This window comes from Ahaetulla prasina, chromosome 2 (assembly GCF_028640845.1).
Source record: "Ahaetulla prasina isolate Xishuangbanna chromosome 2, ASM2864084v1, whole genome shotgun sequence".
NCBI lineage: Eukaryota > Metazoa > Chordata > Lepidosauria > Squamata > Colubridae > Ahaetulla > Ahaetulla prasina.
This window is the reverse complement of record NC_080540.1, coordinates 288,846,790-288,918,878: the sequence shown is the minus strand read 5'-3', so window position 1 is coordinate 288,918,878 and position 72,089 is coordinate 288,846,790. Positions and strand designations below refer to the sequence as shown.

At 41.6% G+C, this 72,089-nt stretch overlaps 1 protein-coding gene across 1 annotated transcript; it reads right to left on the bottom strand.

Annotated features, from left to right (window-relative positions):
* Nucleotides 1-14,946: 14,946 nt before the first annotated feature.
* MEX3C (mex-3 RNA binding family member C) lies at nt 14,947-52,813 on the bottom strand. Its single transcript, XM_058170923.1, has 2 exons — nt 51,295-52,813; nt 14,947-18,491 (listed from the first exon to the last, which is right to left on the bottom strand). The coding sequence occupies exons 1-2, from the start codon at nt 52,214-52,216 to the stop codon at nt 17,263-17,265; spliced, it is 2,151 nt and encodes a 716-aa protein (XP_058026906.1). The 5' UTR covers nt 52,217-52,813; the 3' UTR covers nt 14,947-17,262.
* Nucleotides 52,814-72,089: the final 19,276 nt, after the last annotated feature.

Here is a 72,089-nt window from a genome sequence, read left to right as displayed (position 1 = left end):
GCACTTTCTCTGTAGGAATTCCTCCCTTCTGGAATAAGATGCCTCCTGAGATCTGAAGACCCCCCCCTCACTGCCAGTGTTTCCGTAGGCCTTGAAGGCCTGGCTTTTCACCCAGGCCTTTGGCGGGATTTATTGAAGCCATCTTTTGGGTTATCTGCATTGTTTTCCTTTTTTTCCATGTGGTTTTGTCATTCTGCCATCTCTAGCCTTTCAGCAACAGCACTTGGACTTATATACTGCTTTACAGTGCTTTACAGCCCTCTCTAAGCGGTTTACAGAGTCAGCCTATCGCCCCAACAATTTGGGTCTTCATTTTACTCATCTCGGAAGGATGGAAGGTTGAGTCAACCTTGAGCCTGATGAGATTTGAACTGCCGAATTGCAGGCAGCCATCAGTCAGCAGAAGGAGCCTGCAGTACTGCACTCTAACCACTGCGCCACCGTGGCTCTTTTCTTCTCTTTACTGTCTTGTTTCAGCACTTTTAAGGTTGTAAATTGCCCAGTGTCACTGGGAATCAGGCAGCAACTTCATTTAATAAAATTATATCAATAGCAATGTGAAGTCACAGCTGTCGGTTCTTTTGCCAGTGTTGACCTTCATTGAGTTCTTCCCAAGAACCTAGAATATAGGTGTCAAACTCGCTGCATCACATTGCCATCACGTGACATCGCAACATTTTTCCCTTTGCGGGGCTGGGATGGGTGTGGCCTGTGTGTGATGCATCTGGTCCGCAGACCGCCAGTTTGACACTCCTGACCTAGGATGTTGTGATATATCGGCGTAGTATGTGTATGGATCCAAGTACTATGGCCTCTTGTAATTGACAGATGGAAATATTGTCCATGCATGCCTTTTCTTAGTGCCATCCAAGATTTTTGGGTTTTGGGTATGCTGATAACTATTGGGAGCACCATGCCTTATTTATGCCATAATCTTTCAATTTCAATTTTTAGATCTTGGCAGTTTGTGATCTTCTCCAATTCTTGGTTTTCTGTTCTACTATCTCCTCTATAGCTACATCAATCATTTATTATGGGCACTCTCTTGTTTTCAACCACAGTTAAACATCTGGTGTGTTGTGAGCCAAGACATTACCAGTTTGTATTTGGAAACCCCACAATATTTTAACCTGCTTTTTTTTTATACTACTGTACTTTTTCAACTCTGTTTCCACCAATTTTTTTCATTAGTGTAACGTGATAATTTTTACAGATGTTGCAGTGAATCATTTTAGCAAGTGTTAGGTTGTATATAATCAGCATTGTTAATTATCTTGGGGTTCCTTGTATTGCACTCTTTCAAACTATGGTCTTCCTACTTTATAATATTCCATATTTCTCCTTTGTATCACTACCATACATTGTTTTCTTGGCTTCTGCCTTTCAAACTGCCATTTTGCTCAGTTCTTTAGCCATTGTATTTCACAGACTTCTGCGTTGAAGCCTGGCATGTCCCTATTGCATTTCTGCTCAAATTGTCATCACAAGGAACATACTGCTTTGTGTGCCCAACTGTTAAGAATTGCGTAGAAAGAAGTGGCCTCTAGTGGCTCAATGGACTAAGTCTGTCTGTTATTAGCACAGCTGCTTGCAATTACTGCAAGTTCAAGTCCCACCAGGCCCAAGGTTGACTCAGCCTTCCATCCTTTATAAGGTAGGTAAAATGAGGATCCAGATTGTTGGGGGCAATTAAGTTGACTTTGTATATAATATACAAATGGATGAAGACTATTGCTTAACACATTGTAAGCCGCCCCGAGTCTTCGTCTGTTATATATAACAGACTATCTTACCAGTCTGAGCCACAGAGGCCCTGCAGCTGTTAAGAAAATCTTGACTTCCCCCAATAATTTTGCTTGTCGGAAGCTAGCTGGGAAGGACACAAATGGGGTTTGTATGACCCTAGAATCCAGCAGGCATAAATAGATGCTGGTTGCCAAGCATCCAAATTCATGAAAATGGGGATGTTTTGATGACTATAAGTGCGAGTCACTTTTTTATAGTGACAGTCATTAAACAAGTGCTCGTAAGTTGAGGACTAACCCTAATTTGCTGAAGAAGCCACGTCATTTACATACATTACAGAGCTGATTCTAAGCTGTTCCTGGCTGCTTTTGTGAAGAGGTGTGGTTGTGCGTATGCAAGCACCTGGAGGCAATCAGAAACAGCTTCTGAAACAGCTGCACAATCCTTGCAAACAGTGTGGTGGCGTCGACAAAAAAATAAAATATTCTTGGCGTGCATTCGTATACATTGTTTTTTAACTGCTTTGCAATCCTCTAATGCCAACAAAAATGTGTATGGTTAAGACTATGGTTTCTCAGTTGCAATGTATGGCTGTGAAAGTTGGACCGTAAGGAAGGCTGAGTACCAAAGAATTGAGGCCTTTGAACTCTGGTGCTGGAGAAGACTCCTGCGAGTCCCTTGGACTGCAAGGCGATCAAACCGGTCAGTCCTAGAGGAAATCAACCCTGATTGCTCTTTAGTAGGCCAGATCCTGAAGATGAAACTGAAATACTTTGGCCACCTAATGAGAAGGAAGGACTCATTGGAGAAGAGCCTAATGCTGGGAAAGACTGAGGGCAAAAGAAGAAGGGGATGGCAGAGAACGAGGTGGCTGGATGGAGTCACTGAAGCAGTCGGCGTGAGCTTAAATGGACTCCAGAGGATGGTAGAGGATAGGAAGGCCTGGAGGAACGTTATCCATGGGGTCACGATGGGCCGGACACGACTTTGCAACTAACAACAACAATGCTCTAATACTTAGAAACATGCAAGATTTAAAATGATTTGGAGAGTTTGGACAAGTGGGCAGAAAAGATATCCTTAAACAGAAATACAGGTGGTCCTCAACTTACAATAGTTTATTTAGTGACCATTTTAAATTACACTGTCACGGAAAAAAGTGACCATTTATATCCCTTTTTCACACATGACCATTGCAGCATCCTCATGGTCACGTGACCAATATTTGGATGTTTAGCAACTGATTCACATTTATGGCAATTGCAATGTTCCCGGATCATGTGAACACCTTTTGCGACCTTCTGACAAGCAAAGTCAATGGGGAAACCAGATTCTCTTAACCACCAGGTTACTAACTTAACAACTGCAATGATTCAGAATATGACCATGGAGCCCAGAAAAGCAAATGCTCCAACTGGCTACTCCATCAACAGATAAACAGGTTTTTAGACCATGGATAATAAGCTGAGCTGTCTTTTCCAGCATCCCTGAAAAAATGCAGCCATTGGAGAAGAAGGTTTGATATTGGAATTAATTACCCAAAGTATTTTGGACACTCTGCCCAAATATACGTTCAAGTGGATGGTGGTGGACCATCTTCTGAGGAATGTTTTAATGCCGGGGTCTCCAACCTTGGCAACTTTAAGACTTGTGGATTTCAATTCCAGGAGTTGAAGTCCACAAGTCTTAAAGTTGCCACAGTTGGAGACCCCTGTTTTAATGGACTTCCCTTTTAACAGCTGAGGAAGACGAGCTAGAAGTTTCTAGAAGTTTTCCTGAGGGTGACTTGCTTTCTCCAGTATCCAACTGGGTCCATGGGATCCCTCTTTCCATGGACAGCCCACTCATAAACAGGAGCCACCCATATGTAACAAACCACTAAAACAACAGCAATGTGTGGATGTTGCAATGTACCATTAACTTGTGGATCCTTTTATTTGCAGTACAGGTGAGTCATCGGTGAAATTCCCCCTTGGGTTGCTTGGAGGACTTTGTCCATCACGTAAACCTTTCTGGATCAGCAGTTGCCACGCCCTGCAAAATATCCCCCTCCGCTGTCTTTGGGCTACTTCATTGCGAGCTCTGCTTAAGTTCCCAACGGGCAAGGCACTTCAAATGTCGCTGTTTTAAATATTTTTGATACGAGGATAAGTAGAAGCACATATGTGAAAAGATTAAGATATCTCGCCACCCATCCCACCAAGAGGAGGTAGAAATTTTGCAAGGAGAGAGAGAGAGAGAGAGAGAGAGAGAGATGGCTGCCTGGGTGGTGTGGTTTGGAATATTTGTTAAAACAAGGTTGACTCAGCCTTCCATCCTTTATAAGGTAGGTAAAATGAGGACCCAGATTGTTGGGGGCAATAAAAGTTGATTGTATATAATATACAAATGGATGAAGACTATTGCTTGACATAGTGTAAGCCGCCCTGAGTCTTCGGAGAAGGGCGGGATATAAATGCAAACAAAAAAAAACAAAAAAAACCCTGCCTAATTCAGTATCACGTCTATATTAGTGTTGGGTTGAAGAACCCTGCAGTTTTCTCTATCCATCTCTTTTGGTTTAATGAAGGAGAACTTGCTTTCAAAATATTTTTGCAGAGATAATTTGATTGATTCTTGGGAGTGGGGGGGGGGGAAAGGGGAGGCTAGGAATTCTTGGACTTCCTCTGGGGGTGCCTCTGCTGGGGTGTCTGTGCCTGGTCCCACGGAAAGACATCAGGAAGGAAAGCCTGTTTGGGGGGCAAAGATGAAGGAAAGTTTGATCAGCCAGAGACTGGCAAGTAATAGAAACAAATGAAATTTGGCCCAGGGACCATTGTACTAGACTCAGAAATAAGAGTTCCTTGATATTAATCAGTTGTGGGACTGCAACAACTGGATGATCTTAAGAAGAGATTGGGCAGCCATTTGTGTGGAATGGTATAAGGCAGTGATGGCTAACCTTTTTGCCATCGCATGCCAAAAGTGAGGCGGCACAGGGCCTCCGCATGCGCATGTGCCCACACCCATAATTCTATGTGCCCCCCACATGCGCATGTGACACACATACCCCCGCGCTCCCCTGCTTTTGGCACATGTTGGCATGGTGTACCCGGTAGGCCCGTTTTTCGCCCTCCCCAGGCTCCTAGAAAGGCTCTGGAGGCGGCAGGCCTTCAATCCCACCGGAAATCGGCAAAGGGGCCATTTATGGCCTCTGGAGGGCCTCCGGGGGGGTTGGGGAAGGCCGTTTTCACCCTCCCCAGGCTGTTAGAAAGCCTCTAGAGCCTGGGAAGGCAAAAACGCCCCCCCCCCGCCGGGGGCCCCCCGGAAGCCAGAAATAGCCCTTTTTCCCGACTTCCAGTAAATTCAAAAGGCCTGAAAATCAGCTGGCCAGTGTACACATGCACGCCGGAGCTGAGCTCGCATGCCCACCGATACGGCTCCACGTGCCACTTATGGCACGTGTACCATAGGTTAGCCATCACGGGTGGCATAAGGTTTCCTTCTTGAGCAGGGGGTTGGACTAGATGACCTCCAAGGTTCCTTCCAACCGTTCTTCTGTCAAATACACCAAAAACAACACGTCTCGCTGCCCGTTTCAACAAGAAAGCTTAAAAAAAAAAAAAAGAATAAACCTTACCAAGAGAAACAACATTTTTTAAAACACCCTGACAATAAAATAGAGAAGTGGAAGTCTTGTTCGCAGATAAAGAAAACCGCTTAAAATTGGATGGCAATTTTGGCATCTGCGTTAATAACGCACATGGACATGTCTGTGCACAAACCCTTGGCCTAAAACATAACACACCTTCTGAAGAACCAGTCGAAGAACTGTTGATGTCTTTGGTTCTCATTTGGCCTTATATTTATTGGATGGAGTTCTTGTGTTTTCCTCAGGAGTTTAAAGCAATACGTGTGACACCCCCTCTCCCCCCACCTCACACCTACAACCTTGAGGTGTCGTTGGGTTGCGAGAGAGCGACTGGAACTGAGGCTCACAATGGAGCTTCTGTGTTTGAAGCTAGACGGGAACATGGTGCTACCCAATGCACTTGAGGCAGGATCTTCTTCAATTTGGATCACTGGAATGCAAATTATGGATCTATTTGACCCTTTAGAGTCGACACTCTCTGCATCTCAGACCAAATATGTAAATCATCACTTTCAAAATTCCTCGAAAACACGGCCATTGAAGCCCCAAATGAAAACATTTTCTACTAGCTGGACGCCTGTTCACTACGAAACTATGTGCTCAGGCTTGATAAATCGACACTTAGAGTTTGAAAATTAATGAGTAGTTATGATGGGCCTCTCTTCTCCCCTTCTCTCCCTCTGGCTGACCCCACAGAAGTCTCTCCTGTCCTCTTCTATCACCTTCTCTCCCTGAGACTGGCCCCATAGATCCTTTCCTATCCTCTTCTCTCCCTCAGTCTTGGCCCCATAGATCCTTTTCTATCCCCTTCTCTCCCTCAGGCTTGGCCCCATAGATCTCTCCTCTCCCCTACTCTCCCTCAGGCTGGCCCCATAGATCCTGTCCTCTCCCCTTCTGTCCCTCAGGCTTGGTCTCACAGATCTCTCATAACCCCTTCTCTCCATGAGGCTGGCCCCACAGAAGTCTCTCCCCTTCTCTCCCTCAGGCTTTCTATCCCCTTCTCTCCATGAGACTGGCCCCACAGAAGCCTCTCCTCTCCCCTTCTCTCCCTCAGGCTTTCTATCCCCTTCTCTCCATGAGACTGGCCCCACAGAAGCCTCTCCTCTCCCCTTCTCTCCCTCAGGCTTTCTATCCCCTTCTCTCCATGAGACTGGCCCCACAGAAGCCTCTCCTCTCCCCTTCTCTCCCTCAGGCTTTCTATCCCCTTCTCTCCATGAGACTGGCCCCACAGAAGCCTCTCCTCTCCCCTTCTTTCCCTCAGGCTTTCTATCCCCTTCTCTCCATGAGACCGGCCCCACAGAAGCCTCTCCTCTCCCCTTCTTTCCCTCAGGCTTTCTATTCCCTTCTCTCCATGAGGCTGGCCCCACAGAAGCCTCTCCTCTCCCCTTCTCTCCCTCAGGCTTTCTATCCCCTTCTCTCCATGAGGCTGGCCCCACAGAAGCCTCTCCTATGCTGCCCCATTCTCTCCAGAGTTATTTTCAAGTTGGGAGGGGGAGTAGAACATCTAAACTAATTAGCACCGGAACCTGTTAATCATAATATAGGAAATACTGATGCTCTGATGGTCATTTCGAAAAATCCTTTCTTAGTGAGCACCTAGAAGCCAAGAGGAACATACCTGGAAAATTTCAAGTTTGTAGGCTTTACGGTTCTGGAGATTTCGTGATTATGATCAATGTGTGAGTGGTTTTCGCTTTTATATATATAGATTTATGGGTGTGATCCTCCATGAGGGAGATAGGTGCTTCCTAAATGTGATAGTAAGTAAGTAAGTAAGTAAGTAAGTGCAAACTATTTTAGGAATATTCTTCAGCATCTCAGTAGAATGCAGATGGATGTTTTCAGGGTTGTTGCCCCCCCACCCGCCCATAGGAGTTTTTTTCCAAAAGGCAACTGGACTTTCTTGATTTTTGCCTTTGAAAACACTTTGCTCCTTTATATAGAACTGAAGAAATTTCTTGGATGAGAAGCAAAATGTTTTCAAGGAAAAAACAAAAAACCCAAGCAAGTCCAGTTGCCTTTTGGAAAAAGGACCTCTGGGACACCCATGACCTGGATGACTGAGAATTTCCATAGGCATTTTCAGTTTTTACAAAACTCTTGGGACAGATCGAGGCTCAGTCATTTAAGCTGTGTAACGTTTTTAGAATTTCTTAATCGCACTCCCTTCGCTTGGTTTCTCCCGCTCTTTTCTGGGCAGGCACAGGGAATGATCTGCCTCAATGGCATACTGTGTTTCCCCGAAAATAAGACTCTGCCTTATATTCCTTTGAACCCTGAAATAAGCGCTTTGTCTTAGTTGCCATGTGCTCAAAAGCCCCATTGGGCTTATTATCAGGGGATGTCTTATTTTGGGGAAAACGGGTATACAGGCCATAAAGCCTCTGCAATCTCTCTCTCTCTCTCTCTCTTTTATTAATCTCCCCTTAATTCCCTTCTTTAAGGGAGTTAATTCCCATATTCCTCACCTCTTTCCTGCTTCTGAAGTAATAACCTTTGTTATTACTGCCAATTAAGCTTCTTAAAATCCTTTTCTGCTTAAATTCCTTGTGTCAATGAATGTTCTTTTTTTAAAAAATCCACTTTCGGAAGGAAAACCTGTTTTTGTAATAATTTCCTTTCCTTTGTGACTCATCCTATTGACCTTAATGTGATGGTTCTTCTCCCTCCCCTCCCCCGATTTGGACTAAGCATTATTGCTGAGCTTGTATTATTGTGGTTTTGAATAATCTTTCCTGGCAAAAAATGTTTTCTTTCCCTTTAACTTCATTCCTATCAGCCTTTTAATTTGAAAAACAGTATTCATTCTCTTAAAGGCAAACCTGACCAAAAGGTCCTCTTAGGTGATCATTTTCTACAGATAGTTCTGTGAAATATTTGAATTTTTGTTTATTTTTTTTAAAAGCCTATTTTGCCACTGAACTCGTCAAAGATTTATGGGGCTCCTGCCAATACATGGAAGAGTTTGAGTTAATGAAAAATATTGAACTTTGGTGCTTGTTTTACCTATTAAAAAAAATTAAACTCAGTGTATTGGGCTACTGAGATAAAATAATTCTCTCCAGTTCACTAAAGCAGATGTCCCTAAACTTGGGCCACTTTAAGACTTGTGGACTTCAACTCTGGGAGGGATTCTGGGATTCTGGGAGTTGAAGTCCACAAGTCTTAAATTGATCCATGTTTGGCGAACCTTGATTTAAAGCAATAAATAGGGCAAGTTTCATTAACCGGTTGGCCAATTTGGAGCAGTTGTGTTTTCTATAAATCTCATGAGCTTTGGTTCCCCTTATCACATAACATTTCCATTACAAACATTACATGCTTCTCAAGGAAAAGAAGCATCTCTCCACAGAAGCCTGTCACTTGTCTCGGCTGTTCTGGATGGTCTCCAACCTTCTCTTTTTAGAGCAGGGGTCTCCAACCTTGACAACTTTAAAACTTGTGGACTTCAACTCCCAGAGTTCTGGGAGTTGAAGTCCACAATTCTTAAAGTTGCCAAGGTTGGAGACCCCTGTTTTAGAGGAAGGTTGTTGAAAATGTTTGAGGCCTACAGCTCCAAAGGAAGAAGTGGATTATCTGGACACACAGCAGTCAGAGTTCAGATTGGGGAATGGCATTGATTAACCTTATTTATGACCCCTAGTGGGCTCAAGAGCGGGGCAGTGAATCACTCTTGGCCCATGGTTTTTCAGCGGCTTTCAGTTCCATCAGTACCATGGTATCTTTCTGGACTGGTTATCACAGGCGTGTCAAACTCAAGGCCCGCGGGCCAGATCTGGAAACAGCAAAGGACTGGCCAGCAGTACCTCTGCCAGTGAAAACGGAGTTTGGAGGGGCTGCACGTGCCCCCTGGGCAAACGGGGCTATCAAAATAAACTAAAAACAAAGCAAAAGGAGAAATATTTTCCCTTTTGCATCTGAGCATGCAAGAAGGGACAGGAAAGGGGAAAGGAAAAGAGGAAAGAAAAAGAAAAAGAAGGAACGATGGGAAGAGAGCAAGGAAGGAAAAATAAGGAAAGAGGGGAAGGAAAAAGAAAGGAGGATGAAAAGGGAAGGAAGAAGAAAAAAAGGGAGGGAGGGAGGGAAGAAGGAAGATTATGGGAGTGAGTGAGGGTCTCAGGGAAGTCCTGCCTTAGCACTTGGCCAACACAGGTGCCCCCAACATAAGTCCTGTTTCACACCCACCATGGCCATGCCCACACCTATCCATGTCCACCCCTTGGCCCTCCGAGGTCAAACAACCCTGATGCGGCCCTCAATGAAATCGAGTTTGACACCCCTGGGTTATCAGTTGTCGATTGGGATCCACTCTTGACCATCGTTCACGTCTTAACTTACCAATAGGACTACTGCAATACACTCCACTTTCCCCCATTCCTGTTTGACTTCTGTGTGAATCTGCTGAGTAAGGGTTGGGGTGAGGTCATTTATCAGCATTGGGTTATATCAGTATGCTGACAATATCGGTTGTACAACTTGGTCTTGGGCCAACCAAGTGATGCAGCTGAGATATTTTCTCAGTGCCTGGAGGCTGTGGGTTGGAGGAGGAAGAACTGGCATTGCTCAACCTTGCCTTGACTGAATGGCTGTGGGTTTGAGGTACCCCCGGATCAAGTGACTTTCCGTCATTAACTCTGACTAGGTTACACCGCCCTGGAGTTGGTGTGCAATCTGAGGTTTCTGCTGCTTACAGTTCCTGCTTGAAGAGCAGGTGGCAGCCGGGTTCTTGACATAAAGAACGGGGGAGGTACAGCAAAATTAGACTAGCAGGATTCTCTGATTGTACACAATCACGATAAAGGCAGTTCTAATCTTTATTATTTGGTCTACCAAATGGGGATGACATGCACCACTGCTCAATTGGGACACACTATTGACCATAGGGGTGCGATAGTCCAGTGGCTAAGATGCTGAGCTTTTTGATCAGAAGGTCGGCAGTTCAGTGGTTTGAATCCCTAGTGCTGCGTAACGGAGTGAGCTCCCATTACTTGTCCCAGCTTCTGCCAACTTAGCAGTTTGAAAGAACGTAAAAAATGCAAGTAGAAAAATAGGGACCACTTTGGTGGGAAGGTAACAGCGTTCCGTGCGCCTTTGGCGTTGAGTCATGTCAGCCACGTGACCATGGAGACGTCTTCGGACAGTGCTGGCTCTTCGGCTTAGAAACGGAGATGAGCATTGCTCCTAGAGCCGGAAAACGACTAGCATGCATGTGTGGGGGAACCTTTACCTTACTGACCATCATTTATGTCTTAATCACTTCCCAATTGGATTACTACAATGCACTCTACATGGGGCTGCCATTGAAGACTATTTGAAAGATTCAGCAGGTTCACAATTCATATGCACCTATAGTTTGGTCACACCATAGTATGCCCACAGAACACCACTATGTGAATTGCAGTGGTTTCCAGTAGCTTCCAGGGCCTAGCCATGATACTGGTTGTCACCTAGGGATCTACATAACCTGGAACCAAGTTTAGTAGTTTCTGGCTGCCTCACTAACAGAGTGGGCTATTGAGTAAAAAGTGTCTTCTGACAGGTCCATGATAAATCTATATTGCTTTCAAAACTTTCAGCCTCAAATGAAACTCAGAAAAATCTCAGTTATCACCTACATAAGTGATGGCAAACTTATGATACACGTGCCAAAGGTGACATGCCAGTGTTCACCAATATCTGACAACTATTCTCTGGTTGATTTACCAAAGAAACTAAATGAATATAAATACGTGACCATCCACCACCCAAAGATTAAAATGGATGCACGCCATCCGTATCAACGTGTAATCTATCATGCTCAGAATGGGGATTGGTAGTGACATGAAAGAGAGACCAATAGGAACATGGCAGCCGCACAGTTCAGTTGTCTTCCAATTGTTGCACGGGGTGGTTGCTTGCACATTTTGCGCATCATTTTCAAAATGCAAGTGCAGAGGGTAACTGCAGCTGCCATCTCCAAATTGCACACCCTATCAGCAATTGTATGAAATCAGCTTTTGTAAGGTCGCCTGCATTTAGGCAAGAAAAATCAAAGACACAAGTATAGAATAGATGGTACCTGGCTCAATAATAGTAATTGTGAGTGGGATCTTGGGAGTCTTAATGGACCATCACTTAAATATGAGCCAGCAGTGTGCAGCAGCTGTCAAAAAAGCCAACACAGTTCTAGACTGCATAGAATCAAGATCACGTGAAGTGTTAATACCACTTTATAATGCCTTGGTAAAGCCACATCTGGAATACTGCCTCCAGTTTTGGTCGTCGCGATATAAAAAAGATGTTGAGACTCTAGAAGGAGTGCAGAGAAGAGCAACAAAGATGATTAGGGGACTGGAGGCTAAAACATACGAAGAACAAACTTAATGAAAAGAACTAGGGGGTGATAGAATAGCAGGGTTCCAATATTTGAGGGGTTGCCACAAGGAAGAGGGTATCAACCTATTCTCCAGGGCACCTGAAGGCAGGACAAGAAGGAATGGATGGAAACCAACCAAGGAGTAAGCCAACGTAGAATTAATGACTTGCCTCCAGAAGTTGTGGGTGTTCCAACACTGGAGGTTTTAAAGAAGAGATTGGACAACTATTTGTCTGGAATGGTATAGGGCAGCGATGGCAAACCTTTTAGACACAGAGTGCCCAAATTGCGTGCGCGCATGTCCCAACTGAAAGGTGCGAACGTGTACATGCATAAACATGCGCAAACACATGCATGAACATGCACAGAAATGCGCAAACTGACAGACATGTGCGCATGCACAGCAGAGACCTGAAGACCAGCTGGCTGATGGGAGGCGGGGCATCCCAACACCGGCAGCGCGGCAAGAGGTAAGATCTTTTTCGTGAGATTGTTTCGTCATTTGCAGGGAAAAAGAAGCTCATGAAACAAATGCCATGGAGATCTGACCTGGGGCGAAAATGCACATGCCAGCAGAGGGCTCTGCATGCCACCTCTGGCACGTGTGTTATAGGTTCACCATCATGGGTATAGGGTTTTCTGCTTGAACAGGGGTTTGGACTAGATGTTCTGTCTCCTTCCTCACTTCAGACCCACGAGCTGGCCTTCAGCCAATGGATTCACAGCTCCTATCAGTCCTGTCAGAGAAATCGCAGCTACCTGCCGAAGTTCAAACAAATGACTCATGTAGCAAGACTTTCAGCTCTCTGAAACGGTTCATCTAAACTTTTGGTTCATCTAAACTTTTGCTTCTTGTGGAGTGAGAGCAGTCCCAAAGCTCCTTATATATCCTGTTGGGTGGGGCTTCTGCCCCACCCTTCCTTTTGATGACGCAGCCTCTCTAATCTTCTGAAGCGCGGGTCAAGCCAAGCTTGATTATTATTATCAGCTGGGTCTGAAGGCGTAGCCTGGGGAAGGGAGGAATCAGGGGATGACGGCCTCATTACGGCCTCCAAGTGGTCTGGTTCTGGCTCCTGGAGCCGAGCCAAAGGAATCGGTGCTCCTGAGGTAAGCCTTATCGGCCCTTCCCCCTCACTCTGGGAGTCACTGTCGGGCATGGGGCCAGGTTCAGGGGCTGGAGTCACAACACTAGAAGGGACCTCCAAGGTCCCTTCTAACTCTATTATTCTACAAGTGTGTTTAATTATAAATTAATATGTAGATAATTGTTTTCTTTTTGGAGGTGTGTGTGTGTGACATGCCAGCTGAGTCAAATTAGGTATTTTCCAGATTTTTGACACGCTGAGCCCAAAGGTTCGCCATCACTGAATTGCATGCTGCAATACAGATAGAACTTCAATTGCCTGATTAAGCATTACGATCTCAAAATCAACATGGAAATTGCATTTTGGTTCCCTATGTCATTAGGTCCTTAATTACTTTTCATTTTCCCGAACCATATTCTGTACCAGATCTGGGCATTTTATGGCCTCCGGGCCACATCTAGATCTTTTGTCTGCCCTAGTCCGGCCCGCATGAGGTTAATTGGAAATTAGAAATCAAATGAAGAGAACCATGCTGCTAGAAGCAGGAGGCGAGTCGGGTCTGTGTTTGTGCAGTCACCGCGTGCTTTTTAGTGGACTAACGGCTGTGGGAAATGCGAGAGAAAGGGATTTTTTGAGCAAGTGTACAGCTCACCCCTGGAGCAAATTGAGGAGATGGCAGCGGCAATCATCATATGAGGGGACCCAGGTTTGGCCGCCCACCGGCACCTTGGTTGAAGCATGGCCTTGCGGGTGAGCGAGCGAAGCGCAGATGGGAGCTATTGGTTTGATGTTCCACAACAGTCCAATTTTCTTCATATTGGTAAATTAATTGCCCACCCTAGCTCTATATGCTATCGAGTGTTCTGACCTAGGCCTCCCAAGATCATGAAACAGACTCCTCATCCCAATAAAACCTCTTTTATTTAGATTAAAGGAAATTCCTCTCCAGCAAAATCCCAGCAAACAGTCTTTCATGAGATTTCACTACAGACTTTTATCAGGCTTGGAGAGTTGCCAGGCCGATATCTTCCAAAAACCACTCTGTAGCAGACAATAATTGGCAAGAAATCAGGAATAGATCTTCACTCATGAATTGAAGTAATTCTCCTGCAAACTCCACTCCCCTTCACTCCTCTTTATTCCCTCTGGGAGGGGCCATTCATTGTCCACCTGTGCCTTTACTCTCGAGTCGGCCCTTGTTCCTTAGCTGTTCCTTTTCCTGGCAGCTCTGCGCATGCGCACATTGGGAACAGGCTCCAGCTGTTCTTCTGCCCCACTGATGTCTGACTCCGAAGGTAGCTGGTAACTGTTGGAGGGCCCTGGCCCTCTCTCTGCCTGTGATGCAGAGCCCTCATCAGAGCCTTCCCCAGACTCCAGGACTGGCCCATGTTCCTCCCCAACCTTCTCATTGTCTGAATCTGACACCAGTTCTGCTGGCCACTGGCAGGCCACAACACCGAGCAATTACATTCTTTGATTTTGATTCCACTGCACCCTCATCAGTTGTCATTTCCAGCCACATTGGAAGAATCTTTTAATTCAGCTGGAACCATTTCCCATAATGTCCCAAAGTTGCTTTTTCAAAAGGCAACTGGACTCTATTTTTCCTTGAAGACATTGTGCTTCTCATTGTGCTTCTTCAGAACTGAAAAAGCTTCTTGGATGAGAAGCGAAATGTTTTCAAGAAAAAAACAAAGCCCAGTTGCCTTTCGAAAAAGCAACTTTGGGACAACCATGACCTGGATGACTGAGAATCTCCATAGACATAGCCCATCATCTTTTTCTCCCTCTACGTTGCCTGTAACCTTAGCCTTCTACCATCAAATATTCTAGTCAAATTTCTAGAATAATTTATACTTTCTTTCATCCAGATAGAATGAAGCTATTCTTGTAGTCCCACTCCACTGTTCACCAGCAAAAAGCCTTTACGTTTATCTTCTAGTTTTTTGTTTTGTCTCTTTTTAATTTTATTTGCCTTTAGATTCTCTGATTTCCTATCCCTCAATTATCTAAATATCCCGTGTTGCAACATCTTAGTAAATGTGGTGATCTAGATACTATTTCAAATATAAAACTTCATTGACCAACCACCCGCCATTGAAAAGTGCAACATCAAGAAAACATTCAAGTTAATGGAAACAAGTCTTTATTAAGTAACTTTTTAATATCAGAAAAATAAAACTCTTATAATTCTCTTTACAGCAAATATATAATATCAGTGCTTTGGCCATCATAAGTTAAAGGCCCTTTATCATAAAATATATGCTTTTTTTTAAACTTTACTCAAATTGAATTTATAATCCCTATGACCTTTCTACATATACATAACAAAAAGAGTGTAGTAAAATTAGCAAATACTAAACCATATTGAGAGCTTTGTCATTCTGAAGTCTGTGGTTTATAGAAAGAGTACACGCATCTAATGTTGTATCCTTGGCTTATTAGCTGCAGTGTACAATGCAACAATATACAAAATACATGCTTGGTAAATGGGATTGTTCATATCTACAAGACTCGGCTAAAGATTAAGATTTCAATACTGACATTTAACTATTCTACGAGCTATTAGCGTTAAAGTTATGCATCTCATAATGTAATAATAATATTATATGCCATCAAGGCAACTTTTATACTGAAAAAAAATCATAAAATAAAAACCGTTATCTGTAAACTTTTTTTTTATACGAAATGTAACTCTTTCAAGTGGAAAATAAAAAATAAAGATTTCTGTAATTCACTAGTTCAATACACGTAGAGTTTGCTATTCTGAGAAAAATTATTTCATCTTGGGAAGATATTGCTCAAAAAAAGAGAGGGAATAAGAGGAAGGACAGATAGAGAAGTTTTTTTTTTAAAGGAGAAAGAGGGAGGAGGAGGAAGAAGAAGATAAATGAAACCCATCAGAACATCTGTGTGTTCTTTTAAAAACGCCAGCACAGATTTGGGAAAATTCTGAGGATGAAGTGCTGGAAGAAGAAACATCCACAGGCTGAAATGTACATTAACAAAATCAATAGAGGTGATTTTTTTTCCCTTGATAGAGGGGAAGTGTAGTTTTGAAATGAAATAAACCATTTTGCTAGGTCTCAGTCACTGCTATTTAACATTGAATGATAAAAAAACGTGGATGTTACTCCTTCTCCCCTCCCTCCATATGATTAAAAAACAAAAAAAGACAAGTTTCACATAATGTGCAAGTTGTGGTTGTAACATAAAAACGATTCACATTTTCTTATACTCTTGATATTCGCTAAAATAGTTAATTTAAGAACACCTTGATCATGTGAGCCAATGGAATGTCAGCATCCTCATTCTAGACACGAGGGACGCAAGCCCCTCTCGCCTTCCCCTTCCTCCCACCACGGGGGGGGGGAGGATCCGCAAGAAGCAGGACTGGGTGGGGGAGGGGATCCCTACGGACACGTCCTAACGTGACAATTCACAGCACGAATTGCATCTTGTGTGATGAACACCGAGGGCACAGAGGGAGGCCTTCCTTTTAATGGAAGGTAGTAGCAATTCACATGTAAAGAGCGCTATTATCTAAGATGCTCCCCGCCAATAAATAACCAAACTGCTACAAATGGGGTGCCTTCCCACCCACCCCCTCATGTCCGGGGCTGGAGCTCCTGGATCCCTTGGCAATGATTTGAAAGAAGGCTTTGCCAGGCTTCAGCAATGGAAGACCTACACGTACGTTCCTGATTCGCTTAAAGATGCTTCAAATTGCATACTGGATGAGAAGAGGCTCATCCCTCGTTCGCCCCTTCGGGTCGGTCCTCCAACGAACCATGATCCGGTTAATTAAAAACTTCTCCGCTAGGCGACTACTCGCTTGAATGGCAGGAGACCAATCGACAGGCGGTAAAATTATTTGCAACGGTTTAGGTAAATGAAGCCTGTTATTGTTGTGTAAAGAGGGGGGGGGGAAAGCATCCCCCCCCCCAAACCTGCTCTGAAAAAAACTGGCAGTGTAAAGAAGGCAGCACTGGAAATTTATTTTGAAACATTCATGATCCTTTGCACCGTTTCCCCCCCCACTTACCCCCCCCCCCATAAGAGTTTCTACGCTCAGGGGCTCCGTGAGACTTTGCTTTCACTGCCGTTATTAGAAATACTTCGTCAAGAACTGGACAGGCTGCGAATGCTCACTGTATGCTCCTGCTCCAAAAAACAGATCTAAGGCCCTAAGACCTCCTAAAACCTTTGCTCGAGGTACCACAGCTGCAACCAAAATGGAGAAAGACTGGCTTAGGCCTATAAGGTTAACTGAACAAGCCTTTTTTTTTTCTTTTGAAAAGAGTACATGCTTTTCAAACAACTGTTAGCCTGATCTCAAGAAAGCCCCAGTAACAGTCCGAGTTCATTATAAGTTTACTTAGGGGGTACCATTACATCCAAGCCATTAAGAGTTTAAAAAGTCCATATATAATATCTCTATATATTTAAGAGTGAATTTGAATCGCCTGAGTAACAGCTGTCTGGCAAACTGGACACGATGGTGCTTCTTTTTCGCAGATCTTGTTGGCACACTCCATGCAGAAAAGGTTGTGGCCACATGGAACCAGGGCAGCGATTACTTCGTTCTCAAAACAGATCACGCAGTCGTGCTTCCGTCTTAACTCCGGAGGGGAACTAGATGTGGAGCCACCGTTGGAAGAAGAGTAGCTGTTGGTACCGTTGGAAAAGGCAGGGATATAGATGGGAAGGCCAACCTGGTTGACGGTGCTGGGAGGGTCGCTTCTCACTCTGCGGGCGAGGGGATGTTCCAAGGTCTCGGGAAACGTCGGTGACAAGCGAGGGGTGGAGGGCTGGCTCCCTTTCCGCGGAGTTTTCACATTACTAGCAGGTTCGCTACCAAAACTGGAGAGTGGGTTGACGGGTTCGAAAGGTGTCCAGATGGTCTGAGAAGGGGTGGGCAAGGAATCGTAGGCGGGAGAGTCGACGGCCAGATCCTCGGCCCCCACGGAAGGTAAGGTCTCTCCAAACCAAAAATTGCCAGTACTGAACGGACTGGTTGGGCTGAAGTCAGCCAACCTATTGCTTCCAAAGTAGGAGTCGGTGGAACCACTTCCTAGGGAACTGGAGCTGTCGTTTCTGTAATTGGAAATCATCCGGGTGCGACTGGGAGGTGGGACTGGGTGGGAAGTAAGCCAGGCAGATCCAAGGTTTCCTCCTTCAAAACTGACATCTGTACCGTTGTAATGGAAATCGTTTTCTTCGTTGAGCTCAATGTAGTTTCCAGTGCGCATGGCGATGTGCATCTCTATCTCTTCGCGGGCCCGGTCTACGTTTTCAGGCATGCCGGTTACCTCAAAAACTGGCTCTTTGTCTCTACTGGGAGTAACTATGTAGGTATGGGTTTGCTGCTGAATTCTTTTGATCGTAGCGCCTTTGGGGCCAACCACCAGCCCGACGACACGGTAAGGCACCCTGACCTGGACTGTAGTCTGGCCTGGCAGGTTGGGGTTACAAGGCAGCCCTCCTAGAGCAGGGCCATTCTTGTTGCGCGAAGCTCTTATCATGGAGAAGTGCTCAGCAGCGGAAAGGATTTCCCTTTTGGCCATGGCGACGTCTTCTTTGCGGCCGGTGACCACGAAAACGGGCTCTTCTCCACGCACAGGGGTCTTGATGTACGTATTGGTTTTGGCTCTCAGGGCCTTTATTTTGCAACCTGCAGCAAGTAGACAGAAACGAACACAATAAACCTTTTTAGAGATTTAATTTCTTTTTTAGCCATTTTAAAACAACAACTCATCTTCTAAGTTACAGATACTCCTCAACTTATGACTGGTTGTTTAGCAATCTTTCAATGTTACAACAGACCCCCCCCCCCCCAAAACAAAGGCAGTTATGACCGCTTCTGAAGTTCCAATGGCCGCTGCTCCCTGTGGTCACATGACCACACTTCGGGTGCTCGACAAACAGCCCACATTTATGACTGTTTGCAGCATCTTGTATCACATGACCACAATTTATGATGTTTTCGCTGCAAACCGGTATTTACTTTCAGTTTTTGGCAAAAACTCCCTACAGTGAGCAATGAGATTACTTAATGACTGCACATTTGCTTAATGATCACTGGGGAAAAAAAAGATTGTAAAACAATTTACAACCATACTGGGCAGGCTCTATTATGGTCATAAGCTAAAGGCTGTCTGTATTTTTACGGTCTCTATGATCCACGATATGTTCAAGCTAAATCCAACGGAAGACCTTTCTTTGTCAAAGCAAGTAACTTAACAGAGATCGGTACCCCATTCTCTGTAATGCCACATCAGGTTTGCAAATTAATAAGCTGAAGGTATCTTTAGCAGCTTCCTGGCCCACCTAAACAAGTTACTCACTTGTAGTTTGTACAAATAAAACAGAGATCCAGCTTTTGAAAAAAAAAACCCAGTCAGGTGGGCTACTTAAAGATAATTCTTTACAGGCAAATGATTATACAGAAGCCATTTTACTGTCATTTCCTGAATTTCTTCTATCTTTATAATGTCCTTCTCACCACAAAGCATTACTTTTAATCACTGCATATCAATACTAATTTGACTATGTTAAAAATTAATGACTAAATTAAACAAGTAATGACTACATTAAGAAAAACCAGGAACCCTTTGTGAAGGAAGTCAGTCAAGGAAAGCTCCCAAAACCAAAAAGATTACGGCTGAATGTAGAATGTAAGGATAAATAAAACATGAAGACTGATGTGTTAGCTGGAAGGACAGGCAAATGCGTGTCAACATTTGAAGGATATAGAAGGAAAAACTGATGAAAAAACTCTATATAGAGATCAGATGGACCAGGGATCTCCAGTCCTGGCAATTTTAAGCCTGGTAGACTTCAACTCCAAGAATTCCCCAGCCAGCTTTGCTGGCTGGAGAATTCTGGGAGTTGAAGTCCACCAGGCTTAAAGTTGCCAAGGTTGGAGACCCCTGAGGTGGACCACCTGCAGAAACTGGGTATGTCTAGTTTAATAAAAAGAAGTACTAGGGGAGACATGATAGCAGTGTTCCAATATCTCAGGGGTTGCCACAAGGAAGAGGGAGTCGGGCTGTTCTCCAGTGCACCTGAGGGTAGAACAAGAAGCAATGGGTGGAAACTGATCAAGGAAAGAAGCAACTTAGAACTAAGGAGAAATTTCCTGACAGTTAGAACAATTAATAAGTGGAACGACTTGCCTGCAGAAGTTGTGAATGCTCCAATACTGGAAATTTTTAAGAAAATGTTGGATAACCATCTGACTGAGATGGTGTAGGGTTTCCTGCCTGGGCAGGGGGTTGGACTAGAAGGCCTCCAAGGTCCCTTCCAACTCTGTTGTTATATTATATTATATTATATAAAGGCGCCTGACTGATGGTTACAGAAACAAAAACATACATTTGGTTAAGAAGTGTTCAAGAACAAAACTGAAGGTTTTATTTTAGTTGCTTAAGAACAAGCTTTGCTGATTGACTCCATTAAGGTAAAGATTCAGCATGAATCAAAAACAGCAAATGTCACCTTTGTAGTAAAAAGGATGAAACAAATTGTTGTGGTCCACCAGCAACCTGCGGAGCTGGCAACAGAATTGGACAGTGATATGGCTGAGGAAGAACGTGGGCCATTCCTGGAGGCTGGGAAAGGCCCAGATGAGGGCTCTGCTTTGGAGGCTGAGGTGGGGCCAGGGCCATTGGGGAATGATGTGTGGACTCCAGAGCCTCCAGAACCTGGCAGTAGTGAGGCAGAGGAACAGGAGGAGCCTGTTCCTAATGCACGCATGAGAAGAGCTGCCAGAAGGTAAGAGCAGCTAAAGCAAAGAGGACAACTTGGAAGTAGGGTCAAGAGATGATTGGCCCCTCCCATAAGGCTTAAAAGACCAGCAACGGCATTTGGGCTTTGCCAAAGACAACATTGGTACTTCGTCTCCTTGCATTTATTTTTGTATCGGTGTCTTCTGAACTTTTGCCAAGAAAGGCCTTTGGCAGTTTGCCTAATTGGACCAAGGTGGGTGATAGGACTGAGGAATTTGTGTTGGGAGGAATTTGCTTTAATTTAGTTGAACTACGCTGAGAATGAAGTAATTCTCAGCTGTTTGAATAAAGTTTGTTTGTTTTTAACACTGACTGAGTTTCCTACTACCTACTGGGGCCTGGGTCACAAATGGGTCCATTGGATCAGTGGCTATAACAAAATCTCACATACTGACTCTCAGGAACATCATGAACAATTTGCTAACATTATTCACTGGGAAACTTTTGCAGAGATTAGGGTTGGCATGTAGCAAGAATCATGGGACCATCAATTTGAGAAGTTTTGGGAAAATGGGTGGGTTAAGATCTTATGGGACTTTTAAGATCCAATCAGACAGGCATCTTGTTCATAATGTGCCTGATATAATGGTTATTGGAAAAAAGAAAGTCATTGACGCATTTCAACTATGCTGTCTTTGCAAGGATAAATATGTCTCCCAGAGTATCTTCATCTCAATCTATGAAAGCTAGCAGTGATGTCTGGATTACAAGGATATTGACATTATGTCTTGAAACAATGCATCAGACCCAACTACCCACCTTCAGAACTGCAAGGTCAAAGGAAAGAAGTGGACTTGGTTCCACCTCGTTTATTAAGAAGGCAAAATTGAGAACCTCAAGAATCAGTGCCCCATAGTGGGCTTAAAAGTCTGCATTGCTTTGATTACAACCTTAACTCAAGACCATTTACATGCAGCCAATAGTTGCAATGCACTTCACGAGTTTAGACTGAGCAATCTGTCCAATGAACTCCCAAACTTAAGTCTTCAGGCATCTGTCATCACAGGAAGCCATGGCAGCAATGGGCTGAAGGAGCAGTCCTAAACCCAATTTGGGGGTGAACGTCTATAACGGAAGTCACTGAAAGACCAGAATGGACAGGCAAAGTCAGATAACGTAACTCTGAGAGAAACAAATGCTAGAAGTGGAATGGGACAACTGGCCACAGCCAACTCGCCGCGGGACAATTCAACCGATACAAATGTTAAGTTAATTTTGACAGAACTGTGACCAGTAATAATAAAATAAAAGTCAATCCAAAAATACAAGAGTTACAATAGAAAAGAGGTTGAACAAATTGCACACAGAGGTATTAGCTGACAGGATTACAATAAAGACCCATTTGACATGCTAAACTGACGATGAGAAAAAGGTGCTTAACTCTTAACAGAATTCATAAGCTATAAGGAAAAAATAAAAGTGGATATTGCAGAAACCAGAAAATACAGATATCAACATATCTGTGTCATCAACGTGAGTTGTGAGAAGCCTTGTAGAGCAATGAAGAAGTCAAGTAGTAGGGTTTAATCAAGTAAACAAGATGCTTGTTTAAGCTCTTAATGATAGTTCTGTGCAAGCATATCACCCATTTATGTGAAACGTACAAAACTACAATGATGAATGTACATTCCTTGACCCACTAAACTACAACTCCCAGCAGAACCAGCCAGCATGACTAATTAGGTTCCCTAATCCTCGGATATAGCCTCCTTTAAGGGATGCAACCACTAGAACCGAAGGAGGAGGGGAGAAAATGAGTTTGAAGGCTGAAACTGGGCACAAACTACCTTGCCAGTCTAGTCATCTCACCCCAGCCCCAGCACACTGTTCTGTTCTGCCTGATTTCTTTCTGGGTGAGATTGATTTTCAAATCTGGCGAATGCAGAGACTTTGATTCTTTCCATTTAAGTTACTGTCACTCTGATATAAAAAATTACCCTGTTTTCCCGAAAATAAGACATCCCCTGATAATAAGGTCCAATCGGACTTTTGAGCGCATGCACTAAAATAAGCCCCCCCCCAAATATTTAAATGCATGTGCAGCTGGTCCCCGCCATTTCCTCTGGTTTCTTCTATGTGCCCCAAAATAATAAGAAAACAAGGCCAAACACTTATTTTATGGTTCAAAAAAAATATATATAAGACAGGGTCTTATTTTCGGGGAAACGCGATACAACATGATAGAAACTTTGAAAAACTTTTAATTTGAGTGCTATTGAGGTCTGGACCTATGAATAACTTTAAGGAATTTTTTTTTTCTGAGAAGGATGATTAGAGCCTGTTACCCAACCATTAGCTATGCCCCATTTACAACATCTGTTCTGTCAATCATCCTTGATCTTCAATCATTGCCACAAAAATGTCAAATACTTCGAAAGTTTCCAAACTTGAATGTGGAGTCATCCAAAACAAATACATGCAAAGTCACTTATTTCAAATACTTTATTTTCTAGCAGATGTTATATTTCTGTGGCATATTACACCGTAGCTATACAGAGCAGGGTCAGCTGAACTGAGGCAGAAAGGATCAGTTTTCTTAACTTGAACTCTATTAATCTAAAGGAAATATTGCCTATTATACATATGGAAAAGTTTAAAGCTATAAATATTCCACAGAATGGAGAAGAGAGAAGGGATGCGCAATTAATTCCTTCAAAGTCACATTTAGGAACAATCTATTAATTGTAAGCAACTTCCTCTATGAAATTTTTCTAGAGGAACAGTGCTCCTGTAGTATATACATATGCTATTCTACTCTGTTCTGTTTTACTTTACTCTATATACTTTATATATATGTATGTGTGTGTATATATATATATTCACAAAATTGATACATGTTTGACTGCTCTACACTCAACAAGAAATATGCACAATGGGCTTAAGCTTAAAACAAAGGATGAATTGTCAGAAATGTTCTTACAAGTAGCAAAACAGTATTTTTTAAAAATAATTGTACATTAATCTTACAATAACCAAAGTTTTTTTTGGTGGGGAGGGGTTGAATACAAGGGGCAACAAAGACAAAAGAAATAATTGAGTACTCTTGTATTTTATGGCATGCTGTATTAGGATCTGTGGTTACAAACAATAAAATAACTGACTTTTGTGAAATATCTTGAAGCAATTAGGCCACAGAGAGTGAAGATAATGATGCTCCCCCCCCCCTTCTCAGTAACTTTAATATCATACTGGCTGTATAGTGCTGTGGTATCAATATGTGCACTAGGCCAGGGGTCTCCAACCTTGGCAACTTTTAAGACTTGTGGACTTCAGCTCCCAGAATCCCTCAGCCAGCAAAGCTTTGCTGGCTGAGGGATTCTGGGAGCTGAAGTCCACAAGTCTTAAAAGTGCCAAGTTTGCAGACCCCTGGAGTAGGCAATGCTTAAAAGACCAAGGTAATCTAGAAGTGGCTGTTCCTAAATTATGACAGCAGCTTGGACAGCAGTGAGCAGGTTAAAAAAAACCAAACCTAAACACCCGGCAGTATGTGGGCAGATGAGTTATTAAAGCCTGCTTTCAAAGTACTAATAGGGAACAGATAAACATGCCCTGCGATTCAATCACATTTTTCTCTGCTTGCATAACAGCAGGAAAGATCAAATTGTTAGCATGCTAACTATATACAAGGATACTAATATTTCCCTAAGTTACAGGTCTCTCTTGTAAAATGAAAAAGAGAGATCAGAAGATGGCGTGGAAGTCAGGAGCCTGTTCTTACTGGTGGGTTCTGCTTGGTGTTTCGGTATTTCTTTTTCTTTCTTTGGGACAGTGGCAAGCAAAGTGTGATAGGCTCAACATTTTGGAAGTAATAATTGTTGCTGGCTAGGATTACTCATTGTAAGGAAGCTCTAAATTTACTCCCTGACTCTTTTCCTGACATTATCTTCCTGTGGTTGACTCCTACTACCGGAAGTAGTTCTGGAACCACGCCAGAAATGTTGGTCCAGATTAAATCCTAATGCTATTTGAGCTAATAAAAGAGCATAATATAGTAAAGACTAAGAGGCATATATTCTACTACCTCGGAAGGATAGTACATTTGTTAATCATAACACAAAACATTCCACCAACTTTGGCAATTTGACGCTAGCCTTTAAAAGCCCCAGTTCAAGAATTGCTCATCTCTGTAGAAGCACACTCCATTTCTTTTTCTTTTTTCTTTTAAAAATGCCAGGAGCCATGCTCTGTATCTCTCAAAAACAAGAGACCCTGGAGAAGAGGGAAAATCTACTCAATAATAGCTCCAAAAATACACAATACTATCAAAGACATTATTTATAAGCATTAGCAACTGCTTCTGAATTGGTCCATTTTTTTATTTTATTTTCTTGCTGGATGTAAAGCACTGTTTCCAAGCAGAACACTGGAATAGAAATTCCTACCAAGCTCCAGAAATGAATCACGTTTACATTTTACTCAAGTCTTATATAAAGCATCTCATCCATTACGCTTTTTTTGGTGGGGAGGGGTTGAATACAAGGGGCAACAAAGACAAAAGAAATAATTGAGTACGCTTGTATTTTATGGCATGCTGTATTAGGATCTGTGGTTACAAACAATAAAATAACTGACTTTTGTGAAATATCTTGAAGCAATTAGTCCACAGAGAGTGAAGATAATGATGGGGTTTTTTTTTTTTGGCTGTTCTCAATAACTTCAATATCATACTGGCTGTATAGTGCTGTGGTATCAATATGTGCACTAGGCCAGGGGTCTCCAACCTTGGCAACTTTTAAGACTTGTGGACTTCAGCTCCCAGAATCCCTCAGCCAGCAAAGCTTTGCTGGCTGAGGGATTCTGGGAGCTGAAGTCCACGAGTCTTAAAAGAGCCAAGTTTGCAGACCCCTGGAGTAGGCAATGCTTAAAAGACCAAGGTAATCTAGAAGTGGCTGTTCCTAAATTATGACAGCAGCTTGGACAGCAGTGAGCAGGTTAAAAAAAACCAAACCCAAACACCCGGCAGTATGTGGGCAGATGAGTTATTAAAGCCTGCTTTCAAAGTACTAATAGGAAACAGATAAACATGCCCTGCGATTCAATCATATTTTTCTCTGCTTGCATAACAGCAGGAAAGATCAAATTGTTAGCATGCTAACTATATACAAGCATACTAATATTTCCCTAAGTTACAGGTCTCTCTTGTAAAATGAAAACGAGAGATTAGAAGATGGCGTGGAAGTCAGGAGCCTGTTCTTACTGGTGGGTTCTGCTTGGTGTTTCGGTATTTCTTTTTCTTTCTTTGGGACAGTGGCAAGCAAAGTGTGATAGGCTCAACATTTTGGAAGTAATAATTGTTGCTGGCTAGGATTACTCATTGTAAGGAAGCTCTAAATTTACTCCCTGACTCTTTTCCTGACATTATCTTCCTGTGGTTGACTCCTACTACCGGAAGTAGTTCTGGAACCACGCCAGAAATGTTGGTCCAGATTAAATCCTAATGCTATTTGAGCTAATAAAAGAGCATAATACTGTAAAGACTAAGAGGCATATATTTTACTACCTCGGAAGGATAGTACATTTGTTAATCATAACACAAAACATTCCACCAACTTTGGCAATTTGACGCTAGCCTTTAAAAGCCCTAGTTCAAGAATTGCTCATCTCTGTAGAAGCACACTCCATTTCTTTTTCTTTTTTCTTTTAAAAATGCCAGGAGCCATGCTCTGTATCTCTCAAAAACAAGAGACCCTGGAGAAGAGGGAAAATCTACTCAATAATAGCTCCAAAAATACACAATACTATCAAAGGCATTATTTATAAGCATTAGCAACTGCTTCTGAATTGGTCCATTTTTTATTTTATTTTCTTGCTGGATGTAAAGCACTGTTTCCAAGCAGAACACTGGAATAGAAATTCCTACCAAGCTCCAGAAATGAATCACTTTTACATTTTACTCAAGTCTTATATAAAGCATCTCATCCATTATGCTTTTTTTTTGGGGGGGGGAGATTTACATTTCCTGAAATGGCTACAGTTAGACAAAGGTCATCCAGAATAATACAATATGTGACGTAGCTGTGTGATATTTCTTACAGTTGCATAAAAGTGCTTTAAAACAAATAGTATCGTTGACTTGAACTTGGCAAATCATATGTAGTTCTTGACTTACGGCCAGTTGCTTAGCAACTGCTCAAAGTTACAACAGATTCCTCCCTTTCCCGCACTTAGGAATCCTGAAGAAAAATTGCATGGCTGGAACTACCTTTCCACCAGACTCCACACAAGGTTCCTCTGGCCTCAAGTGCTTTAACATGAGTGGATGGAGGGGAATATTTGTAGCTCAGGGTTGAAATCGGAGGTCCTTGGTGGTCTCTGAGCTTAGCTAAGTGTTACCTAGTTTTGGTAATGAAACGTCTGCAACATAGGTGTCAAACTCGCCCCATCACATTGCCGTCATGTGACATTTTGCAACATTTTCCCCATTTGCAGAGCTGGGGTGGGCGTGGCCTGCACGTGACGCATCCGGCCCGCCGGCTGCCAGTTTGACACCCCTGGTCTACAAGAAAGCAACCAAGTTCAGAGAGCACCAAGGCTCTCTCACATATGAAGGGGTTATGGACAGTGGTGGGATTCAAATAATTTAACAACCGGTTCTCTACCCTAATGATTTCTTCCGACAACCAGTTTGCCAAACTGCTCACAAAATTAACCACCGGTTCTCCCGAAGTGGTGCGAACTGGCTGAATCCCATCACTGGTTATGGACCTTTATTTCCTCATGGTCAACTACCTTTCAAAAGTCCCATAGCATACCAGGGGGGTTGGGAAGGATGCTGGGGATTAAATGGCATAGCAGCCGAGTCAGACCACAATCATGATATCCCTTCCCTGTACATGGTCAAAAGCCATGTTTAGCTTATTATTTCAAGTATGTAGGAAACAGATTCCAGAGCTATGACCCACAGGAAAAGAGGTGAAGGAAATGTAAGACAACGGGCACCAAGATGCTAAAGCAAACAAACATCGCTTTCATTCTGAAAGATAAGGCATAATTTCTTCTCTTGCCAGTTGGCTTCTTCTAAGTTGATGCCTTCGGTAAATATCGACAATCCTAAAAGGAATTTTTTAAAAACCCACAGGCCTTTTGTACAATTTCCCAAAGTTTTTTTTTTTTTAAATTCAGATTGTAGTCTAAGCACAGTAGTTTCTCCTAATGAAGACTTGATGTTCTTTTCCCATATACAGTGATGCTCTCTACCAGATAACATCAACACGTTTCCCAGATTCCAGGCTACAATATGTAAAGAAGGTGTCATGAAAGGGATTAACAAATGTTTAACATAAACAGGCTTATTACCAACTCACTCCTCCTTGCTAAGACAGTCAATCTTGAGGCTAACTAGCAAGAGGAGCCTTCTTTCCGGCTTAAGACAGGAAGTTATGTCTGTTATCTGATGAAAGGCAAATTGGAGCTGAGCTTACAGACTAATTTTTGCCATCACCATCCCTACACAAGGCACACAACATCAAAGAAGCAGCAGCTCCACAAATACCATTATCCCTCTTGAGCTGGAGAATTGTTACACTTCCTAAATTCTCTATTATGATCTCTCAGGGTATCTGTTTAAGCTTAGGTACCTTACACCCAAACGGCAATCGAAGTGCTTGACCACTGTATAGTTCTAAGGCTTACATTCTTGCAAGAATGTGAATTTGAGGGTTGAGTAGTACAGTGGTACTACTGATGGGCATCATACACTAATTTATTTATATTTCATATTTCTAAACCGCCTCTCCCTCAAAGAGGGGAACGTAAATTGCTGAAGGTTAATACAGATAGGTGGTCTTAGAGGATAAGCAATATAAGTGTCATCTATCGTGCCTCAGAAAGACAATTTAAGAAAAAAGAAGTTGACCCAGCAATTGATGAGGTCATTATTCTGTTGTAATTTAACTTTCTGTATCGCTGTGTTTAAATGAACAGAATTTTACCATGACTGATGAAAATCCATAAATTAACTCTTTGACTACATCACTCAATACTCTTAACATTTGAAAACTCTGCATTTGAAAATCCAAAGCACTCAAGAATAGCAACAAAAGTTGTCTAATGTGCTCCAAGAAACAGGTCCACTGGGAGAATTTTCACAAGTTTTTCATGTATCAAAATCACTGCACAGAATCAGATAAACTCAAGGTTTCTCAACTCCCTGTCCATTTGCAGAACTGCCTGCCTACCAACAATCACAGATAATCCTATTCTTCTATATGCAAGTGAAAAAGTAACACTGTAAATAGCTAAACAAAGGTAACAGTTTGGTATGTGATATCCATAATTCAGAGATTGTACACATTATGTTTTCTCATTCCCAGACTGCTTTTATTCATAGGAACCCATGCAGTTTACAAACATTTTCCATAGGGGCTGTTTAAGTGTAAACTCCTGATATATAAGCCAGTGAAAGAAATCATAGAGTTGGCCACTGAAGATACATCTCACAGATGTAATGTATTTTCCACAACTACAACAACTAGAAATCTTTTCCTAACCTGCTGAAAGCTGAGATTCACAGAATGTTATGTTTTTCATTATTTCTAGTGGATCTGATGAAACCTGAAATATATTGGAGATTCGTGGGATCAGCAGATTTACCAAGTAGGACCAGAGTACGGTCAGGTCCTTCCTTGTTAAAATACGAACATTTAACAAAGCTATCTTTGGAATGGAACTATAGCTCACCACTGAACTATGAAGATTAGCTGCTGTGTGAAATACATGACAATAATCTTCCAAAATGTATGGGTCACATGAGATTCAAGCATACAGAAATGGTAGCTGATGGAATTGAAAGCCAGGTGCAATGGAATTCATATAAACATATTATGCGTTAGTTTACATTTTGAACAGCTTCCCCTTGGGGCTTGGCTGTGACCTGGGGAGGTGGGGGGCGGGAATAACATCATATGAGGAAGCATTGTATGAAGTGGCTGCAAATATGTGTCCATTTAATTAAGAAACCCATTATTTCCATGACTGTTCATTTCAGAGCCGCTAGAATCATAACTATTTATGGATAAACATATATTTTAGATTTATACACATTTTAAGTGTTTCACATGATTCTAAATGACACTTGCTTCAACTAAATCTTTTCACTGGTTTGATACAAGTGGACTGTAGTCACACGAAGTGTTTAATAATTCAGGAAACAAGGAATTCTACCCCAAATAAAACTGTAAAGGAGAATGAAATATGAAATGGCATCTCAGAAAAATGTTCATGTCTTATTTGGATTTCTTTAAAGAATATTTCCAAGGGTTTCAACTTATTTAAAGTAACAATTCAGAACCTATACTCCAAATAAGGCATTTGTTTCAAGCTAGCAACGCTAAAATAACTTGAACCCCAAAGCAACAGAGGAGGGGCTCATATTTATAGGTTGTTACCAATAACTTTCTCAGGAAGAATTCTGTAGGCCAAATTTGAGTAAGTCCAATTTCAAAGGCTGCAGTGAACTTTGTGTGGCTTGCTTTCTATAAGCAGCAGGAGCAATGCACCTTGCAGACTTGAAGTTTCTACTTTGCTCCTTAAAATTCCTTAATCTGGAAAAAAAAAAAAGCACAAAGCAAAATAAAACTAAACTCCTAGCCTAAATTTTTTGGGCCTACTGATTGTAGAAGCTCTCCGAAGGCTGCTAAAGCAGTGCTACATCTTGAGCAGAGAGTAGACTAATGGGTAACTGACAGCTAACCCATCTGGAGACACTCCTGCTGCAAATATGCCCTGCCAAGAGACCAATTATATGCCAGCCAGAAGGAAGGACAAATTAAAATCCCATCTTTCTCTTATACAGCCTGTTCTTCTTATGACTGCAATCGAGCCATAAAGAGGCTCAGCACATGACTGGCCTGATTTTGGGACCTTTTTTTTGCAGCTATTGTTAAACAAACTCATTGTACGCTATGGGTGATTTTAGCTTGGAAGTAAACACCAATTTACAGCAAAAATGAAAGTTGCAGTCATGTGACTGTGGGATGCTGCAAACAGCGGTAAATGCAGGCCAGTTGCCAAGGGCCCAAAATGAAATCATGTGATTGTGAGGGGGGGAAATCTTTGGAATCAGGTTGAAAGTAACTTGGGGTGGTGGTGGTGTTGTCATAACTTTGAACAGTTGCTAAGCAACCAGTATTAACTCGAGGACTATCTTTACTGGGAGAAAAAACAAAGACACTATGATATCAGCTAACTTCAGAATCATAGGAAAATGGTAGTCACTGCTCTTAATACTGGGCTGAGCCTTGGACATGAGGAAATTATACAGATAGTCCTTGACTTACAATAGTGCATTTAGTGGCCATTCAAAGTTGTACTGGCACTGAAAGAAGTAACCTGTGACCAGTTTTCACATTTACAACCATTGCAGCATCCCCATGATCAAAATTCAGATGCTTGGGATTTTGGGCATCAGATAAAACGATGGCTGGAAGAGATGTTAAATCAAAATATAGATCCAAAGCCAGAACTCTTTCTACTGGGTATCACAAAGGATAAACATAATAAAGGAACAATATATTTAATGTTGCATATACTAATGGCAGCGAGACTGGTCTTTGTACAAAAAAGGGCCTCTGGTGGCTCAACAGACTAATGCAGTCTGTTATTAACAGCAGCTGCTTGCAATTACTGCAGGTTCAAGTCCCACCAGGCCCAAGGCTGACTCAGCCTTCCATCCTTTATAAGGTAGGTAAAATGAGGACCCAGATTGTTGGGGGCAATGTTGACTTTGTATATAATATACAAATGGAAGAAGACTATTGCTTGACATAGTGTAAGCCGCCCTGAGTCTTCGGAGAAGGGCGGGATATAAATGCAAATTAAAAAAATAAAAAATAAAAATTGGAAAAGTAAAGAGACTCCCCCTGAAGCAGAGATAATAAATAAGATACTGACTTGCGCAGATATGGACAGGCTGGCTTTATAACTCAAAGACAAGGGAAACGGAATATCATGAAATCTGGAATAAAATCTATCAATGGTTGGAGAGGAGGAGGAATGTTGGGATAAAGAAATATTGATAAGACGAGAGTTGGAAAATTATTGTTAATATTATGTGATAGGTAGGAATTGTATTGGTATTGAAAGTAATTTTCACAGACTAAGAGATTTATGTGTCTGAATTTTGATAGGCTGTACATATTTATATAATGAATTTGAATTGTATTTGTCGTAAGGTAAAACTTGATGGAAATGTTTGAACCAGAAAAGTTGCACTATGTCCAATGTTTTTAACTGTATATTATGGGCTCAATTATGGTCATAACTCGAGGACTACCTGTATATATTTTGTTAAGTATTGCAATAGGCAGCAGTTTCTTCAGCTACAGAAAAAGGCAAGCTCTTGTACAGAAGCCAATAGTATCTTTGCTTCTATAAAGGCAAGAGTGGGAAAATCAATGCCCCAACCAAATAAGCAAGTGTATCCCAACAGCTCTCGGTGCTTCTGTAGCATCCTAAGATGATGCCATTTTAAAATACCTTTCAGTTTCAAATTTATGAGTGGGATTATGGAACACAAATGCTCCTTTTCCAAACCTTAAAGCTTCGCCAAGCCACCAAAAATGGTATGAAATTGGCATCCCAAACGGTAACTTTGGGTCTTAGTTGAGAGACTTTAACTATGGAAAAGAATAAGAGTGGTTTCTTTTGCTTCCCCTTTTCACCTTTAAACCTTACCCCCTCGCTATAAAATAGCATAAAAAATGGAATAATTTCAGTTTTGCCCCCTTCCAGAAATTATATTACTGGATGATCTCTGCAGCTTTTGGAAGGTCAAGGAAGCTGAATTCTCTCCTTGGAAACATTGTTTAATCTGTTTTTTTTTTTTTAGACAAACAAACATAAAAACATCTTCAATACAAATACAGTGTGTTGATTGGTTAATTACAAATCTTTTGTGCAATTTCAGCATATTCATAACATATGATTTATCTAATTTTACGTTTTATATTTTGGTCAATTAATCATTTAATTAACTATAAATATTTCTTCCCTCATTTTGTGTAAAATATTCTAAGTTTTATGTTCATCATATTACATCATTCATTTCATCATCTTGAATCAACAGTTCTTCCATTATAAAAACCTCTCTCAAACTTCATTAACATATTTTTTTATCTAACCATTGATACAATAAATCCCATATCTTATAATATTGTTTATCTTCCTGCTCTCTAATTTCAAATGTCAAATTGTTTAATCTGTTTTAAAGACTTTTATTTTTCTTAATAACATAACAGATCTAACTACCAGAAATCTTTATATTTGAGACAGTTGGGGAGTTGGACAATTTGGTTTCTCCATATCTTTTTTTAAAAAAATATTTTTATTATACATTTTCCTTTATTATACATCACATTTCCAGTTTTGCAACGGCAGTGTGCTGGCTGTATCAAGTCCTTATTAAGTATACATACACCCTGGGTTATAACCATTATTCTCGTAGTCCTACAGTATAGTCTCTTTTAAATACATAATATTGTACGTCATAGTTATAACTATTATTTTCAAAGTTGTATACGCTGAGCTTGTCAATCAGAAAGGTCAGCAGTTCGAATCCCTAGTATAGGTCTCCTGCATGAGCAGGGGGTTGGACTAGATGACCTCCAAGGTCCCTTCCAACTCTATTACTGTTAAAGGTAAAGGTAAAGGTTCCCCTCGCACATACGTGCTAGTCGTTGCCGACTCTAGGGGGCGATGCTCATCTCCGTTTCAAAGCCGAAGAGCTAGCGCTGTCCGAAGATGTCTCCGTGGTCATGTGGCCAGCATGACTCAACGCCAAAGGTGCACGGAACGCTGTTACCTTCCCACCAAAGGTGGTCCCTATTTTTTCTACTTGCATTTTTACGTGCTTTCAAAACTGCTAGGTTGGCAGAAGCTGGGACAAGTAACGGGAGCTCACCCCGTTACACGGCAGCACTAGGGATTCGAACCACCGAACTGCCGACCTTTCGATCAACAAGCTCAGCTGTCTTAGCCCCTGAGCCACCGCGTCCCCTTTTCTATTACTGTTAGGCTCTATACATTTATCATTAACTTAATAACTTAACTTAGCTATTATTATTATTAATAATATAATATTATAATATATTATATATATTATAATATATATTATAATATATATTATAATATATATTATAATGTAATATTAATTATTATTATTATTATTATTATTATTATTATTATTAAGTTATTAACTTAATAACGAAAGATGATCAACAAAATAGAAATAAATACAGTTATATAGATATATAAGAATATATATTGTAAGCAATAGTACTATTGGACTGTACGTGACTATAGATTAAAATGTATAGAGTGATAAATGTCTATTACTGTTAGGCTCTATACATTTATCACTCTATACATTTTAATCTATAGTCACGTACAATAGTACTATTGCTTACAATATATATTCGTATATATCTATATAACTGTATTTATTTCTATTTTGTTGATCTTCTTTCGTTATTAAGTTACTAATCTCTGCACCTGTTATCTAACCATTTGTACAGTAAGTCCCATGTTAAGTAATACTCTGATTCCTCTTTATCCTTAAGTTCCATAGTTAACCTGTCCAATTTGGCTCATTCTAATATTTTCTTTATTACCTTTTCGTCTTTATACTTTAGGTATACTTTCGTTTTTTGTGCATATGTGATTCTAGCTGCTGTTATTACATGTAATATGAAGTACGTGATTCTTTTATTGCATATCCCTGGTAGTATACCTAGTAAGAATAATTCTAGTTTTAGATCTATTTGTTGTGCTGTCATCTCTTCTAAACACCTTTTTATCTTTGACCAATATTTTTTTGCTGTTGGACATGTCCACCACGTATGATAGTAGGATCCTGGTACCTGTTTACATTTCCAACACTCTAGTGACATATTTGGGGAAATTTCTGCCATTCTTGCTCGTGGCAAGTGCCATCTATAAAACATTTTGTACAAGTTTTCTTTGTATGCTGGTTTTTCCATATCAAATGCCTTTTGCCTCTCTTGCACTTATGAACAGTGTTCCTCAATCTTCATTAAGATATGGGAAAATATAAACACTGACTCAACTCCATATGCTGCTATATATTTGTTTTCCCATAATAGTCACTTATTTATCTTACAAATAAACCTCTTTTTAGAAGGGCTTGAGAAGAGTCATTTACCTCCACCTAAAATAACCATTCCTTTGTAATGAAGATGGTCCACAAATTTTTAAAAATAAAGCCCCCACCAGGTGTGCAATTCAGCAGTGTTTCTAATCATCCAGCATGTTAAGACATAAATGATCATTTTTACAGCTACGGTTAATAATATCCTGAGCCAACTAATTGCTGTCTAGGACAGGGGTCTCCAACCTTGGCAACTTTAAGACTTGTGGACTTCAACTCCCAGAGTTCGTCAGCCAGCAAAGCTGGCTGAGGAATTCTGGGAGTTAAAGTCCACAAGTCTTAAAGTTGCCAAGGTTGGAGACCCCTGGTCTAGGTTACAGGGCAGTTAAAGTGTAAGCAAGGAACTATTTTTCATTCATGAGAATAAAAACCTCAGGGTAAACATTTGCAGCGAGGTGACCTTAGGCACAGCAAGGTCACAGCAGTTGCACAGTTTCAATATCCCAGTTAAAGAGTTTCTCAGCCACCACTTTAAGCGGCAGAAGCCCTGCATCCGTCTGCAGCTGTGTGCAGGCATCATGCTGGTTGCTAAAAGGCACAACTTTTCCACCCAGCTACATCCACCTGTTCCCTTTGGCCAGATTAGTCCACCTTAAATAGAAAGGAAGCACTCAATAATAAAAAAAAAAAGACTGACTCCATCTTTGCAACTGTTGGTTTCCTGGAAGCAAACAAAGTGAAACCAACTGACCAAAAAAATCTCTTTGCTTCTCTTGAAAGAAGAGAAGAAAAAAAATCAAGTTAAAACAGAATGGCTGCTACTTTTTGTTTTGTTTCTTAATTTCTGAACAGAGATAGCAAATTCTATTTGGCTTCCTTGAAAAATAGATAGAATTGTGGGAAGAAATATCCATCTGGTTCAGTTCCAAGCTGGGAGAAAGAACAATGAAAACATAGAGGCTGATTGGAAAGAAGGTTTAATGATGAACAATACCACCAAGCACATGGTTCTGGGGCAGCTGACCAAATGGAGTTGAGAGGGGTTTTTTTTATACCTTGTCTTGGGCAAAATGGAGTCTCTCAACTCCATTTGGTCAGCTGCCCCAGAACCCTGTGCTTGGTAGTTCTGTTCATCTTTCTTTCCAATCAGCCTCCATGTTTCTAATGTCTTTCTCCCAGCTTGCAACTGAACTACATGGATATTTCTTCCCACAGTATATTTTATTTTATTATTTTATTTTACATTATTTCATGTTTCTAGACTGTCCATCTCCTTCAAGGAGGGGTATACTTAGAGAGTGAAAATAGTTAAAATATGCTGAGCCTCTAGAATGGCATTTCTTGAGAAAAATTACTCTAGTAGCAGCTGGATCATCATTCACATTCATTCATTGATGAAGATAAATGAAAATTCAAATGAGGTGACTCCAGTATATAAAATAGAGTATGTGAATGATAAGCAATCTGTGGGATACAGATCTATTAAGTCTGACTTTTCTATATTTTTGCAAAGCTATGGTTACCAGATCTGAGCTGCAATACCCAGGCTTGGACTACTACTATTATAAATAGTCCCTGACTTACGACTGGTCAATTTTTGACCATTCAGAGTTATGATAGACCCCCACAAAGGTATTTACGACCAAATTCCAATGGCTGCCCCCCATGATCATATGACAGTTTGGCAACCAGCCCACATTTATGGCTGTTTTATGGTTCGTGGCCATGTGACTGATTTGCAGAGTTTTTACTGAAAAGCGGCATTTACTTCCAGGTTTTGGCAAAAATGCCCCAGAGTAAACAATGGATTCATTTAGCGGCTACTGCAAAAAATGGGAGTAAAATTGACTTGGTAATATGGGTCATCTGCTTTACAACTGTCGTGATTTATCACTGTAATAGGTAGGTCATCTGTTGAGGACTAACGGTACATACCTTGCTGCTATCCACTGGTTTTCTAGGTTTTGGCAACCCAGCCTGACACAAAACAAACTTACTATCTTAATTATCTACATACCAAAACTTGACAGGCTTCCTATTTAGAATCTAAATCAAATTAAAATAATGGGAAGAGGAGATGATTGGACAAATTCATGAATGTACATCTATTCAAGGCTATTTGGTCTTGAAGACTCAGTAGTAACATTGGATTGGGGTCAGCGTACCATCAAGTACCAGCTGGCACACAGTAACAATGTGGAAGGGTAAGAAATCTAGAAACATCTGGTTGGTCACTGTGAGAAGCAAAATGCTGGACTAAGATGGAGCTTAGACAGTTTAGAAGAGTCCGCAAGCATTGTTATAAGGAATGGTTGGAACCAACCGGAGGTGGGTTTCAGCAGGTTCTGACCAGTTCTGGAGAACTGATAGTGGAAATTCTGAATAGTTTGGAGAACCGGTAGTAAAAATTCTGAGCTGATTGGGAGGAAATGGGGATTTTGCAGTAACCTTCCCCCGGAGTGGGGTGGGAATGAAGATTTTACAGTATTCTTCCCCTGCTATACCCACTAAGCCACACACACCAAGCCACACCCACAGAACTGGTAGTAAAAAATTTTGAAACCCATCACTGGAACAAACATCCTACCCAAAATTTGTTTCTCAGCCAATATATCAGGTCCTGTCTCTTTAAGATAAATGGCTTGTTTAATGGCCTTAATATTTTAAGGCCTTAATATTTTACACTCTGTAGGCTTGTCTGAGTTCTACCATTATCACCTTGCTTTGACTCTGCTAAGAGTTTTATAGCATGTTGTTTTAAAGCAGACTAAAACTATTTGCTCCACTTTAGCACGTTTGAGAAACCAAAGATGTCTAGCATTTACTCTCTATCATGTAGCAGCAAACAGGTCTATGCTTGTTTCTGCAATCAAGCTGCTATGATGGACTTCAAAACGAAATGTCACTGCCTTGAATATAGGCCCATAAAGGAAAAGCAGAGAAATTCATCCCCCTCCTGGCAGCCAGTTTTAATTCCATACGGAGCATTCAACAGGGATGGTATGATCATTCTCTCTTCTATCACTCAACTCATTTGCTAACATGAAATTCCTGACATGGGAAGTAATGTTGAAGCCATGCAAATCTAAAGTCATGCAACATGGATATCATACATTATCACATTATTCTGGACATTGTACCAAACCTTTAGAATTAACAATAGTTCTTTGCTCATTTTGGGTTTCAAATGAAACAGAAACTGCACAGGTAAGTGGTAAGGCTGGTGTATGCTGTTCCTGACACAGCTCCTGGCCTTCCTATTCCTGAATTTCCCTGCACCTTCCTTCCCTCCCTCACCTGTTTAGATTTTTCCTTGCTCCTCTGAACTGTTTCTGCCCAAAACAGGAGAGTGGCACATTGTTCTTCTATGCCGGAATGAAAACACTTGGCAGCACTTGCACATTTTGGTTCAGGCATGGATCACCTTAAAGCAATGATTGTCAACCCTTTTCTCGTTGTGTGCTGAAACTCATAATGCAATGTGCGCCCCCCATGCGCATGCAGGCATGACCCGCCCCCCTCCGCTCACCCTGTCTCTGCATGTGACCCCCTCGCCCGTTTTTGGTCTAGCAGGCCCCTCTGCAGCCTCCTGGGCCCAAAAATGGGCCGGGGGGGGGGCAGGCTTCATCCCTGCCTGTTTTTGGTCTAGCATGTCTCCCTGCAGCTTCTTGAGGCCAAAAATGGGCTGGGGTGGGGACGACTCCCTGCTCCCTGTGCATGACCCACCCCTACATATCTCTCCCCATGCACCCCGCCCTGGCGCATCCAAAAAATCAGCAGGTCGGTGGGAGGCACGTGCACGCATGCGGAGTGGAGTTGAGCTGGGTGACTGCTCATGTGCCTGCAGAGAGGGCTCTGCGTGCCAGCTGTGGCATGCGTGCCATAGGTTCGCCGTCACGGCCTTAAAGTGTTTGTTCCATACATAGAACACTTCACACACTACTATCGTGCAATTAAATGAGAGCCAGGTTGATGCAGTCGTTAGGCACCAGGCTAAAAACTGAGAGGCCATGAGCTCTAATCCTGCCTTAAGCATGAAGCTAGCTGGGTGACCTTGGGCCAGTCCTTCTTTCTCAGCCCAAGGAAACAGGCAATGGCAAACCACTTCTGAAATCTTGCCAAGAAAATTGCAAAGACTTGTCCAGGTGGTGGCCAGAGATCAAGACTGACTCAAAAGCATGCATTGCACCCACACATCACTCAGCTATTCAGACTGTAATTCCCAAACATCCAAGCCTTAATGGCAGATGGCAAAGGCTCACAGACTGGTACATCCAAAAGACACCAAGTTACCAAACCATACTTATCCTTATGCTAACACTTAAAAGAACTAATGCTTAAGCAAATTATCTTTCAAGGGAAGATCCATCCATACCTAAGGACTGAATAAAATTTACACAGCAAACCCTGTGAAGCCTGCTTCCTAATGCTATCAGGAGACGAGATGAATCAGGTTTGTTTTTTTTTAAATTCCCCTGCTCTCGAAAATGGAACTTGCATCATTTTCTGCAGATTTGAATGCCAGATACGAAGATATACTGGCTTAGCTAGTCTTACAATGTAATTATTACGAGAAAAAAAAAGTACTGAAGTAATTAACCTTGATTATACAAATGGGGTGGGGCACAATTTAGTGAAAAGCACAGTGATTTTCTACGCATTCAACTTAAACCGAGCAAAGGGGGAAGACTTAAACATGTACCACAGAAAATGAGGAGCCTCTGATTTCGGGGTCTCCTTTCCTTGACCTTTTGGCTTCCCCAGCACAGTCCATGACAATGCTGATGAGCACAACCTCCATCTTCAATCTTTTATTTGTTGTGGGTTTTGCATGCTGGCGGCTGGAGCAGTCTGTGCAATTTTCATTGTGTTACGGTTTCCTTCCTCATTGCTTCTCAGCATTTTCTGAGGCATTCCGTGTTTGGATCGGGTATAATTAATTAAGCCAGCTGGGTCTCCCGCTCGCTCCACAACCTGTCTCTTTATGGTCTGGAGCTGACCCTTCAGCATTATTTTTTAAAAAGCAATATATGGCTTTTTAATGCCTTCTGGTTGGGGAATATTATTCGTTGACTGTAAGTGAAGCAATCCTTCTGGCAGATACCGAAAGACCTGTTTCTGAATTATGAATCACTTCTCTAGATTGGTTGTGGAAATCTGTAACTTAAAATGGATCTCTGAGTCAATGACTTATTTCAATGTAGACATACTATTCGTGAGCAGGTGGTAAACTGCAGATATTTGAAAATGTAATGACACAGAAGCATATAATTACTGTACTGAGACAGATGTAGGCCTTATATTTAATAGTACTAGGAAACCAGCACAGTTTGTTTAGATGTAGTTTAATCTAAATCTATTTCAGCTTCAAAATCGAATTAGAACAATTCTGAAAATGCTTTAACTAGAGTTTAAGAGACTTAAATTAGACCACATAGTTATGTTTGCCTGTAAATGTTTAAAAAACAAGTATAAATATTTTAGATAAGTCTACCGTGTTTTCCCAAAAATAAGACCCTGTCTTATATTTTTTTGAACCCTGAAATAAGCGCTTGGCCTTATTGCCATCTGCTCAAAAGCCCAATTGGGCTTATTATCAGGGGATGTCTTATTTTGGGGGAAACAGGGTATTTATAATAAAATTTAGTGCAAACATATTTTAGAGCTAAATGTATATTAATAACTTTTGAGAGTCTACTATTGATCATTTTCAATCAACATACAACATAATATTTCAATGGGTATTTTTTAAAGTTATAGCTTGATACATAAAGTGAAGCATAAAAACATAAACATTTGTTAGGCAGATAGTCCTCAACTTATGACCATCGTAAGTTGTTTGGAGTAACCATGGCTGTGGAACAAGTGCATTTTAGGGCCTGTAAAGCATTCCATCTGTTGTGAAATTCATGCCCCTTGTGGTTATCTTACAACATTTTGGGTGCTTGCCTTTATGACTGGTTGCTACTTATGGTCATGTCGCTCTAATTTGCAATATTTTTTCCTAGTTTCCACCATTTTTTTTTGTTGGTTTCCGTCAAAACCGCATCTAATCAGAATAATAGTTTTCCTTAACAACCGTGATTTGCTGAATGGCCATCACAGAAAGTATATATAAAAAACCCCAGGTCTGTGGGTGCCTCAGTTTACAACGGCAATGACCTATGAGCAGATTTCCAGGCCAGAAAGTGTTAGAAAACGAAGAGGCCATGAGTTCTAGTCCTGCCTTAGGCATGAAAGCCGGTTGGGTGATTTTTTTAAACTCTCTCTCAGCTCCATCAACCTAAAAGAGTTGTGGAAAACAGGAAGAAGAAGAAGTATATGTTGTGAAGGTTGAGTGATTTACAAAAATAGGAAAAATGGAACAAAAAGAACTAGGTTAAAAATTAATTAAATGAAAAGAAACGTTCATTAAAATATGCCTAACTTTTAAAAACACGCAGAAAGTCCCACTTTCAGCTTTCACAGCTGCCAAACAAAAGCAGGATCATCTACAGCCAGCATGTGCCAAAAGACACTGAAACCAGAGCAGGAATCACTGGCAGAACTGCCTGGATCAGCACATTTCCTTAGCCCAGACTGCAGGCTGTAGCCCGTCTCCTTGTGTTAACCTCATCTTTCACCTTTCCCTCTTCCTTCATCAGCCTTTAATGGGTGCCCCCCCCTCAGCCCCCCCAACTTTGCAGGAACGTATCCTTCTCAGATGAGTTCAATCTTTATTTTTCTCCCAAGCTCAAGAACGCACAAGCTGCCACATTTTATTCTCATACGATAACGTTTTTGTAAGAGAAAACTGGAGGATTTGAGCACCTGTTTGTTTCCCTGAGCCAAAACGGGATAGATGATGAGGTTAGAAAGCCAGTGGTGATATGAGAGCACTCGGTGTTTTACCAAGAATGTTACATGTGCAACTATCCTCCTGTTAAATAGAAATTGTGCTCAAGTGTATTCAAGTCCAGTTACAAGATGTTCCTCTGAAGGAGGATAGCTGACCTGTATAATATGGGAGGGACAGAGAAGTTGGGAGATAAAACTACAAGAATGTGACAATTCTATGCCACTCAGGCTGGTTCAGTCTATAGTGCTGGCGCTCATATTAAGGATTGGTTTTAGCTCTATATGTTGTTCAAACTAAGCCAATTTTGCTTTATACAAAAGCCATGGATCTGTACGGTAATATGAATTAAGTGTTAGGGTATCAGAAAAGCAGGTAGCCATTCTGAAAAAACGGTTCTCTTCTTGGAGATAAGATAAATCTCTTGCCACACCATAATACTGGTGGAACTCAATGGCTTACAAGGTGGGTAATGCAGCTATTACAAACCACTGAATTTATGATGGGTAGACCACCACTTCAAGGGGAATGTCTGTATGAACCAAACGTTGGAGATGTGTATGAAATGGAAAGCCTTATTTAAATATGTGTTGGAGTCAAGCATCAAAGTGTAGTTGAGCAACAGTGGTTTGCAGTGGAAAATATAGTTGTGTAGTCCTGAAAGCCAAATTTGCTTATTGGATAAAAGACCAAAAGCAGAGACTTCACTCCTCTGACTGGGGAATTCTGGGAGTTGAAGTCCACACATCTTCAAGTTCCCAAGGTTGAGAAACACTGTCCCAAAGGTGCTTTTTCTAAAAGGCAACTGGACTTCTTTTTTCTTTGAAAATATTCTTGGATGAGAAACGAAACATTTTCAAGGAAAAAAAACAACACTCAAAGAAAATCCAATTGCCCTTTGGAAAATGCACCTTTGGGACAACCAGGACCTCAATGATAAAGAATTTCTATCTGTGGTGGCGCAGTGGTTAGAATGCAGTACTGCAGGCTACTTCTGCTGCCTGTCAGCTGCCTGCAATTTGACAGTTCAAATCTCACCAGGCTCAAGGTTGACTCACCTTTCCATCTTTCCGAGGTGGGTAAAATGAGGACCCAGATTGGTGGGGGCAATGTGCTGATTCTGTAAGCCATTTAGAGAGGGTTGTAAAGCATTGTGAAGTGGTATATAAGTCTAAAAGCTATTGCTATTGCTACCTCCATAGACCTTCAGAAACACTGATGAAGAGAAAACAACAGTAAAATAAAAATGAGAAATTCAGGTATTTTAGAGAAAAAGTATGGGACAAGCCAGGCCTGTACACACACACACACACAGGCCATAAAAGAAATGTGGTGGATGAAAGAAATTTAGAATGTAGTTACTTCTGATGACAAATAAGCCGAAAAATGCCTGTATGAGGAAATATTACATTGTTTGGGAACTTGGCCAGCATTGTTGGTAGATAAATATCCTTCATCTCTAAGACCTATTTCCAACAACAAGCTGTGATTCTCCCACAGATATCCCTGCAACATCTTTCAATCAACCTTTATCTATTATCTACCCTTATTCTATATCCCTCAAATTTGCAAAGCACGTAGTATTTTCTTTATCCATTCACATCATGTCTGGAGTATGCAAGTTTCTGCTTGACAGTGATTGCTAGAAGGCAGCAGACAGTCTTTCAGGACCAACCAACTGGTTCTTCCTGCAGACCATGGAACTCTTTGGTAACTATCTCTTAATCTATAATTTGAAGGAATTTATCTTCTTTCTCCTTGTCCACATCCACCCTTATTCCATATATTACCACTGAAAAAGCCATTGCTTTAACTGTTCTGAGCCAGTTTGATCTAATATGTAAGATATCGGACTAGGAGTTTGGAAACTGAGTTCTAGCACTGTCTTAGACCTTAGCCAGTCATGCTTAATGAGTCCTAAAACAAGGCAAGGGCAAGCCACTTCTAAAAACATTGCCAAGAAAACTGCATGGACTTATTCAGATAGCATGACCCTTGTTGTAATAGCAATTCTTTCATTCTTCATGATTTAGTCCCGTGATGGCGAACCTATGGCACGCGTGCCAGAAGTGGCACACAGAACCATCTCTCTGGGCACGCCAGCCATCACCCGTTGCTCTTCCGAGTTCCAGCGCACACATGCACGCCAGCCAGCTGGTCTTCGTGCACGTGGGAGAACTGGAAACTGGAAGACCAGGTGACCGACGTGCATGCGCACACTGGAAACTGGACGCTCAGTTTCCACACGCCGGGGAACTGCTCTGCCACACACACACACACACACGGTTTTGGCACTCAGTGCCGAACAGGTTCGCCAACACTAATGTAGTCTAAGTTTACAATTCTCTTCCTGCCTACAATTATTTTGCTTTCTCCAGCACACTATTCTACATTTATTCTTGAGCCCAAGAAAGCAAATTTACCATTCACTTCTTAGCAGTCAACTATGAACTCACAAAGCATGCTAGTTGCTGTTACCTTTGTCTTTTTAATATTTAACTTTTTTTTACTCTCCAGTTTTACTTCTTTAATGAGCTCTTCTTAGCTTTTAAGCTGATCAAGCGGTGCCGTCTCCACTCTCATATTGTTAGCATTTCAACATCGTATTTTAATTTCACTTGTCAAGTTCCTCCAGACCTGCTATTCTTAGAATATATTTGCTGCAAATGAAAATAGCTATGGGGACAAAATGCATCCTTCTTTCATTCTCTCCCCTATTCTGAATCACTGTTTCTTCAAACTCAGTTCTTACAGTGTAAAGATTCCTCAAAAGAATAACCAAGTGTTCCACTATAAACATTAACTTTAATATGATCTTCATTCTGGTGTAAACAGTACTATCAAAGGCATATTGGAGTCAGTGAAGCATATAGGAAAATCTAAAATTCTTTTTTTCTCCCCATTATTCCTATATTAGTTTTCTAATACCATATCCAATTTTTAAAGATTTTTTTTACCACACATTTATTATATTTATAAATAACCTAAGGTGGCGAAAATACATTTCTTCTTATTTCCTCACAACAACAACAACCCTGTGAGGTGGATTGGTCAAAGATTGGCCACCCTGAGTCTTCGGAGAAGGGCGGGATATAAATTCAAATAAATAAATAAATAAATAAATAAAGAGAGCAACTGTCACAAAGTCACTTGTGGGACTAGAACTCAGTCTCCTGGTTTCTAGGCCAGCAGCTTTAACCACTATACCAAAGTGGCGTATGCTTTTTCTAATATTTACCTGATCATTTGACATTCAATTTTCCATGTATGGCTCTAGTCTTCTTTGCAAAAATGTAAGCAAAAACTTTGTTCACATGTTTTGATAATTAGCACATTCTCCAGGATAGGGGTGTCAAATTGGCGGCCTGCGGGCTGGATGCGTCATGCGCAGGCCACGCCCATCCCAGCTCCGCGAAGAGGAAAAACATTGTGATACGTCATGTAACGTCAACGTGATGCCGCGAGATTGACACCCCCTGCTCTAGGTTCTCTTGACTTTTTGCAACCTAGCCTTGCCCATCCTGAGGTGTTAGCACTTTAGCTGTTTCTTCTCCAACAATGGGATTTCTTTTCCACGTGGTGCTTTTGTTATTGGGCAATTGTCTGTTATTTCTTATACAGTTAGTCCTCAACTTACAACAGTTCACTTAGTGACCATTCGAAGTTATAACAGCACTCAAAAAAGTGACATGATCATTTTTCACACTTATGAGTTTTGCAATATCCCCATGATCACGTGATTTACATTCGGATGCTTGACAACTGACTCACATTTATGATGGTTGCAGTGTCCCGAGGTCATGTGATCACCTTTTGCAACCTTCTGACAAGCAAATTCAATGGGGAAGCCAGATTCACTTAACAACTGTGTTACTAATCAGTTGCAGTGCTTTGCTTAACAAATGGGGCAAGAAAAGTAGTAAAATGGGGAAAACTCACTTAACAAATTTCTCACTTAGCAACATAAATGTTGGCCTCAATTATGGTCATAAGTGGAGGACTACCTGTACATCATTCTCTAATGGAATTTGTTCCTAAATGTACAGTTTTCTTTCTCTACATCCGTTTCTATCATTCTACAAATCTGTCTGTAAATGGTTTCAGTATAGTTTATCTTTATTTACCTGGCTTATTCCAGTATTAGTTTTGAGTAATCTTATTTTACATCTAAATTTTCTTCTAATTTCTATGGTAATCTTGAAAGTTTCTCTCCTTTTCTTCCTATTTTTGTCCATGTGTTTACATTCTTGATTGTCACCTCACTCTTTGTCCTTTTTAAGACTCTCATTTGCAGTCACATACAGGCAACCCTTACAATCTGCAAATTCACAAAAATGTTTTTGTAATCCCAAAAATCAATACCCCTGGGGCTGTCACACTTATTTGTGGACATACAAGGAAGCAAAACACTGGAATTGCCCAACTAATTTGGTATTTGCAGCATTTTCACAGAATGTAATTACCGTGAATAATGATAATTGCCTGTATCCTTATTGCTCAAGATTTACCTTCCATCTTTTCTAACTAATATATAGCTTGTTCTGAAAACTATTTGGATTTTTTCTTCCTCTGAAATTTTAGGATTTAGGAAAAAAAAATTGACTTCCACTTTTCCATGGATCTATTTTGCACAAGACCAAATATCTTTTTCATATTTTGATATACAGTTTTCAGTCAAAATTTGCTGTCATGTATTTTTTGCATTATTTTCTAATGCATATTATATAGTCCATATATGACCCCAATAATTCGTGGTTTTTTCACCATCTGAAAATGTTGTGTTCGGTCTGAACTGCATTTCTCCGTCTTCTGTTTCCTATTATTTAGCTAATGTTGTCCATCTGGTGATATCCAGATGCAGAATCATCATTTATGTTGGTTAAAGCAGATATTGGCAATGAAAAGATAATTCTCTTTGCAAATTCTCCTCCATTATTGTATTTATTCAAATTTTCTTGTAATGCCAGGCTCCTTTAAATGTACATAAGTTTTGTATATTTACATTCAACACTTCTTAACTTGGCACAGAATTCCCTAATTTTTTCTAATTATATCTATAACAAGGAAATAGAATTAGATAATTGTAATAGATACAACCCACATGGTCTATTGGGTTATAGCTAAAAACGTACTCTGAAATGCCCTGTGTAGATTTTTAAGTTTACCATCATTACCCCAAAAAAGTGAACAGCAGATTTGGTAAACTGTAATGATATAAGCCAAATATGACTGGAATGAACTAATTTTTTACAGGATCCTCCTGTGAGAAACTAAAAATTAAGAGCCATACCTATTTCTTCTGTTTTAAGGAGAACTCATTATGGGCTCGAAGAAAAGCTGTCAGGCATTTTGACTCCATTCGGACTATAAATTATCCTCTCAAATCCACATATTTCCACTGGAATTTCTACAAAAACCAGTTCATATGCCTCAACTGTGTCCAACAACGAGGTTCAAGAGCATGTCAGGTGTAGCAACATTAGTTTTTTTTCACGAAACACTTACTTCAAATTAACTATGAAATTTAGAAACAGGGACCTTTGCTTTCCTATACTGACTTTTTTAAGAACTAGATTAGTGCTATAGACAAAATGACCTTTCACACTATTACTATTATTAATACCAGGAAGAAGTTTTTAAAAGGCCTTGTATCTTTGAAGCAGTGGTGAAATCGATTTTTTTTTACTACTGGTACTGTGGGCATGGCTTGGTGGGTGTGGCAGGGGAAGAATTCTGCAAAATCCCCATTCCTTCCCCAATCTGGGAGCAGCCAGAGATGGTATTTGCCGGTTCTCTGAACTGCTCAAAATTTCTGCTACCGGTTCTCCAGAACCTGTCAGAACCTGCTGGATTTCACCTGTGCTTTAAAGGTACCTTTGGATTCATGGACAAAAAAGCCTACACTTTCTCCACTGAGATTTCTTTCATGATTTCACTGGCACTTTAATTTCCAAGGTGTGAGTGGTCTCTAGATTTGTAAATGCTCCTCTCAGCCCACATTAATATGAAGAACTTTTATATAAAGTCAAATCACTGGTCTACCCATCTTCTCTAATGTTTCCGGTCCTATTTCCTGGAAATCCTTTTTGCTAGAAATGCTGTGACTGGATACAGACAGTCGCCACCCATATAACCAAGTGAATGAAGTTGCTCCTGCCAAATATTGTAATTCCACTTTCATGTGAACTCTGGCCTGGTATTCTGTACTTGTGTCTGTAGCAGAATATGTATTATATAATGTAGGCTAGGCTAAATCGTTTTTAAAATATCTTTCACTAATCCATAAAAAGATATATCCCTAAGTGGATATATCTTGGATATTTGTGGATATTTTATTTACTATAAAAATTGTGAGTCCTTCCTCTGAAACCAACAGATCGGCAAGTTTTTATATGAGATGTAATTAAAGTGACCAGTCTGTGTCTTTAGCCACACAGTCCTCACAATACAACTTGATACTAAAAATGGGCAAACATAAAAAAAAAGCTAGTTTCCTCATTTTAGAACAAATTCTATTCAGGTTCCTTGTCTTCTACCCTGGCCTCATTATTGTTTCTCCTTTGAAATTCTTTTAGGAATTTTGCTTTTATTCTGTGATTTGGTCCTTATCAAAATTTTCAGCCACTGATTAATGTAGCCACTAAGTTTCCATGCTACCAGTGTATGACAAATCTCCTACTTCCTGTTTTCTCTTGTAGTTTCATTTCTTTCTTTCCTACTGTATAAGGGCAGAGGGATCTTACAGGCCACAGTCTTTGGATCATTTTAGGTTTTTCAGAAATATTAGAGAGGACAAGAAAGACCATCATAACAGCAGCTAGATATAGGTTTTCATTCCCCACAACTGCTGGATGTGATCAGCTCCTGTAATTTTAAGAACTAGATAGACAAAGCATAAAAGTAGCACAGATGTGTTTAGAATTTTTCTTCTATGTTGTCTCAACTATATTTGTCAATTAGATTGAGATCGGTGGCTACAGAAGTTAAATAAATAAATACGATGAAAGTGGAAAAATTAATTGAGAAGATACTTTCTTTTATTTTTATTTTTTGAGCATTCTGCTTTATATATACTGTGTGTGTGTATGTTCGAGTCAGTGTGGTTCCCTGGCATTTACCTACACAATAGTAGTCCCTTCAGTTTTCATGGCAAAAAATTTTGGGAAGTCATTTGCCCTTCCTCTTAAGGTTGAAAGAAACTAGCCCAAGGTTTCATGTCTAAGGTGGGACTAGAATTCATAGTCTCCTGGTTTTAAGTCTGGTGCCTTAATCTCTGTACCAAATTGGCTGTCTAAATGGACTTTGATGGACTGAATCAGAATAAGTTACTTTTACTGCTACTGAACAGGTACTTGACATATATGTCAAGAACAGAGGTGGTATTCAGCCGGTTCATACCGGTTTGGGTGAACTGGTAGTGGAGATCATAGGTGTATCCGCCCCAGCTCTATGCCATCCTATTTAGACACGTTTTCGAGGCTAGGTGCATGTGCGGAAGGCGCACGCACGCAAAATAGTGGTAAGACCCACCACTGGTCAAGAACAGGGGCTAAGAATTTGGATGAGGACTGAATCAATTCCCAGATCCCTACCCAGGACCTAGACAGCCACTTTTGGTGAAGCTTCATGCTCCATGAAGCATCTAATAAAGCACTTTCATTTTGTGGCCTTTGCTCTGCTCAACCATCATCTGGCCCATTCTGCAGGCTGCTATCTATCAAGAAAATTCAAGGGTAGGTCCCATGAAAATTAAATTCCCTCTTCCCTTTCCCTCTAGCGATTGCCTCATTTAGTGGTTAGCCAGAATTCTTCTGATCTGATGATTCTTCATTTTAAACAGAAGAGCCAACCATGATTGTGTTCAGTGTTAGCTGAAAGGCAAATAGTTCATTTGCAAACAAGGAGCCTAAGTCTGCTTAGAAACAATCCGGGCTAGATAGAAAATATTCCCAATTCAGAAGAAAGAGGAAAACATCCAACCACAATTAGTGAGTCAGAACACTGTGCAGAATAAGCAAACCCAAGTTATAGGTCAGTCACCTTCTCTATTAAACAGGCAAGTTCCCAAAAATCTCTCAACCCAGATTCCCTTTATTGAGTTGGTGCTTCTGAATCAAAATTCAGATTTCTTAAAACCATTGTGCATAGGAAATAATTTACCATAGTTATTACAGGTAGTCCTTCCTTAGCAACTGGCTCATACAATGACTGTTCACAATTAACAATGGTAATGAAAAGTAACTTTATGACCAAACTAGTCTTATTATTTATCCTTATTATCTTCCTTACTGCCTCCCCTTTCACTGTATTATGATTATGATTATTCTACTGCTTTGTATGTACACCAAGTGCTTTTGTACCAGAGACAAATTCTTTGTGTGTTTAATCACCCTTGGCTAAATAAGGTCCAATTCAATTCAGTTCAAACTTCACATTTACATAGGTCTCTAAGCTAAAGAAACTGAAGTCAGATCACAAGCATAGTCTTGGTTTCATTTAGTGACCACAGTGCTTAATAACTCAACTGTCAGTTGCCAGTCTCAATTGCGGTCACTAGATGACAACTCCGTATACAATGAATTGTGCTGGTGTAAACTTATATATCCTTTTCTTAGCCTATACCGTTCATTTCTATCCATTCAAAGAATATGGATATACCATACTAAATATTTCTTATTTATTTTCTGTGCTTTTGTGTCATGATGCATTGGGATGGATTGTGAATATTCTGTCTGGCTGTTCCTCCCCAAAACATGGGACCATGTAACTGAATAGTTTTTTGGTAGTGAAATTTCAAGTTTCCCTAGCACTCTATAACCATTGCTTTGAAAATACAATCCACAAATGTTGCTCAACATGGTGGAAGCCTCCTAAAAGGTTTGTCTCCCAGACCTTTCCTTACAAACCACACCCATTTTTCAAGGTGTCACTGTTCTTAGCTGTTCTACCTCCAAGACCATTTCTCATCCCTTGAAAGCCAAGCTTCCTTTACCATTTCAACATATTGCCCTCGGTTCCTCCTATCTAGCTAGACATGTTCTTCTGTTAAAAATCCTTTTGTCAAATTTAGATTAATCCGGATCTGGAGGCAGGCCATTTCCCGACTTCTTCTCCCAGCCACATTCCCAAACCTAACAGTCCCGATTTCAGGCCAAGCTTCCTCTTACTCAGCATGCAATGCTGCAGCCCAGAACTAAATTTTTTGAACACCATGATCCACACCCCCAACAGGGGCACAGCATTAATCAATCAATCAATCAATCAATCAATCAATCAATCACAGATCACCTCTATTTTATTCCCGATCTCTGCAAGGGCACCCCTATTTTCCACCCGTTCAGACCCACCAACCCTTTCCTTCCCCCAAACTTTTCACAGCTATAAGACACTCAAAAGCAAACATTCACAACTCACCAAACTGAACACGCGTTAAAGGGAAGGAATTCCAACTTTCCAGCTTTCTTTTTTGGGGGGGGCTGTCCTGCCATCCTTTCTCCTCCACTCCGCTCATCTTTTATCACCCCCTCTAAAATAATCCAGTGTGCCCCCTTCCAGCGCTTTGGGATCGGACTCCCATCTTCCTCTCCAGCTGGGGTCGATGGGCTTTGGAACCCCCAGTCTGGGAGAAATCGCTGTCCCATGGTCCCCACTCGAGACACGCAGGATTCCCTCCCACCCACCCATCCTGGGGGAGGAATCCCCTTCCCCAGACCGCTCAACCTCGGGGCCCACGCCCGCCCCAACTCACCCTGCCGGCCCACGATCTCGGCCACATGCTCGGAGCTGGGCACCGGGACGCACTCGGTCGTGTTGACGCTCTTCCTTCGCAGCAGCGCCGCTTGTTCTCCGTTCAAGACCGACCCGGGGGGCATCCCGGCTACCACCGCCGCTGCAGCTGCCGCTGCCGCCGCCGCCGCTGCCCCGGGCGGCCCGTAGGATTGCGAGAGCATCGCCGCCATCACCCCGGCGTGGACATCGTCGCCGGGCCCGTAGAGCGCCCCGCCCAGCGCCCCGGCTTCGGCCACCTCAAAGGCCGAGCCGGCGGCGAGCGGCAGAGCAGAGACCGAAGGCGGCAGCAGCACCGAGCCCAGCCCCGGGGGCAGAAGCGGCGGCGAGGAGGCCGGCGGCGGGGGCAGCAAGAGCAGCGAGGCCGGGCCGCAGACGCCGCCACCGCCGCCGCCTCCCCGGGATTCCAGGAATCCCTCCTCCTCCTCCTCCTCGTCTTCTTCTTCTTCCTCCTCCTCCTCCTCGGCGGCCTCGTCTTCCTCGTCCTCCGGCGGCTCCTCCAAGTCCAGCTCCAAGTCGCCGCCGCCTCTTTCTTCTCCTTCCTCAGGCGCCGCCTCTTCTTCTTCTTCCTCCTCCTCCTCCTCGTCGTCTTCTTCTTCTTCTTCCTCCGGCTCCCGAACGGCCTCGTCCCCGCGCTCCCTCAGGCCCAAGCCGGCCAGGCGCTCCCTCAGCAGCCCCGTGTCCGGCAGCAGCGGCGGCGGCTGAGGGGAAGCCGGCAGCGGCGGGGAAGGGGGGTGGGGTTGGGACTGGGACAGCAGGCCCCGCGGCGGCCGGGGCGGGGCGGGCGGGGGCGGCGGCAAAAGCAGCGACGGCAGCAGCCGCCGCCGAGCTCCCAGGTCGGGAGGCTCTTCGGGAGGCGACGGCGAGGCGCTGCCGCTGGGCATGGCCGGCGGCGGAGAAGAAGGAGGAGATGAAGAAGGAGGGGACGGCGAGGCGGTCCGGCTACGCGGGCCCGGGAGACATGCTGTGGTGGTGGCGGCGGCGGCGGCGGGCTCTCCGGCCGCTGCTTCCTCCTCTTCCTCCTCCTCCGCCGCCGCTGCTGTCTCTTGGGGGGCGGCCTGGGCGTTGCTGCCGCCGCCGCCGCCGCCGCTGATGGCGACGCTGATGGCGCTGCTGCTGGTGCTGCTGCCGCCGCCACGGCCCGCGCTCGCCTCAGCGCTTCTTTTGTTCCATGGCGGCGGCGGCGGCGGCGGCTGCTGCTGCTTCTCCCCGCCGGCTCCAGTTGAAGCGGCGGCCGCAGGCAGCAGCGGCGGTGGTGGTGACGGCCCGGACAACTCCAGCCCCGCCCCGCGCCGCTCCCCCAGCCGGGCGATTGGGTGGCGGCCGCGCGGGGGCAGCAGGGGCCGGGGCTCGGCGGGAAGCAGCGGCGGCGGCGGCTGAGATTGGCGGGCGGGCGCTGGGCCAGCGGCGAGTGCGGAGGGTGGTGGTGGTGACGGCGGCGGCTTCTCTGGCTCCTTCTCCGCCTCCGGTCCGGTCCCCGCGGGCAGCATCCACACGCGGCGCACCCTGCTGGCTCTGCCCAATCTCGGCTGCGGGGAGGGCGGCGGCGGGACGGGATTGTTGGGTTGGCCCGGCGGGTATTGTGACGGGGCGCCAAGGGAAAAAAAAAAAAAACCGGGGAGAAGGAAACGGGGAAAAAAAAAGAAAAAAAAAAAAAAGCGGCGCCAAAGGCGAAAAAACCGGGCGCGGACCCCGGCCCGGTTGGGGGTCCGTGTGTGTGTGTGTGTGTGTGTGTTTGTTTGTGAGGGAAATGGGGCGGTCTACAGACGGGACCTGCAGGCCCCAAATCGGCCTCTTTTGCAGCCCTGCAAGGCAAGGGAACTCTTGGCTGAGCTGGCTGGCTGTCTGGGTTTGCACCGTGCTAGAAGCCCCCTTTAACAGTAACAAGAGTTGGAAGGGGCCTTGGAGGTCATCTAGTCCAGTGCTCTCCAACCTTGGCAACTTTAAGCCTGGCGGACTTCAACTCCCAGAATTCCCCAGCCAGCTTAAAGTTGCCAAGGTTGGAGACCCCTGATCTAGTCCAACCTTTGCTGGCTGGGGAATTCTGGGAGTTGAAGTCCGCCAGGCTTAAAGTTGCCAAGGTTAGAGACCCCAGCTCCAGGAGATGGTAGAAGGACAGGAAGGCCTGGAGGAATGTTGTCCATGGGGTCACGATGGGTCGGACACGACTTCGCAACTAACAACAACAAATTCAGATGCTTGTCAACTGGTTCATATTTATGACCGTCACTGTGTCCCAAGGTTATGTGATCCCTTTGTACGACCTTCTGACAAGTAAAGTCAATAGGGAAGCAAGATTGACTTAACAAGCGGCTTACTAACTTACCAACTGCAGTGATTCACTTAACCACGGTGGCAAGAAAGGTCGTTAAATGGGGCAAAACTCACTTAACCAATGTCTCACTTAACCACTGAAATTTTGGGCTGAATTTTGGTCGTAATTCGAGGACTGCCTATGTATGTTTGTCTGTGTAAGTCAGATAGCAGTGAAATTCATCCAAGTTACAGTACAGTACTGGCCAGGCCTTGAACAGGGATTGAGTTATCAGAGAGCAGTTACTTCAGTCATTCTTTAGGTTAGTAATGTCTGTGGAACCTTCTCCTATTTTCATCTTGATCCAGGAAAGAATTTGAGCTTTCCTCTTCTCTTAAGGTAGACTCAGAGGCAACTAACCAAGCATCTTTCCAACATAAAGCTCTTCCCAGATTGTTAGTTCCAGTGTTAGAACATAGAATAATAGGATTGGAAAGGGACCTTGGAAATCTAGTCCAACGCAGTGGTGAAATGTAAAATTTGTTACTACCGCTTCTGTGGGCGTGACTTGGTGGTGGTGGGGTTAATGTGACTAGGTAGGCATGGTCAACTTTTTTTTTTTTACTTTTAAAAGCATTTTTTCTACAACTTCGGCTGAAGTGGTTGTAAAAAAATGCTTTTAAAAGCCTGCGATGATCAGGCAACTCAGCTGGGATCATCAGAGGAGCCTTCTACAAGCATTTTTTTTACAACCTTTTCGGCCAAAAAGGTTGTAGAAAAAATGCTTTTAAAAGCCTCTGACGATCCCAGCTGAGCCGTGCAATCATCAGAGGCTTTTTTTTTTAACTTTTAAAAGCATTTTTTCGGCCGAAGAAAAAATGCTTTTAAAAGTAAAAAAAACACCAAAAAACCTCTGATGATCTCGTGGGCATGTGGGCGGGCAGGGGTTTTTGCTACTGGTTCTCTGAACCACCTGCCACTATTGCTACCAGATCGGGCGATCTGGTCCGAATCGGGAGCTTTTCACCCCTGGTCCAACCCCCTATTCAAGGCAGGAGTCCATATACCATCCAGGACAAATGGTTGTCCAATCTTTTATTGAAAACCTCCATTGATGGAACATCCACAATTCCAGGACGGGCAAGCTATTCCACTGATTATTGTACTCACTTTCAGGAAATTCCTTCTTATATTTCCAGGTTGGATCTCCCTTTGACAAGCTTCGATCCATTGCTTCTTGTCCTAGCCTCAAGTGCTATTGAAACTAAATCAATGCCTCTTTCTTGTGGCAGCCCTTCAAGTATTGAAGTCTGCTATCTGGTCTCCCCTAAGCCTTTTCTTTGTTAGGTTAAATATACCTTGTTTCCTTAGCTCTTCATCATACAATACATCATCCCTGATCATCTTAGTTGCTCTTCTCTGCACTGTTTCTATATCCTCAGCATGTTTTCTTTTTTTAATGTATCGTATCAACTGAAAACGAGATAATTTCTGTGCATCTGTTTAAATAAAGTACGAGTCTCACTGTTGTGAGCTGCTAAATAAGAGAAATGGGGAATAAAATCATTTATTCTGTTAAAATCTAGCTGTATATAGTATCTGGTGGTCTTGCTTCTTTTAATAGGAAAAGATGCAGGTGCTTTAAAGAATTTAGGTGATTTAAATTTGGGTAGATAGCCTAAATTGACTCTGTTTCATTCATGGGTGTATTTTTCTGAAATCTACTCTTAAATATTGCCCAAGGTTTTTAGTTCCTTGTGGCTCTGTAACAACTGCTCTTCTTTTCAGTAATTTAAACTGATGGCTAGACAATGGTTTTAATCATCTTGCAAAAGTTGCTCAGTTTTTAAATCTTGCTTTAGCTGCCCAAGTCTGATCAGTTTTTTTTAAAAAAAGGGGGATAAAACCCTCACTGCCAAGTTGGGTGTTCAACACGGGAGAATTTTGAGGGGGGGGTGTTTCAAGAAACAAATCTTGCATTGTGAATTCAGCCTCTTTTTCTTGCTCTCAGTAACCATTTTGTGTGGACTTGTTTACTGTTGTGGGTTTTGTATGCTGCTTTGAACGGCGATTCACAATCTTTGAAATAAATACAAATAATTGGATTACCTATTTTAAAATATTTCCAGAGTCTTTGGCAATAAACAGGGAGGCAGTGGAGATGGGTAAGGGTCTGGGAGAAATGAATTACGCAAAGTTGAAATCTGTAAATCCAAAAAGTGAACTGCTTTCTGGATATATGGCAACTTACATAGTTTACTATTCCCAATTCAAATATAAATAATTGAATGAATAAGCCAAGCTCGTAACACTCTTGGTAGGAGTTCAAATTAATCTTTTAAGTCTGAAAAGGGCTTTGGTAACTGTGCTACATTTTTATGGTATACTATACTTTTTTACACCAATGATTTGCCTTTGTTTTGCATGGTCTGCGACAGTATGATTACTGGATATTGCTCAGTAGATGTTGGCAATTTACCAGGCTTCATAGACTAACTTTCAGAAACTGTTTGGTGGCATGCCAGCTTGCCTCAAAAATTGGGCATGTGATTAAATGATCACATAATAGTTTCCATGTATACCAAGAGGCTCAATGCCCACATTCTTCTCGTTGTCAAAGACATCTGAATTAGCTGCTCAGGGATATCTAATGTGCCCTAAGAGACTGCTAATATGAATTATATGGTCTTGAGTCACGCTTCTGTTCATGCTACGCAAGCATATAGCCAGATTTTGAAAAGAAGAATTATATTCCATTGGGGGATGACCAAAAAGCCAAAAAAAAAAAAAAAAGATTAAATGCTAATATAGTTTCAAAGGGTAGCAATTTTTGCAGTAATTTTATACTTACAAAAATGCTTGGATAAACACCCAACACACTCTTAACGCTGGCTTAAGTCTGGCTTAAGTTTAAACACTGTGTTGCATGTATTAAAGCTATTTATCCAACATGCACCGTGAATATCGAAATACTTTCAGGTGTTTCAGACAATTCACATCTTCAGCAGTTTGCATGCAGCTATATTTTCAAGCAGCTTCCGTACATTGGGCTGCACGTAGTCCTCAACTTACAACCGTCCGTTTAGTGACTGCTCAAAGTTACAACAAGACTGAAAAAAAGTGACTTATGACCATTTTTCACACGTAATGACTATTGCAGCATCCCGGTGGTGACATGCTCAAAATTCAGACGGTTGGCAACTGGCTCATATTTATGACCTGTGATCTCCTTTTGTGACCTTATGATGAGCAAAATCAATGGGGAAGCCAGATTCACTTAGCAACCATTAGTAAGTGTAGTGATTCACTTAACTGTGGCAAGAAAAGTCGTAAAATGGGTCAAAGCTCAACTAATTTCTAGACAAAATTCCTAACAGAAAATTGCAGTTACTACATATAAGGTAGTCCTTGACTTATGACAATTGAACCCAAAATTGTTGTAAGTTGAGGACTGCTTGTATATGTGGTAACTGCAATTTTATTTATCATGCATTTACATCTTAATGAAGAATAAATAGGTAAAAATGTAATACATTAGTCTTCAACTTCTGATTCTTTCCTTAGCAATCATTTGAAGTCATGACACCCCGAAAAGATACAACCTGGGTTCAAAGTTCTATTGCCCCCCACATGGCCACAGGATTATATATTGGGCGCTTGTCATCTGGGCCATATTTACAAGTGTTTCCAACTTTCCATGTCACATGACTGCAATTTATGACTTATTTTTTGCCAGAAACCAGCATTTACTTCCAATTTTTCTATTTTTCATGCACTTTTATCTTTCTCTTTGATTTCCTTCTTTTTTCTTCCTTAATATGCATTGATTGTGTTCATTTTTATCTTCCTTTTTAAAATTCTTAATATAAATGTATAAAAAAACAAATTTGCGTACATTCAATTAATGGGTAATAATTTTTGAAAAACTACACAGGGTTTAGGAATAAGACAATAATCTTGTCAGTGGTGGCTGATGGCCAATAGGGCGGGAAGACAGCAGGCTGTCTAATGTTGGGTAGAGCCAACTGCTTTTCATTTCATTCATTCATTTATATTTCGCCTTATTTTTACAAATAAATTAAACCAGTGAACATATCCAACACACCTTCCTCCTATTTTCCCTACAACAACAACCCTGTGAGGTGTGTTGGGTCAACAGACAGTGACTGGTTCAAAGCAGGGGTGAAACGCTTCCGGTTCGGACCGGATCGCCCAATCTGGTAGCGATGGCGGCAGATGGTTCGGAGAACTGTTAGCAAAAATCCCTGCTCCCCCATCCATGCCCAGCTAAGCAGCGCGATCATCAGAGGGTTTTTTTTTACTTTTAAAATCATTTTTCTTCAGCAGAAAAAAATGCTTTTAAAAATAAAAAAAAGCCTCTGACGATTAGGTAACTCAACTGGGATCGTCAGAACCTTTTAAAAGCATTTTTTCTACAACCTCTTCGGCCAAAGAGGTTGTAAAAAATGCTTTTAAAAGGCTCTGATGATCCCAGCTGAGCCACACGGTCATCAGAGGCTTTTTTTTTCTTTTAAAAGGAAAAAATGCTTTTAAAAGAAAACAAAAGCCTCTGACGATTAGGCAACTCAGCTGGGATCGTCAGAGCCTTTTAAAAGCATTTTTTTACAACCTCTTCAGCCGAAGAGATTGTAGAAAAAAATGCTTTTTAAAAAAAAAAAAGTTGGCCACGCCCACCCAGTCACATTACCAGACCACCACCACCACCAAGCCATGTCCACAGAACCGGTAGTAACAAATTTTACATTTCACCCCTGGTTCAAAGCCATCCACCTGGCTTTCATGGCTAAGGTGGGACTTGAATTCACAAACTTCCACTTTCTAGCCTGATGTCACTAGTTTCCCCCACATACACACCCATTTTCCTCTCGTACTGCACCAAGGACACGAGCCAATTAAATGTAAGATGTCTTACCTTGGTTCAGCAGGGCTGCCTCTGAGGAGAAAGTGTCTGTGGACGCCATACTCCTTAGGGTCATGCCAATCTTGCAAATGCTTCTTGTTTCCGTTCCTCATTGCTGTGTTCCAACAGCTGCATAAATCAAACACCAATATGTGAATGCCATGGATAATAGGATCCAGGACAAAAACTTATCAATGCAAATATCTTGGAAAATAAGTTCCCCATCATTTTTAATGGCCTGCCCCACAAAGATGTGTTATGGAAGGGGAAATACAGATGCCAAAGGAGATCTTAATTATCTTCTATAAACACAGGCTTCTTGATTTTGCTGTGTATTTCATGACAGTTATAAAACACTTCACACGAGCACAAGGGAATTTATTTCACTTGGGTTTTAGGGCTGATTTGAGTATGAGAGTTATCTTGCTTTACAGGCATTTTTGGGAAGGTGCTTTTTAAAAGACTTTACAGGAAAATGGGACATTTAGTGGCTCACGTTTTTATATGCACAACTCAAGGATCTCAGCAGATAGATAATTGCCTTTTGAAATGACATTGGTACTCAAAGGCAGTGATGTCTTACAACCTGTACTGTACAGTATATCAGAGGTAGGAGCTAAAAGGTGATTTCCATATAAACTACTGACTTGTAACAGCTGCATCAGCTGGAAAAACAGATTTAAAGCATGAACCTCAGAGAAATAATAGTCTTGGCTTCATCATTAGATTAAAGTTTACAGCGCTTACAGGAAAAGTCATGAAGTGTGCTTTCCTATCTGGATAGAATAAAAAGGAACATTTCCAAGAAAACTGACCTCTTGGTACACATCTGAAATTAAATGGTTAACTAGACATAACTAATTAATAAGCATATAATGAATTACCTCACAGCAACATAAATTACTTCTGACTGGTTTTTTCTTTTCTTCCCACTTCTCAGCCTCGTCTCCAAATTTCCTGATTGGGGAAGAATTCTGCCTTTTCTATGATTTATGGAATAAGAAGCTTGGGTGTTTTGTTTTTTTACTGCTTTATTCTAATGGGGAACAACATTGGTGTTGGTACTGACCATGGGTGGTGGATTGTGTTTGTGGCCCCTTGTGGGGTACTTCAGGGTTCAGTGCTCTACTGTTTACTATCTACACGGAACCCACTGGATCATTTCATCTGGTTCTGGGTTCAGCGCAGTTTTGGTATTCGGCCGGTTCTATCCGGTTCTGGCGAACTGGTAGCAGCGGCTGTGGGAGGCTCTGCCCACCCATTTTTGATGCTCTGCGCACATCCCGTTTTTAACGCTCTGCGCATCGTCATTTTTGACACTCTGCGCATCGATGTCCCGTTTTTGATGCTCTGCACATGTTCAGAAAGTCCTGCACATTTGCAGAGGTGTTGTACGCGAGCCAAGTGCTCACGCTCACACGCACACTTACATTTGTGAACCGGTAGCAAAGGTAAGTCAATACCATCACTGGTTCAGCTTCATCAATACCCTGATGATACGCAACTACATATAGCTACCCCTCTATAGGTGAAGCTTTTGATGTAGTGACCGAATGGATTGAGGATCTTTGGGTCAATCTGGACAAGACTGAGCACGTGTGGCTGTTTGGCCCCCCTCCCCTGCCTTCCCCCTGGGGTCAGGGATGTGACCATCATTAGTCTCGGATGACAGTGTACTTTCCCATGCAAGAATGATGGACAACTTGGGGTCCTTCTTCTGGCCATAATTGAGCCCAAAATTTATGTTGCCAAGTAAGACAGTTAAGCAAACTTTGGCCTATGTTACGACCTTTCTTGCCACAGTTGGTAAGTGAATCACTGCAGTTGTTAATAGCACTTAGCAGTAGCACTTAGACTTCTATACCGCTTCACAGTGCTTCATAGCCCTCTGTTCTGACCCAGCTCCCCAAACATGACAAACCCTTTGAAGGTAAATCAATGATTCCTTTATTAGGAGGGCCAACAGCCCTGGCAAAAAGTTTCTCTCTCACTGCAGGCCAACAAGTCTATCCGGCAGGGAGATGAATAGTTGTCTGCCACATCTATTCATCTCCACCCACTGCCTTTTATCCCCAAAGGCAGGGTGGGGCTTCACTAGCAGTGGTGGCTCTTCCATCCCAAGGATCAGCCCACAGATTTCCACTGCTCTCCTCTCTTCTGCCTTCTGCCCTTCTGCATGTCAGGCACTGGACTCAGCTGTTCTTCCTCTTCCTCCAGACTTGGGAGCTGTTGACTCTCCGTTTGAGGGCTGACAGACCCTCCTGTGTCTCTCTGACAGCTCCATTCCAGTGGTGGGTTCTAATTTTTTTTACTACCGGTTTGGTGGGTGTGGCTTATTTTGTGGGTGTAGCTTGATGGTCATGTGACACTGGGCGTGGCTTGGCGGTCATGTGACTGGGTGAGAGTGGCTTGGCGGTCATGTGACTGGGTGGGTGTGGCCAATAACAATAAATAATAAAAATAAAGTATACAAAACAATAAGAGGTACCAAAAACCAACTTTCACACTTTACACACACACAACACAACACAACTGACTCACATGCAATGTAAAAGCAGCTGCACTTCACCCAAAAGGGCCCCTGCAACAAGCAGGAACCTCACACAGCCACAAAAAGCTCAAAAACCAACTTTCACATGTTACAACACGACACACACACACACACACACACACAATGCCACATACAGCTTTGTGAAATTTTGTGTGTTTGTGCAGTTAGAGTAAATCTCAGAAAGCTGCACAAATATTTTATTATTTTATTTATATTTTTTAGATCAGGGCTCTCCAACCTTAGTAACTTTAAGGTTTGTGGACTTCAACTCCCAGAGTTCCTCAGCCAGCAAAGCAGTTGCTGACTGATCAGATGGATTCTAGGCAGGTTTGTGGACTTCAACTCCCAGAGTTCCTCAGCCAGCAAAGGCACATGGATTGCAGGAAGGCATAGTCAGTTGCAGCTGATGCAACTGATTGGAGAAGCGAAGGAAAGCGAGCCCGAAAGGAGCTTACTTAATTAAGTAAGTGAGGAGAGGGGATTGGGTGGGCCAGAGGAAAAAAAGTTCAGCCACGCGATCATCAGAAGGGTTTTTTTTCTTTTAAAAGCCATTTTTTGGCTGAAAAAAAAGAGGCTTTTAAAAGTAAAAAAACCACAAACCTCTGATGATCGGAGAACCGCTTCAGGGGCGTGACCAGCCAGCCGTTATTACCGGTTCTCCGAACTCCAGCAGAGTTTTACTACTGGCTCTACAGAACCGGAGAGAACCGGGGGCAACCCATCACTGCTCCATTCCCTCTTCCCCCTTGGAGCTCTCGGGTTGCCTTGATGCTGACCCTGACTCCCATGCCGCCTCCTCTTGAAAGCACAGGTGGCAGCGGTGGCCATGAGAACCTTTGCACAGGTTCATTTGGTCTACCAGTTGTGTCTCTTCCTTGATCTGGAAGTCCTTCTCATACCCTAGTCACCTAACAATTTGCAAGGTGCTCTACCTAGAGCTGTCCTTGAAGACCATCCCTTAGACTGTTAACTGGTTCAAGTTGAAGTGGCCATTTCGTATGGCCATGTTGTACCACTGCCATGCAGATTGCATTGGTTGCGAGTCAGTATAATTCGGTCCTTGTAGTTACAACCACTGCCGCTGCCCCACTGTTAACATGATCAGAATTCAGGTGCCCAAAGAAAATTTGTATAAAATGTTTTAGAGATGGCATTTACCACCTGCTAGGTTAGCTAAAATGTTTAAAAATACATCTAGCAAATGTTGGAAATGTAACCAAAAAATGGGCACATTTGATCATATGTGGTGAGCTTGTACAAAAGCAAAAAAAATTTGGGCAAAGATACATAGGTAGCTAGAAAAGATGATAGGAAAACTTGTAGGTTTTAAAGCTGAATTGTTTTTATTAAGTATAATATCAGAAAAAAATGATAGGAAAATTATGTACCCTGTTTCCCCCAAAATAAGACATCCCCTGATAATAAGCCCAAGCGGGCTTTTGAGCGCATGGCAATAAGGCCAAGCGCTTATTTCAGGGTTCAAAAAAATATGAGACGGTCTTATTTTCAGGGAAACACAGGTACTTAATATTACATATCTTAACAGCAGCGAGGATTATATTCACACAATACATTGGAAAAATGAAGATACTGTGAGATGAAGAAGTAGTCAGGAAGGTACTAGATTGTGCAGAAATGGATAGATTGACATTGAAAATTAAACAGAAAGATGTAGAATATTATCAAACACGGAATCTATTTTACCAATGGTTGGAAAAAAGGGGTGGAGATTAAGAATGCAAATTTGTATTATTAAGCACATTAAATACCCAGTTGATGTTTATTAAGCATTAAGAAATGTATTTAATAGAAAATTAATTAAGGTGCCTAGCATTGGGCATGCTAGGTGCCTAGCATTGGGCATGTATTTATAAAGGTTGCAGCATCCTGAGATCATATTTGCTATTTACGAACTTCCCACCTGGCTTCTGAGAAGCAAAGTCAACAGAGGAAGACAGATTTTCTTAATGACCATATGATTCATATTTAACAACTGCAATGATTCACTTAGCAACCTTAGCATAACAGGTCATAAAATTGGGTGTGACTTAACAACTGCCTTGCTTAACAGTCGAAATTCTGATCCCGATGGTAGTCGAGAACTAAACGTAAATCGAAGAAGAAAAAGGAAAAATATGGATTTTGAATGAGGATCTTATGGAGAATCTAATAAAACTTACAGAGTGAAGAAAAGGGAAGTTCAGGAAACACTTTTTAAAATACAGTTCATGCTTCTGCTATTAAGAATGGGAACATCTAGTGCATACTTTACAGCATGTTTTTTATTTAATTTCTTATATGCGACCATGTTAATAAATCCATATTAAGTGACTGGAGAATAGAGATCTCTTTCTTTAATTTATTACTTGTGGTATAAAATTAACAATGATCCCCGTATCAAGGTTACTTTGCTGGTCCTTGATGTGTGCACTGTTTTTAAAATAAGGTTTTTGCTCGCTCTGATGTGTGAAGGCAGAATATTTATTAGACTTGGCTTGCATATCATGTCAGCCAAGGCATGGTTTGTTATAAGAATACAGGTAGTTCTCGACTTACAACAGTTCATTTAGTGATCAAAGTTACCACGGCACTGAAAAAAGTGACTTATGACCATTTTTTCACAGTTAAAGACCTTTTCAGCATCCCATGATCATGTGATCAAAATTCAGATGCTTGACAACTGGTTCATACTTAAAACCATGGCTGTGTCCCAAGGTCACGTGATCCCCTTTTGCAGCTTACTGAAGAGCAAAGTCAAGGGGGAAGCCAGATTCACTTAACAACCAGGTTACTGACTTATCCACTGAAATGATTCACTTAACAACCGTGGCAAGAAAGTTCGTAAAATGGGGCAAAACTCACTTAACAAATGTCTCACTTAACCACAGAAATTTTGGGCTCAATTGTGGTCGTGAGTCGAGGACTACTTTTAAGCTTCGCTCAGCGGGATTCACACACAGCACATGAAATAAACACCTGCAGGGAAGTGTTAAGAAAAACAAGACGGCCACTACTAGGAGATCAAAACTCCTCCCCCTATTTTCATACAGTGTGAGATGTAACAAAGGGATGGGACCACTGGTGAAATCCAAATTTTTTTACTATCGGTTTTGTGGACGTGGTGTGGCTTGGTGGGGGTGGCAGGGGAAGGATATTGCAAAATCTCCATTCCCACCCCACTCTGGGGCCAGCCAAAGGTGGCATTTGCTGGTTCTCCGAACTACTCAAAATTTCTGCTACCGGTTCTCCGAACTCAAAATTTCCGCTACCAGTTCTTCAGAACCTGCTGGATTTCACCCCTGGGGGTAGGACTTTAGTCTTATGACAGTGGCTGCCATCTTGACTTTTTTTTCCACACCTCTTACAAATGTCCCTGAGGTAAAACTGTCAAGAATGGCTTATCATTAATAAACTCTATTATGTTTAAGCAAGGTATGTCAACTCAACCTCTGCTGCGCTTGCATCAGTTCCCCTGAGCTAATATTTAGCTTAGATTTTAGCTCAGAAGCTGGTACTGTCTCAGTCTCTGCAACCTCGGCTCTTATAAACAAATAATAATAATAAAAAAATCTGCCTGGTTCAGTTGTCAGTTTTTTACTTCCTGACAAAGGAAAGACCCTGTTGCAATTTCCTTTACTCTTCATTAATTACTGAAGCCTTTTATTCATCCAGTTGGATAGTGCCTGAGTTGAAACATTTTGCCTAACCGACGTTTGCCTAAATAAATAATTATTTGGGTTCCAAGCTAAATAAGAAGGTTAAAGACTAACCTAGCCTTTGTGATGGCTAAAGCTAAAGAATAATAATGATTGACACATCACAAAGCCTAGGTTTCACATCTTCTAGAATACAGCTCGCCTGTTTGGAACCCTCACCACATCTCTGACATCAATACAATTGAACGTGTCCAGAAATATTTTACAAGAAGAGTTCTCCATTCCTCTGAAAACAATAGAATACCCTATCCCACCAGACTTGAAATCCTAGATTTCAAGATTTAAACTTAATGTCAACCGCTTTAATCTAGATTGCAGAAAATATGACTTCTGTAACAGAATCATCAGTGCTTGGAACACTTTACCTGACTCTGTGGTCTCTTCCCATAATCCTAAAAGCTTTATCCAAAAACTTTCTACTATTGACCTCACCCCATTCCTAAGAGGACCATAAGGGGCGTGCATAAGCGCACAAACGTGCCTACCGTTCCTGTCCTATTGTTTTTCTTTTCTTCTTTCTATATATATGCTTATACCTCCTTATATTAGAAAACTTGGAACTCCGTCGCCTTCGACAAGACCTAAGCTTAACTCACAGAATCATCTATTGTAATGTCCTTCCGGTTAAAGACTACTTCAGCTTTAATTGCAATAATACTAGAGCAACTAATAGATTTAAACTTAATGTCAACCGCTTTAATTTAGATTGCAGAAAATATGACTTCTGTAACAGAATCATCAGAGCTTGGAACACTTTACCTGACTCTGTGGTCTCTTCCCATAATTCTAAAAGCTTTATCCAAAAACTTTCTACTGTTGACCTCACCCCATTCCTAAGAGGACCATAAGGGGCGTGCATAAGCGCACAAACGTGCCTACCGTTCCTGTCCTATTGTTTTTCTTTTCTTCTTTCTATATATATGCTTATACCTCCTTATATTTACCCATATATGTTTATATACTATATAATCTTTTGTATGATTCCTACATATATTGTTGTGACAAAATAAATAAAATAAAATAAAAATCTTGAGCAAAATCCAATCCAAAGAAAACTTGTTGGTTCTATGAACAAGTTGCACCCGGAGACTGGTTGCCCTTGTTTAATGACCAATTTGGTTGTTCAGTGACTGAACTTGTAATGAACAAGTAGTGTTTATGACTGATCCTAAAGTTCTGAATGTTGCAGCATCCTGTGCTAATGAAATCATGATTTGTGTATGTTACTTGAAATAGACTCTGAAAGGGATTTGGTAAAGGACTGTATGATAAAGTGGGCACAAAGTTTTCCGGAGCCAATATTATTGGAAACTTGGGAAAAAATTTTGGTTAGAAATGTTAAATTTACGCAGGCACAGAATTTAAGGGAAAATTTTTATAAAATGTTTTATAGATGGCATTTAGATCCTAAGAAATTATCGTGTATGTATCCAGATATGCAAGCAAAATGTTGGAGATGTAATTGTGATGATGCTACATATTTTCATATTTTGTGGACTTGCAAAAATATTAAGGCTTTTTGGATAAGAATTTGGTGGATTTTACAAAATGTTTTGAAAAAGAAGATAAAGTTCCTGCCGCAATTTTTTTTACTGGGAATTATCACGGACTGTACAGTAATTGAGACTAAATTGATTTTAAATCTAATAACAGCGGCAAGATTACTGATAAGACAGTATTGGGGAAAAAAAGAATTACCTACAATAGAAGAATGGATATTGAAAGTTGCCAATTTGGCTGAGATGGCAAAAATCTCAGCCTTTTTGAAAGACAATATGCAAGAAAGATACCTAAATGAATGGAAAAAATGGATTGACTATATTCAAAACAGATATCAGATGAAGAGATATCAGACTGCCTTTGAATGATTAGGATGTATTACTTCTGATTGCATTGGGGGAGGTTGGGATTTGATGAGAAATGCAGGAGTATAACTGAGTTAGGAGGAAAATTTTTTTAGTATATGTTTGTTTTATTTTTAACTATACCTTGTGTTTGTTCTGGGAAGTCGGGGAGGTTTTGAAGGAGGGGAGGGGCAAGGGGAGGGGCAAGGGGGGGCAAAGCACTTTTTTGTAAAAACTTTTTCAAAAAAAAAAAAGAAATCATGATTTGTGGCGTTCCCACAAACAAAGTGACTGGGGAATCTTTGAGGATTCGTGGTTATGTGAGGTCCTTGCTTAACTGAGGTAACCAGGGACTGCGCGAACTGTCGTCATTAAGTGGTGTGGACATATGATGTTGTGCTTTATGACCGCGTTGGTTAGGGACAGAAATTCCAATCCCAGTTACTATCAACAAGCATTACCTGTACGGTTAAGTTTTGTACAGGTAGTCCTTGACTTACGACCACCATTGAACCCAAAATTTCTGTTACTATGTGAGACATTCATTAAGTGAATTTTGCCCCATTTCACAAACTTTCTTGCCATACTTGTTAAGTGAATCACTGCAGTTGTTAAATTAACACGGTTGTTAAGTGAATCCGGCTTCCCGATTGACTATGTTTGTCAGATGTTCGCAAAAGGGGATCATGTGATCCCCGGACACTGCGACCATCATAAATTTGAGTCAGTTGTGCCGAGCATCTGAATTTTGATCACATGACCATGGGATGCTGTAACGGTTGTTAAGTGTGAAGAACGGCCATACGTCACTTTTTCACTGCCGTTGTAACTTCAGAAGGTCATCAAGTAAACTGTTGTAAATCTGTCTGTAGTTTGGGTTCTGCCTCTTCAATCCAGACGTCTCCACTCTGTGCATTTCCAGACATATTTTTTATTCCAATTGTTGGAAATCCCAATCTCTTATATGATGCATTGAAATCTTAGGTCATGTAGAGATGGGTGGAAGAGGAGAATAAATGCAAGGGAAGTTAGCCGTACAATGAAGAAATGAAATGCAATGGCTTGGTTAGGCTGCAAAAGATATGGGTGTGTTGGAAGAAATATCCATCTGGTTCAGATCCAAGCTGGCAGAAAGGCACAAGAAATACAAAATGGAGGCTGGAGGCTGATTGGAAGGAGGGTCCATTTATTGATGAAGCAGAACCACACGTTTGTAGTTCTGGTGCAGCTGACCACGTGGAGTTGAGAGTGAGGGGTATTTATACCTTCTCTTGGGCTTTGAACTTGAGCTTCCTGTTCCTGTGCAAGAACATGTATTCTATTGGCTGTTGTCAGACTCCCATGGGGCCATGTACAAATCCTAGGAATTTGTCTGAGCAAAATTTGATTGAAGTTTGAATTGCTGGGGTGTGTGTGTGTAACTGAGATGATGCAATGAAGGAACTTTGGGCAATTCCTATTGTGGTTGAAGATTAATCCTACCTTTATTGGATCTTGGGTGAGGGTATTTGCTTATGAATAGAGCTAGCTATCTCTTTATCTCTTAAGTGCTGACATCTGCTGTGAGCTATTAAGAAAGGTGGGGGCTGCTTTCCAAGAGCATGTTTCTCGATTTCTCATCCAGACAAATATAATATTCTGCCTTTTTAATATTTCTCAAAATATTTTGAGAAAAATGCAGTTCTCTGCAAAACAATGATCCCTGCATGCAGAAGGCCAGAGTAACAAAAATAGAAACTTTAATGCGGCACAGGTTACATTTAGTGACCACAATGGAGGCCGGCAGCTCAGTCATTAAGCGAAGCAGTCAATAAATAAAACTGTGACTGTGTTTATGATCTGACTTCAGCTTTCCTTTGCTTTACAGACCTGTGAAGGTTGTCAGTGCGAGGCTTGCTTGTAAAGTTACCTTTTCATCACCATTGTAACAGTGAACGGTCATTGTATGAGGCAGTTGCATAGCAAGGACTACCTGCGATCATCATCTCCTTTTAATGACCCCATAATCCCTTGCGGGGTGGGTGGAGTCTGGGCAACTGAATGGAGCTGAGTGTTTTCTGGCCGGATGCCCTTCCTGTCGCCAATGAGGAGTTATATTCAGCAGATATAGTCTCAATGTGCCCAGAGAGAGAAATATCTGCCTCTACCTAGGATTGAACTCACACAGCCTCATGATTGGAGATAAGAGTTCCACCTCTAGGCCACCGCACCACTTGAGGACTACCTGCAATCTATGTGAAAAATTATTTTCTAACCAATTTATGGATTCCGCATTTCAGAAGCACCAACTCTCAGAAGGGGAGCCAGCCAGGGAGAGATTTTTGGGAACTTGCCTGTTTAATAGAGACGGCGACTGACCTATAACTTGGGTTTGCTTATTCCGCAGAGTGTTGTGACTCACTGATTGTGGTTGGATGTTTTCCTCTTTTTCTGAATTGGGGACATTTTCTATCTAGCCTGGATTGTTTCTAAGTGGATTTGTGTTCTGAAGGCTCCTTGTTTTGCAAATGAACTATTGCCTTTCAGCTAACACTGACCACAATCATGGCTGGTTTTTTTGCTTAAAATGAGGAATCCCCAGATCTTAACAGGGGCCATTTAAGGCCTTGATCCAACCTCTTTGGTAGTGCAGAAAAGATCCTTTAAAAATAGCAATAAAGGAACCATATTTGGAAAAAACCCTCTGTGGTATCATATGAAAAGCTTTGCCAGACCATAAGTTATTTGCAAACCTAGAATTATGTGAATGGCCTCTATAATCAGCCTTTGATGACTTTGTTTATAAATCTTTGCTGGTTGCTAACATTTTAAAATAATACTCAGCGGGGTGTAGTAGACTTTAATTAATATGTCTGCATTATTGCTCAGTTTAAAGTTTTTAACTGCATGTTACCAGTCTTCTCAACTCTTGAGCAAGATTTGGACTCCTTCCAGCTTTTGAGCCCCCAAGAAGAATAAAAATTAAATAGGCAACCTATAAAACACTGAGTGAGACATAATTTAAATATTTTTTAAACTACCCACATTTGGAGCTTTATTCGAATTCAGGGCAGAGGTGAAATGGTTCTCTTGTTTCTGTCCCCCACAATGCCCCCAATCCAAATTACAGTTTTCGCTAGCTCAGACTATTTTTAAGTAGGAAGGGATATACATTTCTATCCAATTTAGTGTTCAAATGGAAACTCACTCTATCTATCTATCTATCTATCTATCTATCTATCTATCTATCTATCTATCTATCTATCTATCTATCTATCTATCTATCTATCTATCTTACCTTACTTTTACTTTACCTTACCTTATTCTATCTATCTATCTATCTATCTATCTATCTGTCTGTCTGTCTGTCTGTCTGTCTGTCTGTCTGTCTGTCTGTCTGTCTATCTATCTATCTATCTATCTCCTACCATCAAAACAATGCTACAGAGCATTGCACACCAGAACAACTAGACACAAGAACATTTTTTCTCCGAAGGCCATCACTCTGCTAAACAAATAATTCCCTCAACACTGTCAAACTATTTACTAAATCTACACTACTATTAATCTTCTCATCGTTTTCATCACCAATCTCTTTCCACTTATGACTGTATGACTGTAACTTTTTGTTGCTATCATTAAGGGTTAAATTGCAATCTATGACCATCATTTGTGTTGTAAATGCACCAAAACAAATTGTTGTGGCATATGCACCAAGACAAATTCCTTGTGTGTCCAATCACACTTGGCCAATAAAATTCTATTCTATTCTATTCTATTCTATTCTATTCTATTCTATTCTATTCTATTCTATTCTATTCTGTCTGTCTGTCTGTCTGTCTGTCTGTCTGTCTGTCTGTCTGTCTATCTATCTATCTATCTATCTATCTATCTATCTATCTATCTATCTATCTATCTATCCTGAAAGAAAAATAAATAAAGATTAAGCATGTGTAGTTTTATAAAAAAAATAATCTTAGTTTTAATGGCCATTTTAACCAGCAAGATCACTGAAAGAAGGCAGATAGACACAGAATTGTGACTCAAATTGTGACTCACAAGTCTTACCAGCATCCTTTTTGTGGCCTCCAGTGACGCTCTACAGGGGATAAGGCAAAACTTGGGCCCTGGCCTGCATTTTTGAGCAGGGGCCCCCAATCCTCGGGCTTCAGACTGGTGCCCGGCTGCAGCCCGTTCGGAACTGGGCTGCAGAAATGGTGTAAAACCGTTCCCTCTGCCCACTGCTGCGGTCGCTGATTCTGCTGGTCCGCCGAGCCGGAAAAATTGGAGACTGTTGTTTTAGAGAACGGAGGTAAAAGACAAAAATGGATGTCTGAATGCTTATAGCTGCTGAAGGAAGCCATTTCTCACCACAACACTCTGGAAGTCCCTTCAGAAAGAGGATCTGGCCTCACCCACTTCCCAACCAGGCTTTCAACATGCCGCAGAAACTATGGAAGTTACACATCCCTGGCTTAAAGCACTACGTGAACCACATCACTTTGTTGTATAAAACACAACAGTCCGCTGCTCAGCACTTCCTCTGATTTAGGGTGGCTCAGTTCCCCCAATCGTGTCCGACCCATCGCGGCCCCATGGACAATGTTCCTCCAGGCCTTCCTGTCCTCTACCATCCTCTGAGTCCATTTAGGCTCACGCCTACTGCTTCAGTGACTCCATCCCGCCACCTCATTCTCTGTCGTTCCTTTCTTCTTTTTCCTTTAATCTTTCCCAACATTTATTTATTTATTTATTTATTTATTTTGTCACAACAATATATGTAAGTATCATACAGAAAGGTTATATAGAATATAAAGGTATAAGCATATATATATATACATATATATATATATATATATATATATATATATATATATATATATATGAAGAAGAAAAGAAAAACAATAGGACAGGAACGGTAGGCACGTTTGTGCGCTTATGCACGCCCCTTATGGTCCTCTTAGGAATGGGGTGAGGTCAATAGTAGAAAGTTTTTGGTTAAAGCTTTTAGGATTATGAGAAGAGACCACAGAGTCAGGTAAAGTATTCCAAGCACTGATGATTCTGTTACAGAAGTCATATTTTCTGCAATCTAGATTAAAGTGGTTGACATTAAGTTTAAATCTATTGGTTGCTCTTGTATTATTGCAATTAAAGCTGAAGTAGTCTTTGACAGGAAGGACATTACAATAGATGATTCTATGAGTTAAACTTAGGTCTTGTCGAAGGCGACGGAGTTCCAAGTTTTCCAAGCCCAGGATTTCAAGTCTGGTGGGATAAGGTATTTTGTTGTTTACAGAGGAATGGAGAACTCTTCTTGTAAAATATTTCTGGACACATTCAATTGTACTGATGTCAGAGATATGGTGAGGGTTCCAAACAGGTGAGCTGTATTCTAGAATTGGTCTAGCAAATGTTTTATATGCTCTAGTTAGTAGTGTAGTGTTTTTGGAAAAGAAGCTACGCAAGATTAGGTTTACAACTTCCTTCCA

Coding starts and splice junctions, on each gene's coding strand:
- MEX3C (XM_058170923.1), bottom strand. CDS start 52,216: ATGCCCAGCGGCAGCGCCTCGCCGTCGCCTCCCGAAGAGCCTCCCGAC. Junction 18,492..51,294: donor CGAGATCGTGGGCCGGCAGG/GTGAGTTGGGGC, acceptor TACTTGCTGCAG/GTTGCAAAATAAAGGCCCTG.